We start from the raw sequence: 72,089 nt of genomic DNA, 5'->3' as shown, positions 1-72,089 counted from the left end.
TGCATTTATCTTTATTGAGACTCTTCTGGCTCCATATCACTGGGCTAGTAAGAAGAACGCATGTAGTGGCAGGGACGGACTGGAAATAAAAAACGGCCTTGGACTTTTACTAAACCCGGCCCAAAGCAATCGGCGCCCGGAAACTAGACTGTCTGTGCCATCTTTGTGTACTGTTGATTTAAACACTCAACTTAAACACTCTCTGTACTGTCAGGTATTTTGTCTTCTTCTGAGGGTTGATTGACAAAAAAAACAAACAAAAAAAAAAAAATAGTATGTGACTATCTGACTTGGGGCACTTAAAAGTAATTTAAAGTTAACTTGAGTGAGTGTCTTTCTCTGCTCTTGGTCTAAGCTCAACCTGGATAAACAAATTATGAAATGGATAAAAAAAAAAAAAACTGGATTTATTCCAAGATAACATGGAATAGATTATATAATATGCTGTTATAACAGCATATTATACAATCTATTCCATGTTTTCTTAAAATGAATTTATTAATTAAAAATCTTAATTAATTTATGCAGTAATTAATCTTACTGCACAAATAAATACCACATCTAAATGAAAATACACTATTACAAATGTAACTTATGTATTCAAAATCTTCAAAGTTTGTTTTTTAAGTAAAACCACAAAATATTTCTTAATATTAGCTACTGCATGTGGCATTTTAAAGCTAAAATGTTGAAGTTTAGCTGTTTTAACTACTGTAATCATTAAATTAGCACTTTTTTATTATTTGGCTGGTCCTTCGACTTAATAAAAATTTATTTGACATGACCCGAGAGAAATTAACCAAGAGAAAACATTACCGTCTAGCGGCGAGAGGGCTGTAAATGCCACTTACAATCCAGTGTGATTTGTATGTTTTTTTCCTCGTGATGGCGTATTTTTGGACTTATGCGACTTATACTAAGGTTCGACTTATAGTCTGAATGAGGTGACAGCATGAGACCCCACTTTAAATGGAGGAAAACAATTACAACAATGAATGTGGGCAATCACGGAAAATTAATTTTAAATATGAAAACCAAATAAAGTAAATATCAGCAGGTCTGAGGCTCCCATCGGCAGGAACAAAATGGAGTCTGGTTTTACAAGAGCACACACACAAACACACACCAAAGTGCACTCAGATCACACTACCACACACTTGAAGTGATACACACTGCATGAAGAACCACCACCATAGGGAAGATCCAGGAAGGACAGCATGAGATCACCACCACCACAAGAGGGAATATCAGTTCACCAGTGGGACCCAAAGGTCCTGCAGACAAACAAAAATCAATAATAATTGCATTGATTAAATTCAAATCAATGTGCAGATTAATGTAGATGATGATTACTCAATTATGATATGTAGAATCTAATTAATTTTTATTAGTACTATGTACACTTTAGGGAGTTTAGCTTTTTCAAAAACAACTCAATATTTTTGTTTTAGATTATACTTAATTATGTGCTGTTTTCTATTAAAATCTACTCATATTAAATGAATAACCATTAAGGGTCTCATTTTACTCAATACCAAACCTTGTGAAATTTAATTAATAATATTGCTTGTAATCTGTTGACTCATTTTTATCGAGTAGATATGTTTTTTTTTCTTACAGTGTGTCCTTTCATGAGCATTTCACTTATTTTCAATGTTTTTTATACATAAAAGTCAAAGTAGCGAACAACAAACTCATATTCAAGCCATCATTAAAGAAAATAAAAATAAGAAAATAAGAATAAAATATAGTTGCCTGTCAACGACTTCTGAATCCAAGGCAGCTCTCAGAACCCAGGCGATGAGAGGAACACCGGCCAGATTCTTGATGTTCTTCAGAGGGATTCCTTTACTGCCACCGCGGGCCAGAATCAGAGCCGCCCGGTGAGGCTTTCGGGCGGACGGGTCAGAGACACCTGAGATCACCTCGTCGATCATGTTACTCTCCATCGCCGCGGAAATAACACAAACACTGCTCTTTATACGGACTGGACACTCGTATATGAGAATAAATTCTTTAATTGATAAGATTATTAATTCGAGAGATGAAATGCTGAAGTTTAATCAAACAAAGGCTTTATACGGGTCTCTCTGAATCGTAAATAAACGTCACGAGCAAACGCTGCGCTACTTTTATGTGTCTCGTATCACTCTGCGATCTCTGAGACATTCATCTAAACTCGAGAAACGCAATGACAACGTGTGCTGAATTACAACAGTCACTCAGAGTGAGCAAACAGCTCTTGATAGATGTCCAAAAGCTACTATCCAGATAACGCGAGAGGAGGAGGAGGAACACCTGTAAGTGACACAACGAGCGAAAAGAAGACAAGCTACTTGTGATCTATCTTTCTAGGCGGAATCTTTATAATAATGTAATAAAGCCTGGCGTATGAAATTACAGAAATGTAACTTTTTTGTTTTTTTAATGCAAAAATGTAAAACACTTTTAAAATGTTTGAACGTGTTTTTAGATCGTATTGCGTCAGGATTTTCTCGCTTATTTAGTAAGAAGATTCCATCATATAGCATAACAAACCACTTACATAAAATGCATGCAAATATCAGTTTTCACTCTATAGATTATTTCCCAATAACATGCCTAGATGATGCGACGTCATTGCGCCAGAACGCCCACCACACACCAGCTTACTGATGGATGGAGAGGAGACGGATATGAGGGATATTAGGAGGCCATGATGGTCAGAGGCCAATGAGTGAATTTAGCCAGAATGTCAAGGTCACACTTCTACTCTTTTCCGAGAGAAAACATCGAAGGAAAACACGTAATGCAATGCAATACAACGATGATATAAATGAACAAATCAATGTTCCTCAAAAGCTGACTTATTATATTTAATACTTACATTTTAACATATTTTTTTCTAAAAATGAAGTACGGATAATCAAGTAAACTAAGTTGCTTCAGTCCAGTTAGTGTTTATCTTGAAATATGTATTACTGAAGTTATTAGACAATATTCTATCTATCTATCTATCTATCTATCTATATATCTATCTATCTATCTATCTATCTATCTATCTATCTATCTATCTATCTATCTATCTATCTATCTATATCTTTTCAGGAATTTGTTTTTACAAAAGCTTTCACTCCTGCAGTATTCTTCCAATATATACTATTTATGTATGAATAAGAACACTTTTAGTACAAATATGCAACTTTAATGCTACTAGGTAATGCAGCCTTGGTAAATAAGATACAGCTGTGTTCCTTTATTAAAGCTTTTGTGACTGTATCTCTATTTTAAACAAAAGAAGGAAAGAGATTTTGTTAGACACCACCATTTATGTGCCATTTACACCACAGGAGAGCAGCAGTGTAACATGATCATTTTCTTTTACATGAAGCCGCCTGCAGTTTTTTACAGGGTAACAGTAAGAAGACTTCATGTTATACATTGAATTTTTGTCTGGCATGCTGAAAACATCTACACATTTCCCTAACATATGCGTGCACAGATAGGCTAATAATACAAATGTTTAAAAATGAATCATCATAGATTTTTGCGCAGTTTCTTTCATCATATAAATCTATTAACAAGTTTTAGGAAAATATAATTTTCCCCCCTCAAATCATAATCTCATAACCTGGAAGGTTTTAAATCTACAAGTTTTAGCTTTTCACTAAATAAAGGAGGTGGTTCAAAGACAAAATAGGAAAAGACAATCTGTTGGATTGGTAGAGTATCAGAGGCCTCGGGCTGTTAAGAAACGAATCAGCTCTTCAGATAGCAACGAGCAATTTATTTAGAGAAAACTGACGACATTCATTACTGGACCCACAACTAAGAACAGGGAACACTTTAAATACACATGACAAGACAAGAGGATGACAAGAAACACAAAACATAGAATCACAGGGTTTCAGCATTCGTGGACCCATGTGGAGCAGGCAGACTGGGAGGCCATGGCGGAGCAGGGAGCTCGAGGAGCCATGGAGGAGCAGGCAGACTAGGAGACTTTGACGGAGAAGATGGTTCAGGGAGCCATGGCGGAGCAGGGAGCTCGGGGGGCTATGGTGGAGCAGACAGATCAGGAGGCCATGGCAGAGCAGGTAACTCGGGGCCTGGCCTTGGCACTCGGCCTGGCCTCCACAGACAGACCCCTAAACTTGGGGACAGGCATCCTCTCTGGGCTAAACTCTGGAGTAGGCACCCTTTCTGGGCTTACTTAGGAACAGGAACCCCCTTCATGGGCTAAACTCAGGAACTGGAGCCCTCTTTGAGCTGGATTTGGGGGCTCGAACCCAGACTGGAGCAAACTCTGCGGCTGGAGCTGACATGAGAGCAAGCTCTGGGGGGTGCTCTGAGGGTCAAAAGCAGTCCTTTTCATCTCATCCTCCTCTTCTGTTACGGGTAAATGGTGTGGTTGGCGGGTTTGACACTGGGGCTGCTGGAGGGCTTGACTCTGGAACATTTGGCGGGCTTGAAAATGCCGGGGCCAGCAAGTCGGTTCTGGCCGGATGCTTTCTAATCCTAATCTGGTAATTGGCCCCTTACCAGAACAGAGAGTTGATGGTGGCATTATCCAATGCCGTCACCGCAGTGAGCCATGGAGAGGGGTTGCCGCTTATTGTTTTGGTCCAGTATTCTGCACACTGCACTACTGTGTTGGAGCGCAGAGCAAGTAATGAGGAGATGAGGAGAATACTTACAACGGACAGACATTTTAATAAACATCCAAGGAAACCAGGAACACACACATAGTTAGAAAGATGACATTCAATATCAGAACTAAGAACAGGGAGCTCTTAATACATATGACAAGACAAGAGGATGACGAGAAACACCTAGGAGCAATAAGCAGTTGCACATAAGGGAAACCAAGGTCATGGAATGCAGAATGGGGAACGAATTCGAACCAAATTTAGCTAAACAAATATCACTGTGGTGAATTTTCGCTCTCTGTGGTGGCAAGCGTTTTGGTGGTGGGCGAGAAGCTGTGAGAAATTTGTACTGTGGAACACCAGTTGCAAAGGCACTCGGGTAGAGTCAACATCCATCTGTAGATGTGTATTATATCACACATGATTAATTTGCTGAAATAGAAGGAAACCGAGATTCTGAAGCATGGACTGTCACATTAGCATATGTGTGTCAAAATACTGTATAAAGAATTAAATAAACTCATCCTGTCAGTGCTTTTATAAAGAACACCAGATCCATTTAATAATAGGTAAGAATAAAATAAATCCATAAACAAAAATACAGTCCTAACACTATACAAAATTATATATATATATATATCAGCTTTTCAGTCTCTAGATAACAATCATAGTCCTCCATTAATGCTTAATATGTTGGTAGTTTGCATCTATGTCACACCATGACCTTTGACCCTTGTCGTGTAATTTCATCAGGATAATCGCTCACATATTCATTGCGTCTGAATGTAGTGTCAACCCCCCAAAAAATACATGTTTTCCCCCTATAGACAAATTAAAAACTGTCAAATATGTTTTGTTTAAAAACATTTTTGTTGTCAAATATGGGCCACTATCACCAAAATCATCCTCACCAGCATCCCAATTCATTTACTAAATTATGTTTGTTTGTGTGTGTGTGTGTGTGTGTATGTGTGTATATATATATATATATATATATATATATATATATATATATATATATATATATATATATATATATTAATATTTAAAAAGGTTTAATAAAATGTCGGGTTTGATGTAAATTGACCAATTACATTTTCTCTCCTCCTCTCCACTTTCTGGAGAGGTGAAACTAAAAATATACATGCATAGGAAAGCCAGTGAGATTGATCTGGAGTCCTGAGCCCTGTGTTTAATTGGACTGGGTTTCCAGCTTGCTTTGGGGCTGCACAGGCAAATGAATCCTGCTGATGAGTCCCAGTAAACAATAACACAAACTGACATTTGCCAGCGAGGATCCCATTGCCAAGATTTTCAGTGGCAGAAATAGACAAAGGTAGCCTGTTCTTATAAATTAATGTCAAAGTAATCATGTTGAAGATGCTCTAGTCCTCTCGTCAGAAGAGATGCAGAGCAAATGAAGTAAACTTTAAGAGCTCTCAGGAGAAGCTGCTTGTGAATGAACATAGCTAGCTAATAACACAAATTAAAGGAATAGTTCACTCCAAGATGACAATTTGCAGAAAATGTATACTCTCAGGCCATTTAAGATGTAGATGAGTTTGTTTCTTTTATCAGAAAGCTTGGCTTCATTTTCTTTGGTTTTATATTTTTTAATAGCAAAAGTTAAAAAGTTATTTACTGTAAACTCGTAAGCCTTTTTTCAATGTAATATATAAATGCTTTGTTTCTCATGAGATAATTAAGTTATTAATTTTCTTCAAAGAGAAGCTTAACTGCAAAAAAAATAAAAATAAAAAAAATAAGTTGCTAACGCATGTACACTTATGTTCAAAAGTCTGGAGTCACTGTTTTATATATGAAAATTATGAAACAATATGAAAAAATGTGCTTTTCTGAATGGCTATATTGCTCATTTTACCCATACTTTTAAAAAATTGGTGACAGTGGCCTTAAAAGTACTTGATCCTTCAGAAATCACTCTAATATGCATTTCTTATTATAATCAATGTTGAAAGCAGTGCATGGTGCTGCTTCATATTTTTGTTTAATAGAACAGCATTTATTTAAAATAAAAATGTTGTAACATTATAAATGTCTTGACTGTCACTTTTGTTCATTTCAATGTATTCATTTCAATGGATTATAACAATAAAAAAAAACTGACCCCAAAACAAAATTGAATGTTATTCAATATGAATAGTTTATGAGAATGTGAAATGTTTATTGAGAAAATAAATGCCTGAATCATACCTGAATGTTAAGAGTAGAAAATTTGTTATCACATAACATCTTATTGCTTGATTTACCAAAGCACACACTGTACTCCATCAACAAGAGGCGCTGCTAGTTTTTGCAAATTGCAAATTTCATTTAGTTATCAGCTAAGATAAAGTTGTTGTTATTAGTGAAGCTGCGTGACGGTCTGAGACTGGAGTAATCTGGCAGCATGAGCGCCGACCTGCTGGAGCACCTCTTAAGATAACGAGCTGTGGGAATTCACATGCTTCTGATCCTCCAGAGCAGCTGCTTGATCAAAGACATCACACAGCTCACTCCAGCCAATCACAGAGAGGCACACCTGCCCCCAGCCAATCACAGCCCTCCACAGAACAGGTACTACCATAGAGAGATGCTCCTGAGACACTCTGGTCCGAATTAGAGCTAGAACCAATTTTACTGATTTTTTTTCTTTTTCTTTTATCATTACCATATAAATATAACGTTTGGCACAGCCTGAACTGTGATTTCAAATTCGTCCTGCCTCATGACCCAGCCCAGGGGTTCAGATAACAAAATACTCACTAAAGTCAAGTCGTATCTTCAGACTCATTTATAAATAGAGAGAGGAATCTGAGATTAGACACTAGCCACCAACCATTAAAACTCCTGATAACTGCTGCGCCTGACCTCGTCATCACAAAGACTTAACTACCGTGTGTGTGTGTGTGTGTGTGTGTGTGTGTATTGTGTATGTATGGACGCATTGCTGCAGCTTCATACAATAAAGCAGATTTTACTCACTCTCATTAACACTCTGACAGTAGTCCTGTTTGATGAGCCTTAATTACTCACATTAATTATCTCATCAGCTCTCATTAAAGTGGAGAATTAACAAACTATAAGAAGTGAAATTAAAAATTAGAGAACATGGTCAAACACCTCAGCAAACATTAGTCCCCAATTAAATTTGTGAGGTTCCCAAAACTTCCAAATAAACACCATCCAGCATCTGCTAACAAGAAATTATATTTTGTAATAGTCAAACTAAAACAGTTGCGTTAAATCATGAGCATAAGCATGAGTAACTTACTAACTTAGTTCCCAGTGAACAAACAAAATGCAAATAATGATGTCTAAATAAATAATCATAAAAAACACTTTCATTACTAAAAAAAAAAAAAAAAAAAAAACTGAAATGGATTCTGAATGCAAGTTTCTAGTGCATCTTATCAGAGGAGAATCTCTAGTGACTGCTGAATCCTGAACTAACAAGATAAGATTAAAAGCAACAAACTGTGTTGTGGAGCAATGAAGGCTTACCAGAGCGTCCTGCTTTTCTGCTGCCAGTTCTTTCACACTCTGGCTTTAAACTGTAACGTGGTGGATGGTAACCTGAAGCAGATAGACGCTGGGTCTGGCTCCGTGGTTGGCGTGAACAATAATAATGAGATATTCGTCCTGATTGATAACGTCTTCACAAAGATCAGCTGGTCTCTAAAGCACTTCAGTGTTGGTCCTGCTGGTCAGCTGGGGGTTAATACAGCAAACAACATCTTTAGGTTTCAGAGTGGCGGTTTTGTTAAGCTTGAAGGGCTTCTCAAACAGGTGGATGCTGGAGGTGATCAGATCATTGCAGGTGTCAATATGTATGATGACATTTTCTGTTCAAATATGGATGCTAACAACAAATGGCTATCCAGTAACATTCCTTGGGTTAATATTGGTGGAAAGCTCAAGTACTACAGCTGTGGTCCATACAGCTGCTGGGGAGTGAACCGCAAAGACCAAATCTTCATAATGAAGGATGTGTCGTCTACTGTCTGTTCAGGGTCCGGCAGCTTTGTGAATATTCCTGGACTTCCGTCCATGATTGAAGTAGCAACTGATGGCAGTGTCTATGGTTTAAACTCTCAAGGGAGCTTATTCCAATGAACTGGTGTCACTCGCTGCACACCTGATGGCACAGACTGGATCCCAGTGGTTGCCTGTCCCAATGGTCACAAGCATGTGAGCTTTGACCTGGGGGTGCTGTGGGTCGTGTGTGTTGATGGCTCCATCCGTAAATGCAGTTAAGGCACTATAGTGGGCCAAGGTGGGCGGTCTCAAGATTCTGGCAGAGCGCATGCCTAAACCTACTTTATAATGTCACTGCAGCAACAGGAGGTCAATCATTAACTGAAGCCTCAGTGATTTGTAATAAAGTAATTGGCAATTAAATTTTTGCTGTTTGTTGTTGACGGCTGTACTGCGTTTGAGCTCCGTCACTATATTCTTTTCATTGACTATTTTTAACTTGAAAATAAATTTTATACATCATCGTTTCCGTTTATATAACGCGTGAATATATCCTCTATTGTATTCTACAACAAAAACAATCAGAGCGCCTCGCTTTCACTAGTTTTATTTTGATCTCCCGGGTCCGCTATTAGTTTTTAGCCAGTTAGCATCAGCAAGCGTGGTTGCTGCTAACTGCGCTTACATTGCTAATACTCTATTCACACACATTACCACTGCTACTTGCTTTAATGGCGGATGAATGTCTCCACTCTGTGCAGCTTGAGCTCGAGGCCGTGGGGAAGCAGATTCGCGACCTGGAACAGAGGCAGGCCCAGCTGAGAGAGCGGAGAGCCGCGCTGGAATCATCCCGGGCTGACGCTCACAAGTCCGGGGTAAGTATACAGCGTGCTGTTAACAGTCCCACCACGTCTACTCCGTGTGTTTCTCTGCACAGGCCCGGTGCACCCAGGACGCGATCTTCCCAGATGTCCTTCACTGCGACGCCGGGACCCCACGGACCCTGGGTGCATCCACAGCGGAGGACGCGAGCTGGGTACCGGGGCGACGACTTCTCCCCCTCCTGCCTTCGAGATCTCCATCCAGAACCGCTTCGCTCCCCTCCGTGAGACAGGACGCGACGCTGTGATCATCGGAGACTCCATCGTCCGACACGCAAGTGCTACGTTAGCCGAAGGTAAAGTGCATACTCATTGTTTGCCTGGTGCTCGTGTTCTCGATGTTTCTGCGCAGATACCCGCGATCCTGAAGGACAACGAGAGCCCCAGAGCGGTCGTGCTTCACGCCGGGGTTAACGACACCACGCTGCGGCAGACGGAGACGCTGAAGAGGGACTTCAGGAGCCTGATCAAGACGGTTAGCAGCACAACGCCCGCGGCGACGATCGTCGTGTCAGGACCACTGCCCACGTATCGACGAGGACACGAAAGGTTCAGTAGACTTTTTGCTTTAAACAAATGGTTGTTGTCATGGTGTAAAGAACAGAAACTGCTATTTGTTAATAACTGGAATCTTTTCTGGGAGCGTCCTAGACTGTTTCGCGCTGATGGATTACACCCCAGCAGAATTGGAGCGGAGCTTCTCTCTGACAACATCTCCAGGACACTTCGCTTCATGTGACTAGTAAGACAATTCTCAGATAACTATTATGATGAGTTTCCACCCGCTTAAATGCTAAAAGTACTTGCGCTGTAAAATCTATTAAGACAGTGTCTGTTCCCCGAATAGTGAGGTCAAAATATAAATATAAATATAATGTAGGATCTATAAAAAATCTTATCGTAATTAAACCAGAAAAATTTAAAGTAAATGAACAAAAAATTTTTTTAAAGTTTGGGCTCATAAATATTAGATCGCTCACACCAAAAGCAGTTATTGTAAATGAAATGATCACAGATAATAGTTTTGATTTACTCTGCTTGACTGAAACCTGGCTAAAACCAAATGATTATTTTGGTCTAAATGAGTCTACTCCACCAAACTACTGTTATAAGCATGAGCCCCGTCAGACTGGTCGTGGCGGGGGTGTTGCAACAATATATAGTGATATATTCAATGTTACCCAGAAAACCGGATACAGGTTTAACTCTTTTGAAATACTTCTACTAAATGTTACTCTGTCAGACATGCAAAATAAATCTAATCTATCTCTTGCTCTGCCTACTGTGTATAGACCACCAGGGCCGTATACAGAATTCCTAAAAGAATTTGCAGATTTCCTCTCAGACCTTCCAGTTACAGTTGATAAGGCGCTAATCATGGGAGATTTTAATATTCACGTTGATAATGCAAATGATACATTAGGACTTGCATTTACTGACCTAATAAACTCCTTTGGAGTCAAGCAAAATGTCACCGGGCCCACTCATCGTTTTAATCATACACTAGATTTAATTATATCGCATGGAATCGATCTTACTGCTATAGATATTGTACCTCAAAGTGATATTACAGACCATTTCCTTGTATCGTGCATGCTGCGTATAACTGATATTAACTATATGTCGCAGCGATACCGTCTGGGCAGAACTATTGTTCCAGTCACCAAAGAAAGATTCGCAAATAACCTGCCTGATCTATCTCAACTGCTATTTGTACCTAAAAATACACATGAATTAGACGAAATTACTGACAACATGGGCACTATTTTCTCTAATACATTAGAAGCTGTTGCCCCAATCAAATTGAAAAAAGTTAGAGAAAAACGTACTGTACCATGGTATAACAGTAATACTCACTCTCTCAAGAAAGTAACTCGTAGTCTTGAACGCAAATGGAGAAAAACTAACTTAGAAGTTTTTAGGATTGCATGGAAAAACAGTATGTCCAGCTATAGACAGGCTCTAAAAACTGCTAGGGCAGAGCATATCCACAAACTCATTGAAAATAACCAAAACAATCCAAGGTTTTTATTTAGCACAGTGGCTAAGTTAACAAATTACCAGACGTCACCTGATTCAAATATTCCACTAACGTTAAATAGTAATGACTTTATGAATTTCTTCACTGATAAAATAGATAACATTAGAAATACAATAGTGAATGTAGATTCTACAGCGTCTAACACTTCAGTTTCATCCATCGCACCCAAAGATAAACTGCAGTGCTTTACAACCATAGGACAGGAAGAGCTAAATAAACTTATCACTGTATCTAAACCAACAACATGTTTATTAAATCCTGTACCCACTAAACTACTGAAAGAGCTGTTACCTGTAGCCGAAGAACCGCTTCTCAATATCATTAACTCGTCTTTATCTTTAGGACATGTCCAAAACCATTCAAGCTGGCGGTTATCAAGCCTCTTATTAAGAAACCAAAACTAGATCCTAGTGTACTGGCAAATTATAGGCCTATTTCAAATCTTCCATTTATGTCTAAAATTTTAGAAAAAGTTGTGTCTGCTCAATTGAGCACCCACCTGCATAAAAATGATCTGTATGAAGAATTTCAGTCAGGTTTTAGGCCCCACCATAGCACAGAAACTGCACTTGTTAAAATTACAAATGACCTGCTTCTTGCGTCAGATCAAGGCTGCATCTCATTTCTAGTCTTACTTGATCTTAGTGCTGTGTTCGACACCATAGATCATGACATACTCATAGATCGATTACAAAACTATACAGGTATTCAAGGGCAGGCTCTAAGATGGTTTAGATCCTACCTGTCCGATCGCTACCATTTTGTTTACTTAAATGGGGAGTCATCTCATTTATCATCAGTAAAATATGGAGTGCCACAAGGATCCGTCCTAGGTCCCCTTCTATTTTCAATATACATGTTGCCCCTTGGTAATATTATTAGAAAATACGGAATTAGCTTCCACTGTTATGCTGATGATACTCAGCTCTATATCTCAACGAGACCAGATGAAACTTCCCAATTATCTAAGCTAACAGAGTGTGTTAAAAATGTAAAAGATTGGATGACAAATAATTTTCTCCAATTAAACTCGGATAAGACAGAGATACTAATTATTGGACCAAAAAACACTACACAGAATCTTGTAGATTACAATCTGCAACTAGACGGATGTACTGTTACTTCCTCTACAGTCAGAAATCTGGGTGTTATATTAGACTGCAATTTGTCTTTTGAAAATCATATTTCCAATGTTACAAAAACTGCATTCTTCCATCTTAGAAACATTGCCAAGCTACGAAACATGTTATCTGTTTCTGATGCAGAAAAGCTAGTTCATGCATTCATGACCTCTAGACTGGACTATTGTAATGCACTTCTAGGTGGTTGTCCTGCTTCGTCAATAAACAAGCTACAGGTAGTCCAAAATGCAGCAGCTAGAGTCCTTACGAGGTCAAGAAAATATGATCATATTACCTCAATTTTACAGTCTCTGCACTGGCTACCTATTAAGTTCCGTATCAGTTACAAATTATCATTATTTACCTATAAGGCCCTAAATGGTTTAGCTCCCGTGTACCTAACTAGCCTTCTACCACGTTACAACCCATCACGCTCCCTAAGGTCACAAAACGCTGGACTTTTGGTAGTTCCTAGGATAGCAAAGTCCACTAAAGGATGTAGAGCTTTCTCACATTTGGCTCTCAAACTCTGGAATAGCCTTCCTGATAATGTTCGGGGTTCAGACACACTCTCTCTGTTTAAATCTAGATTAAAAACACATCTCTTTCGCCAAGAATTCGAATAATGTATATTTTTAATTGTGAGTGTAGTTGCATCTGATCAAAGGTGCTTTTTTATTCATTAGCTTGGGTTAAACTAATTTTACTTTGTTGGATCAGCAGCTATGCTAATGATGTCTGTATTTTGTTTCTATGTTTCGCCACGGGATTTACATCCCGTGGTAACTAGGATTTACACAAACTCCATTCTGGATCCAGAACACCTGAGAAGAGATGATGCTGACCCTCAGAGGACCTCAGATGATGCTAACCCTGAATCAACAAACAGAACTAACAAATATTGCTACAAGTGTGACTGAATCATATAATGACTTAATTGATAATATTGATAGTTCATCGTCTAGCTGACTACGTCTTGTATTATTATTATTATTTTTTTTTTTTTCTAAAATCCTGTCAAATGTGCACAAACTACTAGCTACTACTAAATATTGTAGAAACATAATTTTCTGTAAAGTTGCTTTGTAACGATTTGTTTTGTAAAAAGCGCTATACAAATAAACTTGAATTGAATTGAAATAACGTTTTAAATTTTTTTTTTCATCTAGCTACCAAGGCAACATTTCACATTTTCTAATTTGTAGTGGTAAAATAACCAAAACTGCAAACTAAAACAAAAATGATATAGACATAAAAAACATAATAATAATAATAATAACAATAATAACAAAGAGATAAAATAAAATAAATAGGTAAAATTTAATGAAGACTACACAGACATAAACAACAAAATTACTACATTTTAAAATTAAAACAGAAAATATAAAGACATTATTCATAATATTAACATAAACTAATAGTGTATCGAAACTAAAATTGTTCACAGAAATAGTTCAAACTAATTAAATATATATTTTTTTTTTTCCTGTATTTTATTTTATTTTTTTCCTAAATAAATGGCTTCGGTAGGCTGTAGAGTTAGAGTACCTAACTGCTTTTGCAAAAGGGTACTCAAACCTTAGTCAAACAAATTAAAAACTGCTCCATGAGTAACTCACAGCTTAACAGGCCAGTTTCAAAGTAGTTTCTCCAACTACGTTCGAGAACTATTGTTCGAGAACCAGAATTTGAGCAGGAGAATCAGACATGATTTCAAATGAACAATATCAAAGAGCACTTCTTATTTTCTTTCAGGAGAGATCTGAAGTTAACCGGATAAAGGCCATTGTGCTGTGGAGCTCAACAGGCATGCTTATGCAGCTCGTCTCTGGAAAGATCAAGTCTAATGCTTTCAGAAGGGCACGGATGTGGATCCACTGCTGAGAAACATTGACTCCAAACATTACAATTCACCCGATTTTATGCTAAAAACAACAACATTCGCAAGACATTTCACCTGTAATACATCAGTATTTAGCATCAGAATGCTAAAATACACAAAGCGTTAATCACAGACACATAATTTACTCTTGTTTTGGTTGCTTTGCTCTAAACAGCTTCCTGACTTTGTTAGGAAATGAACAATTTTGTACAACACAACATTACATTACAATCAAAATAACTTGAAAGCACATCATAATTATAGCTTCCAAACTATAGTGCATTGATTGTGTCTGCAGAAAGGGGAAATCATTTCAAAGGAAGTTATTACATTTTAATCAAAGATAATGAAACATTTTTATCTCTCTTTTAGAAAAATACACACTGATGAATCATGCACAAATAAGACCAGGACATTTCCAGTTTCAGCTCGTTTTTAGATACCTCCTGTATTTCAATAAATATTCAAATTATTAGTACCACCACATTTTTGGACCAGAAGAAGTCAAAAAGCCATGTCTACACTGCAATCGAAATCCGTATCTTATACTCAATCTTGTTTCACAGAACAAAAATAGTTCAGAAAAATATATAAAAATGAATGACACACACAGACACACACACACACACATATACCTGTATATCAGAAGATAAGAAAACAATTACATCACAAAGTGTTAATAAATACCCCCAAATGAGTTTAAATAATGGCCACTTTCATTCACTTAAAAAAGAAAAGAAAAAGATTTTGGTTTATTAATGGGATCTCTGATGGCATGTTGCCCTGGGGAACCTTTTAGAAAGGCCACCAGGAGAATCAATATCCCTCCTGCAGATTCTGTAGAGCTCAATGTATGTTTGACAGACCTAAGGAATACTACCTGTGACCTAAAGGTGGAGAGGAGGACTGCTCTCACGACACAGACTAAAGCATAAGGTTTTCAAGTCTTTGGTGATGAACGGAGGTCAGCGGGTCTGGAGCATGACTCTGGAGAAAGCTTGGTCACAGGAAATGGTAAATGTAGTGAGGTGGAAAGCACACACACACACACACACACACATCGCTCTCCCACACAAAGCTGTCTGACTAACCTAACCTGATGTGTTCTTCTCTTCAGGGTGTCCTGTCAGTCTGCTCCACATGTTCACTCGTTCACTGGATGAGTTTCAGGAGAAAGTGCATCATCATCAAACTCCTGTGAGCACACATGAATTGAACCAATCTCAGTTAGAAAAACATCTGCTCCAAATGTAGTGAGCTACCTATTTAGACAGCACTTTAAAGTGTCAAACGAGCACACAAATGCTTCTCCGAAAATCAGCAATGTTATCTTGCCTTATAAGACATCTGATGTGTCCTTTACAGCAAAGACAATCCCAGAATTCATTCCAACAAGATTACTGAAAAGAATTAATCCAATATGTACCTAATATGCAATATGATAAAAATAAACACACATACTCAATATTAAAATATTTCCTATAATTAACTGTAATCCTATAATCACACACAAATAAATAAATGAATGAATTCTATATATGTATTTTATTAGTTTTTAAATTTAATTTTAAACGTAAGTAGTTTTTAAAAACTTGCAATAAAACTTTTTGCAAACAACATATATAAGCAACTTTAAAAAAAACACATTTACACTGGTATTTTGAAAGGTATTCAGACTGTTTGAAATGAAAAAAATTAATAATAATAAGAAATACTTAGAATAAAATAAATAACATTGTAGTAATAATAATAGAAATTACATATAATGTTTAACATATAAAATCCCTCTTACAAATATTATTACTAATATATATATATATATATATATATATATATATATATAACACCAACATGTCAGAATAAAATAAAATAATTTATATGAAACCAGAATCACTATTATATATATATATATATATATATATATATATATATATATATATATATATATATATATATATATATATATATAATAGTGATTCTGGTTTCATATAAATTATTTTATTTTATTCTGACATGTTGGTGTTATATCTTTCACTTAGATGTTATAATTTGCATTTTATAGTACAGTTAAAATTTATTTTATTATTTGTAGTTTAATTTCATCGGTTACCATCAATCTTTAAAATTCTTGCAAAATTTTGAACTTTAAAATAAAAAAATCTAGTGAACTGTTACACGTTACAAATTTCGCCACGTTGCAAATAAAGTCTAACTGGCAACAATTACTGAACACACACAAAAAATAAAAGCACAAATATTCAATGTATAGCAGATACCATATTTTACCCAAATTTATTTTTGTGAGGGAATTTAATAGTGGAACAGACATTCAAAAATTACATAAATAAATAATTTAATAAATAGAGACAGATGGAGTGAAGTTTAATAAATATGCACTTGAAGTCTACGAGAAACATCTTGGTTCTAATCTAGAATCTGCCCTTGGATCGCTTGAAATCCTAAAATCCGTCTCATTAATGAACATGTGGGTGGAAATCCTCAGATCTGCTTCTTACTCTGCTGCAATTACTGCAGAGTGGAAGAATCCAGAGATAAAACCCCTTAAAACACGAAACCACACGCTGCATTCTCTTTGACAGCTTTCATTGTGATATAGGCCCAGTAGACCCTGCTTTAACCAAATGATCAATAGCATCAGCTCAACCTCCTAAACGCATAACAAGCCAATCAGATTCTGAAATCCATCACCACGCTGATAGAACCCCTGCTGTGAAACAAGCCGCTCTCTTTAGTGATGACTGATGACCATCAGAACAGGAAGTAACCCATAAGACAATCAAATGTAATTAAGTCTGGCCATCCGATCGATGCGGTCGATTTAGTTCTCCTAGAGGGAAATGATCCTCTGTAGCCAAGCCTACCTCTAGAAGAATCTGACCCTTACAGAAAATAGAAAACACCTCCTCTGAAGAAGATGCGAAATAAGGAGAGCAAAGGAATAGAAAAATATAAAATGATGTTCCATTTTGCTTTTGCATATTAGAAAGCACAGTGTAAATTATCAGGATTTTTGTTAAACAGGATTCTGAAGCATGTTTTAAGCTTGTGACATGTCGTTGTGAAGAAAGCATTCAAATTATCCCAGTGAGCTAATTAAGAGAAAAGGGAAACGTTTCCTAACCCTTGGGTGCTCATAGGGATCCTGACACTCAAATCAGGACTGTGTGTGTGTTTGTGTGTGTGAGAGAGAGAGAGAGAGAGAGAGAGAGAGAGAGAGAGAGAAAAATGTAGCATTAAATTAGACTTAGAGATGGTAATATATTCATATATCCAGTCCTTTGCTACTTTTCCCACCCACACTGAAGTAAAACATTATTTTATTAGTGCTGGAGCCAAGTAAACAAACACACACACACACACACACACACACACACACACACACACACACATTATTCAAATGTCTGGTACTTAGTGGAAAGAAGTATATTCTGCTTACCAAGACTGCATTTATTTGATTGAAAATAAAGTGAATGCCGTAACATTATGAAATACTTTTTTTTATTTGAATATGTTTTTAAATGTTATTTATTCCTGTGGTTAAAGCTGAATGTTCAGCATCATTACTCCACTGTCACGTGATCCTTCAGAAATCATAACATGCTGATTAGCTGTGCAAGAAACATTTATTACACTTATTATTATATTATTATAATGTACAAAATAGTTCTGGAGCTTCATATTTATGTTGAAACTGCGATACATGAATATTGATGAATGTTTTGTACATTATTCTACATGATAAATGTTTTCACTCTCACATTTGATCAATTTAATACATCCTTCCTACATGAAAGTAGTCATCAAAATAATAATAATAAATAAAACAAATATTTACCCCAAAAAGTGTGTGTGTGTGTGTGTGAAATAAACAAATAGATAAATATATGTTGAAGAAATAAAAATAGATGATTAAAGATTAGTTCATATTAAATTTGAAAAACTATATTACATATTTAAACAACAACAAAGACACACACACTTGCAGTCTTGTGGTATAATTCTTGCATGTACTGTACCAGCACTGATCTCCTTGGCCATGCTGGATTACTGAAATTAACTAACTGAATTAGTCCCAGACACAACTCTACAGAGCCCTGACTCTCTACAAACTCATTTCTCAGGTGGGTCTGCTCAGGATTGTTAAAACCTCGTTCATATGGATCCAAACTTCCCGTGAAATGGCAAGCACAATCATGCAAAAACAGTGTATGTGTCCCGTCAAGTGCAGATCCAGCGCTCATGTGTGCCAAGGTTAGCTTACTCCTTTAACCGGCAGAAGTGGAGGCTGACCCTGGCAGCTATGAGTCTTTTCATAACACACAAGTCACTGCATGAATAGATGTGTGAGAGATAAGTCAGATCTCGCGCAAAGGTCACTTTCTGCCTGCAAAATAGCTTTCAATTTCCAAGCAAATGTCAGCGTCTAAAAAGTTGGGCTTTTCTTTCAAACTGTGACATAATAGCTCATGTCCTTTTCATTCACTTTTCAAAAGGATACTCAAATTACTCCATTTATTGCCTGAATGAGGGGTTACCAGGATCATCTTACAACTACAGCTATTTTGGATCATGATTCGACTGTATTGTAACCTTACAAACTTCTGCCGGTGACTTTCCTGTTGTCTAAATGTTCATTGCAATTGCATAATATTAGTGCTGAAGACAGAGGTTCCCTTGATAGGCCTTGCAGTAATTCTGCTTGTATAAAAGCCAAAGCGTGAAATGTGCTTTCTTTGCTATCATTTCTAATTCCTCTGCCACATGATTAGGTGTTAAAATGGGCATAATTCCTCCCATAATGAGCGCCATTCTATTGAAAACATTGAGTGAATGTCAAAGATGGCACATAATCTCCTATTAGCTGTCAGAGTTCTGGATGCCGTCTGTGACGAGACGATGAGTGGCTGCTCACTCATTTAAAATACATTACCCATGCAATATTTAAGGAATGTGCTTGTTTTCACATTAACAATGGTGCAATTTTAACCTCAGGCAATCAGATTTGTTTTAATCTGATGAAGAAAAGCGAAGAGGATTATGCAAAAGATAATCTTTGTTTGACTGGTAGCACATACTTGTTACAGTGTATATTAATATTTGTTAACATCACTAAATCGAAATGCAACTGTTCATTTTTAGTTCATGTTAGCTCATCTTCATTAAATAATATGGACGGATATAGCTTTTGATTTTATTTGAAAATGTTGAAATTAAGAAAGACTAATAAATTGCTTTAGAAGTCATTTTTAATTGTTAGTTTATGTTAACTAACGTAGTTAACTTATGTTAACAGATGGAACCTTAAAATGTAACCACAAGAACTGATCAACCACAGTTTCCACCAAAATAACATGCTGTACATGAAGTAATAAAAAATAAATCATTTAGTTAAATAAATAAATAACAGCATATAAAATAAGCAACTGCACATAAAAACAAACAGGTGCATATAAATGGAATGCGTGAACTAATAAATAAATAAAATTAAATGCATAAATAACTTAACAAATTAATAAATATCATATAGAAAAAAAATGCATAGACGCATAAAAATTAACAGATATATAGATATACACAGTAAAAAAATGCATCAATAAATGTACAATTCATAAATAAATTAATTATGCATTAATAAATATTTAGATATTTATATAATATAATATAAAGAAAGAAAACAACAGTATAGGTAAAAAAAATAACAACGATTACATTAGCGATTAGCAGTTTATGCAACTACAATGCTTTCACATATATCTTATGAATATTCAACACATAACAAAGCTCTAATTGATACTATAATAAAGCAATTACTGAATACAAGAACAAAATGTTGAAAATGTTCTCACCCCTTATTAAAATTAAAACATCTGGATGGATTTATTTCTTACAAACACGCAGCATTTTACTTCTCAACATGTTAACAGATGCACTGGAGTGGTGTGGATTACTTGTGGATTCTTTTTATCAGCTGTTTGGACTCTCATTCTGACGGCACCCATTCGCTGCAGAGGATCCACTGATGAACAAGTGATGCAATGCTACATTTCTCCAAATCTATATTGAGCAAGAAAAACTCATCTAAATCTTGAATGGCTTGAGGGGTGAGTATTTTCAGCAAATGTTGAACTATTATTTTTAACAGCTTTCAGATGACTGTGGTGTTCATTTCTTTTTTGATGACAACAAAAAAAAAGTAACTTACTATTTTAGCACTATAATAACTGCAGTAACTGTGGTATTTTGGCAAACTATATAAACCATGACAGCTTTTATAAAGGATCGTGACCAGCTAAGATCTGCACAAGAATCTGTTCTGTCTGTGGGATATATTTCTGATGTCGATTGAGGTAACAGACAGAATGGCTAACAACATGAGCTGGTGGGCTGTAAAACCCCATTTACTGACTCTGCAGAGCTCTATCTACTTCACGAAGTGTTATGAATGACCTAAGGAGGTCGATTCCTGGGCTGTGACCACACAGCTCTATTGTGAAATGAAAATGTGCACCTGGGAAAGCCATTATTGATGATTATCTTAACCTTTAAAATACACTTTGACTCTTCAGTTACATTTTTAAATCACATTTATTCTGCAGAAAGCATCCTTATCTACTATTTTTACTTTCCACAAGCAGGCCTGAAACATCATTATGCATTTTTTATGAGGAGTAACATTCCTTACTGGTTGCCCTTTAAATCTATTCCTCTGAGACCAGGTTCTGGATGAGCCCACAGTTGAGAAGAATGTTAAACAGGTCGCTCTTTGTCCATCTACACAACAGCCTGAAGGAGGATGCAGAACACCAATAAGCCCATTAACAGACTGAGTTTGAGAAAGTGACCGACCAGGCAGACTGGTTGATAGTTATGTTATGTCACAACTTTGTGGCATCTTGAATATTATTTAGGCTAATTAATTTTAGACTTACTGTCAAGTCAAGTCACCTTTATTTATATAGCGCTTTAAACAAAATACATTGCGTCAAAGCAACTGAACAACATCATTTGGAAAAACAGTGTGTCAATAATGCAAAATGATAGTTAAAGGCAGTTCATCATTGAATTCAGTTATGTCGTTTCTGTTCAGTTAAATGGTGTCCGTACATTTATTTGCAATCAAGTCAACGATATCGCTGTAGATGAAGTGACCCCAGCTAAGCAAGCCAGAGGCGACAGCGGCAAGGAACCGAAGTAAGAACTCTTGCTGCTGCATTTTGGACTAGCTGTAGTTTGTTCACTAAGCGTGCAGAACAACCTTCCAATAAAGCATTACAATAATCTAACCTTGAGGTCATAAATGCATGGATTAACATTTCTGCATTTGACATTGAGAGCATAGGCCGTAATTAAGATAAATTTTTGAGATGGAAAAAAGTCAGTTTTACAAATGCTAGAAACGTGGCTTTCTAAGGAAAGATTGCGATCAAATAGCACACCTAGGTTCCTAACTGATGACGAAGAATTGACCGAGCAACCATCAAGTCTTAGACAGTGTTCTAGTTTATTACAAGCAGAGTTTTTAGGTCCTATAATTAACACCTCTGTTTTTTCAGAATTTAGCAGTAAGAAATTACTCGTCATCCAGTTTTTTATATCAGCTATGCATTCCATTAGTTTTTCAAATTGTTGTATTTCACCAGGCCACAAAGAAATATAGAGCTGAGTATCATCAGCATTACAATGAAAGCTAACACCATGTTTCCTGATGATATCTCCCAAGGGTAACATATAAAGTGTGAAGAGTAGTGGCCCTAGTACTGAGCCTTGAGGTACTTCATACTGCACTTGTGATCGATATGATACATCTTCATTCATTGCTACGAACTGATGGCGATCATATAAGTACGATTAAAACCATGCTAATGTACTTCCATTAATGCCAACAAAGTGTTCAAGTCTATGCAAAAGAATGTTGTGGTCAATTATGTCAAACGCAGCACTAAGATTCAATAAAACTAATAGAGAGATACACCCACGATCAGATGATTAGAGCAGATCATTTGTAACTCTAAGGAGAGTAGTCTCAGTACTATGTAAGTAACTTTTTTTTTTTTTTTTTGATAAAGTTTTATTAAAGCATTTGCTTTCTACGGAAATCTCAACAACTTATTAAAATGATGAATAAAAAGAAAAAGTCTTATATAAACAGCAATTTGAATAGTACATTTAATGCATATTTTCATTAAATGATTCTAAATTCTCTTTTTTATTAATACTGCAAAACCAAAACAAACAAGATATGATATATTACTTATGTCTAGACACTAAGTTTTGTCGTTTTTTTAACAGTCGATAGTATTAAAAATAATAATATTAATTAAAACAATGTAACAAAAATTTGTCAACAAAAATGTCAACAACTTATTGACATTACAATTAGTGCAAAGTCATGTTAAAAGCAATTTAATTGCAATTTAAAGCATATTTAATGGTTATTTTTTTATACATAGAAATAAGTTCTCAGTTACACAATAAGTAATTATTTTCAATAATCTATAATAACTATTTATAATTAGAATCTTCAGTAATCTTCGATAATGATTTGAGGTAGACACAATACATCTATCTATCTATCTATCTATCTATCTATCTATCTACAGTATTTATCTATCTATCTAGCTATCTACAGTATCTATCATGAATAGTAAAATTTTATAATAAATACATAAATAAATAAATATCATGGAACATGCCCACTTGTACCACGATGAACACAAACGCCTGATGTTTTGATTGGTTTTGGCAAATCTGTGAGGAAAATCATAAATGAAAATTACCCCATGATTTACTTACCCTCAAGCCATCCTACTGTAGGTGTATATGACTTTCTTCTTTCAGACGAATGCAATCGGAGTTACATTACAAAAAGCACAGGCTCTTTCAAGCTTTATAATGGCAGTGAATGGCTGTTGTGATTTGAAGCCCAAAGGAGTGCATTCAACCATTATATAAAGTACTTTACATGTATCCGAAGCGTTAATACATGTTTTTTGAAGCGAATCGATGCCATTGTGTAAGTGTAAGCTCCGGGGAGAAGTGATGAATGTGAAAGCACACAGGAGAGAGCAAAACAAAACACCAGTCACAAATAAGAATTACACAATGAGTAAGTTTAGATAGACATCAGTAATCTAATTATTTATCTTATTCTGAATAAGACAATATTATGATTAATGTGTTGACATGGGGTCAGTTTCACAGATCACAGTTCGTCTTCTGTAATGTAAAATTTTGGGTGTTTAATTTTTAAGAAATCTTCAATTATATGTTGTGTTATATGTGAAAACAGATGACAATAAAAAATGTGCCTTCTTGCATGAAGCCATGCTTTTTCATTTGCCATCAAACAATTGACCACTTCTGTGTGTGTGTATCCTGTCACGAAATGAGGTGAATAGTCCTACATGACGGTAATAGTCTGATTAAGGCAGGTGTGAAGTACTTTTTATGATGGATGGATGCACTTTTTGGGACTTCAAAATTTAGACACCCATTCACTGCCATTATAAACTTGAAAAGCCAGGACATTTTTAATATAACTCTGATTGCATTCATCTGAAAGCCTCGAGTCATATACACCAGTGGCTTGAGGGTAAATCATGGTGCAATTTTCATTTTTCATTAATTTTATGTCTCTACTAAACTAAGGTGCAGCCAAAAAGAAGCTACTGCACTACACTTAAATGAGTTACTGAAGATCTATTTAAGAATATTTATGTGAAGAATTTGCTGTACGTTATATAACAAACACATTATGTGCAATAGCAGCAAAACTGCTGTCATTATCAAAGCAGCAACATCTGTTGTGATCTGAGTTTGAGCGTCAGAGAGCTGACAGCACACATGTAGGGAAGCCGTCAATAGCCTCAGCAAACTACTACGGACTCTTTTGATATTGTGCAGCGGAGGGGGGCATGAGAGTGGTCTTCCAACAATGCCATCAGTTTCCACTACACACCTGTTGCCATGGAAACCCCTCCAATAGCAGGTGAAGATCAGGACGGGGAAATCTCAGGAAAGGTGAAAGGGAAAGCTGTTCTTATGCATTTGATGGGCTGTTCTGGGGCGATGCTTATTGGTCTAAGTCAAGAGAAAAATTATAATGTTATTTAAATAAAGCATTTATTCATAATGGTGTGTAGCACTACCTACTATATATACAAAAATAAATAAAAAATTAAAATTACACAATGTTTTTGTATTTTTTTAATGTTACTTTATATTATATTATATTATATTATACAATAAAAACCAACCCCTTTTTAATATTGCTGTAGCATCATGATTAATTTGCAAATATATTATTTAAATTACGAAATACGTATATATGATGACACATGTGCACTGCCTATGTATAGAGCCTATGCAAATAAAAAAATTAAATAAAGAATATTATTAAAGTTATTAAAAGACTATATAACTTTAAAAATCATAACAGCCTGATGTCTCAATAATAAATATACAAGAAATTAAAATAAGTTTATATTATTTATACATCATGGTCTAGTGCCTATATATTATAGAATTTTTTATTTTTTTTATTTTATACACAAAAATATTGTATTACAGTAATATATATATATATATATATATATATATATATATGTGTGTGTGTGTGTGTGTGTGTGTGTGTTTATGTTACTGTTAAGTTATGTTTTTATTTCTGAAAATAAAAAAATGGTTATGTATTAAACGTCAATAATAGAGACGGTTAGCTTCATGACAGTTGTTATTTTTGTAATGGATCATAATGAATCATAAGCCCTGTGTTGTCTCATTATTAAATAAATAAGGGTTTTTCATCAGGCTTGTATGTTCATGCAGTATATAGGGCAGAGATTTGTCATGGAAATCTGACCTATATCTGAGTATCTGGCACCGCTGGCACAACAGCACACGCTGGAGAACAGACAGTGTTGAGAAACTCACTTCAGAGAGAGCCATTGTGACTGTAAAATGACTAATGCCACTGCTTGCCAGATCCACAACGCCTCTGTGCGCTCGGAGTGGGAGTTTGGCTGATGTTAACGGTTTAACAGTCATTATATCAGCTAAAACTCTCTCTCTCTCTCCTTATGTCTGATTCGGGCACTGACCGCAAGCTGCCAAAAGCATTTTTTCAGTTCATCTTCATAGCATCAGAGCCACGGTTTCAGCTCTTTGTTCGCAAGAACTGGAAGCAGGTAGTTTGCGAGTGAAGTCTTTACCCAAACTTACGGCTGCGCTTTATTCTGGGTATCTGCCAGCTGATAGCAGAGAGGTTGCTATGGAAACAGCCAGGACTTATCGTGGAGGAGGGGATTCGTTTTATCACCAAGAGTCAGGCTGGAAAGTGCAAATATCTTTAGTACAACCATCATATCTTTGTTTTGATTCTGCAGAAAAGAAGCTTGATTTATTTTAAAAAGTGTCCACCAGATACTTCTCACAAAACTCGCTAAAGTAATGTTCAGATCACATTTCAACACAATATCAAAATAATATTGCACATGAAGCATAAAGTCTGTATTTAGAGACCATTAGGATGACATAAAAATTTAGTATAGTGAGAGCTGATGAAAAAAAAATACAATTAGCAAATCTAAATTGAAAAAAAATATATATATGTTTTATAATTAATGAGTGTGTGTGTATAAAATGTAAAAAAATATTTCCACTAACAAAATTGGACCATTTAAACCAACAAAAAAGGCATTTTATCACCATAAAATTGCTAAATATTATTATTATTATTATTATTATTATTATTATTATTATTATTATGGTTAAATGAGACCTGTAAGCATTTTCGTTCACCCATTGACATGTTTTCCCAAATTCATTCCTGTCCAATTTTTATTTACTCCTACAGTAAATTAGTTGTTATTTTTACGGCTGTTCAAGATCAGTCGATACTAAACTATATCTAACCCCCCAAAAAAAGATGTACAGTAATTGTTAAAGTGATCTGTGTACTGTTTCTCTCTTCCTAAACTCTTGAATGTTTGTTTGCTGATAATATCAATGTGTACCCTTGCAAAAAATTAAAAGGCACAGAGCCAAGTTTTTAAGAATGAAAATACAAAAAAAATGCATTAAATCGAGAGAGAGAGAGAGAGAGAGAGAAAGAGAGAGAGAGAGAGAGAGAGAGAGAGAGAAGCTATCTGTCTGGTTAACTGCTTAATCCAAAGCTGATCTGTGGCTGGTTTTGCTCATGCTTTTCGATTATTCACCTGGTATGAAAAGTAAACAAGAGCTTGTTTTCAAAGGATTTCCTTCCATCTAATAAAATCAAAAAGATTTAACAATAGATGATACTAAAAGAATGAGAAAAGCTGAGAGAAACGGAAACAAACAAAAAAAAGATGCAAGCGGCATGATAAAAGGATGAATCAGAGCCAAATTAAACAGAATCATTCTAACATTTGTAAGATTAAAATCAGTTGAATGAGAACAACGGCAAAATGTACTTCTTCCTCAGATATTATTAATCATGTGTTGTTTGATTTTGACTGTGACCTCGGTTAAATCTGAAATCAAAGCTGGATTTATCTTTAAAGGAAAGGATTAAAAATGAAACGTTTGTCATCATTTACTCACCCTCATGTTGTTCCAAAGCCCATATGACTTTTCTTCTGTAAAACACAAAAAGGAGATTTTACGCCGTCAGTAACTTGGTGTGGCCCAGTGAAAGACCCTATTTTTCAACCTATCATAAAAATGAATGAGATCTGAGAAGATTATCAGTTGAATAACATCTTAAATGTGTGTCTGTTCCTCACACAAAGCTATCACATGACTTCAGAAGACTTGAAATATAGTGCACAAGCTGTATGGACTACTTTTATGTATAAATCTTCATCTGCACAATTGAGTTTTTTTTTTGCAGTGATGCCATAGAACCATTTCTGGTTCCTCAAAGAACCATTGCTCTTAGTGTGAAGAACATTTTCACAATCTGAGGAACATTTTTCACTACAAGAAACCTTCTGTGTAATGGAAAGGTTCTACTAATGTTAACGGTTCTTCATTGATGCTAATAAAGAGCCTTTATTTTAAAGAATGTACTTTTATTGTATGGCAAAGGACCTGCAACCTAAGTTTCACAGAAGAAATTCAGTTATATGGTTTTAAACATGAGAGCCGAGCAAGAATGACAGAATGTTCAGTTTGGAAGATCTGTTCCTTTTAATGTTCTTCTCTGTCTCAGATCTTCTGTAAGGTTTCTCTTTGCTGATGCTATGGTGTGTCACCTGCGAAATGAGATGACAAAAATATGGTGTTGTCTGTTAAAGTGTCAGCCGCACTGCTTGAGCCTCGGCTTTTGAGTTATTTCAGGATTAATTGATGCCTGAGTCTTCATTGCGTGAGGCACAAAGATAGATCTTGCATCCTCAAACTTTGACAGTTTTACAAGAAGTCCCTTTGGTCAGTGCTATATGGGTACCAGCACATGTCAGCATTGTGTCTGTGCACCTGTTACGCTGCCTACATCACGACAGGAATAACAGATCAAGCAAAATGACTCATGAAACATGCGGGCCGGGACTAGGTTTTCTTGATTTTCATTCCTAAAAACTATCCCAGGATGATGATAATGAAAATTTTGGTAAAGCGGAAGAGCTTAAAAGTGGTTTTAACACACATTAAATAGACATTTAGCACTTCTGTCTCAAACGACCCAGGTTGCTTGCTTAAGGATACAATGGCAATCGCTGATAGATTGTTCCTCAGTGGAATATTTATTTCTCTTCTGCTTTACAGAGTAAACTAGCAGTGTTTCCTAAAATAAAAAAACGACCAAGGCAACAAAATCCTGTGAAACCCTTTAGAGACTGTGATTTAGAGGCTCAGAGTCTCAGTTTGATCCCCAAACAACGAGAGCCATGAACCATCTCCATCATGCCCTTTGAGGGGCATGTGCTGAAACTGAAAAAGGGCACCCCCCCCCCCCCTTTTATATCAAGATTATTTAGTAAGCCAGCATAAAAGGAAGAAATGGTCACATCTTCATGACAAATTCAATAACACAAAATAATAGTCTCAAAAGCTTTAGATTTATTCACGATTAATAACAACCATAATAATAATATTAGATAATTAGATAATATAGATAAACAGGGTTTTAAGGGCTTCTTTAAACCTAATACAACAGCAACCTTCTGTGAGCCATGTATCTGGCAAAAAATTGACACTGTGGTGGACCAGGGATGTTGGTCTCTTGAAGGTCTCTTGTTCACTACACTTTCCCTAAAATAAGCCAGCAATGAAAAAATAAATAAAAATAGTGTGAAAAGTACAGTTGCAGTGAAAAGCATTTCTGAAGGATCACGTGACACTGAAGAGAACTGAACTGGAGTAATGATGCTGAAAATTCACCTTTGATCACAAAAATAAATTACATTTTAAAATATTCAAATAGAAAACAGTTATTTAAAATTGTAAAAATATTACACAATATTACTGATTTTGCTGTATTTTGGATCAAATAAATGAACCCTTGGAATGAATCATGAATTACATTCTGCATGATAAAATATAAAGATTTCAGTGATCTTCTGTAATTTTTCTTTTAGTTACTACTACATTACTGTAGTAAAACCATGTTTTACAACATTTTATACAGAGAGTATACAGAGAGTACCATAACATGATTAGCCTAAATGTTAATAAATTAAGTGTATCAGCAATCATAAATCAAAGAAGAAATTTCTTAGAAATATGTTACAGTGGTGGACGAAGTACACAAATCAAGTACTTGAGTAAAAGTACAGATACGTATGATAAAATATTACTCCAGTAAAAGTAAAAGTACTCCTTTTTCAATTTTACTCAAGTGAAAGTACAAAAGTACTAAATTTTTTATGTACTTAAGTAAAAAAGTACTGAAAGATAGATGTTTGCAATTTTATATATAGGCTAATTTAATTTTATATTAGCACTTTTTTTTATAGTCCTACTGCTCAAAATACCTGGGATTTTTTCCAAAATAACCACTATATGGAGTCAAGATATATTTTTGTTGTTGATATGGACTACGTTGATATGGACTACGACACCTACATATAGGTGGTTGAATAAAAATATAAAAAATAAGTTAGCACCAGCAAGCTTGTTAGCTAGACAGTTAGCATCAGCTAACAATATTTGCTTATTTTCAGTGCGGTTATGAATAACGTCCTTAATAACAATGGATGAAAAAGTTAGAGCGTTACTGATGATTAACGTTAAGTCTAGAGTGTGTCCACCTTTGTGTGTGGGTCCATGTACATGCTGAATCGACAGGTAAAAAAAGCCTCAAGTCCAAATATTCATTTATCACCAATTAACCGTTTGACAAACTTGCTTCGATGTCCAGATCTGAATAAAAAAAAATCTCAAACATGCTCCAATATCCCGATCAGAATCAACCGAGTCGCGAACAGGCTCCGAAGTGGCGACCTGAATCAACCGAGTCGCGAACAGTCTCCGTAGTCCCGATCTGAATCAACCGAGTCGCGAACAGGCTCCGAAGTGCCGATCTGAATCAACCGAGTCGCGAACAGGCTCCGAAGTCCCGATCTGAATCAACCGAGTCGCGAACAGGCTCCGAAGTCCCGATCTGAATCAACCGAGTCGCGAAAAGGCTCCGAAGTCCCGATCTGAATCAACCGAGTCGCGAACAGGCTCCGAAGTGCCGATCTGAATCAACCGAGTCGCGAACAGGCTCCGAAGTCCCGATCTGAATCAACCGAGTCGCAAACAGGCTCCGAAGTCCCGATCTGAATCAACCGAGTCGCGAACAGGCTCCGAAGTGCCGATCTGAATCAACCGAGTCGCGAACAGGCTCCGAAGTGCCGATCTGAATCAACCGAGTCGCGAACAGGCTCCGAAGTGCCGATCTGAATCAACCGAACAGGCTCCGAAGTGCCGATCTGAATCAACCGAGTCGCGAACAGGCTCCGAAGTGCCGATTTGAATCAACGGAGTCGCGAACAGGCTCCGAATTGCCGATCTGAAAACTTCGACCAAAGAATGTAAGAAATAACTCCATTTCCAAACTGTTAATATTACGGTTGCGGGGAATTTGGACAAGCATGAGTTATTTTATTTAATCTGTGTTAGTTTAAGGTTATTTTATTTTATTTTTTAACCTAATACACGGAGACGCTGATAGATGTGTCTGCTTTGCACTGGAGCATTTCAGTGGGCTTAAACAGTTCTCTCTTTACAGCGGATTTAGTTCCCAAACAACTGACAATTTTTACCTAAATATGATTTTCAGTTACAATAATTAATCCTAAATTTCGACATTAATAACTTACTTTTAGCAACATCAGACGCACGCACGATCACAAGATCTGCCTGTTCTTACTTCAGGAGACTCGCACTAAACGGTTCATTTGAATCAGTGAGTGGTCGACTCCAGAACAGCTGCAATCGGATCATTCTAATTCGTAAACGAATCGTTTAGTGCGATTCGCGATCTGAGTAAAGTTTATTTTGAAAAGACTCAGTTCATTCATGATGAATCAGACACCGCTTCTGCGTGTCGGAGCACGTGATATATTATAGGGAGTAACGATATGTTTTATGAAATGTAGTGAAGTTAAAAGTACGATCTTATGCTTTGGAATGTTGTGAAGTAAAAGTAAAAGTTACTCAAAATAAAACTACTCCAGTAAAGTTCAGATACTTGAAAAATGTAAGTACAGTAACGAAGTAAAGCTACTCCGTTACTGTCCACCACTGGTTATCTAGGTGACGAGGATCACTCGCTTTGTGTAAGTTCGAGTACGAAACAGCGCGGGGGCGCACCTGTTATGATTTTCCGATGGTAAAAACAAATTATATGTTGTTGTATTACTTATCAATATATCGTTTTTGACCAGTGAATGTGTGCAAATGTGATTTTTTTTTTCTGTCCGTCATTAAAACGGCGACGGCGCCTGCCGCTGCCGGCATCACATTACATTTTCATCTACAGGTTACAAACTAGTTTTTTTTTAGCTATATAGACGGAGCGCTCAGTTTTTCCTGTGGTAAAATGCATTTGGCCAAATTAGCATTTTATAAAAGATGAAATGCAACTGTATGCACAGGCTGTGTTGGCTATGACTAGATGGCAAATGCTAGCCCTCTCTCTCAGGCGACGTCCCACAAGTCTCAGTCAGTGAGTCAGTCAGACATCAAATAAATAAAAAATGAGCCTTTATAGACAGTGTTTAGTAGTACTTATTCAAACAACAAGATATTTATTTACCCTTCGCAAAACTTTGTTCAGCTCAGCTGGTGTCTACTGTGCGGCTGCTGTGGAACTTCAGTTGATTCAATGAATATAGAGGGGGCGGAGTTATCAGCTTATTGACCGCTTGATGATCGAATAAGATTTACACAAGCTCGTTTTAAGAACTTTAATTTGGTAAAACAGACAGACAGGCGTAAAGGGTGACCAATAGCATTGATAAAAAAAAAAAAAAAAAAAAAAAAAAGGCACTTCGGAGTGTAAGGGCAAAAAAGGGCATGTGCTCTGCACAGGTTGAGCCCTACCTGTGCACGTGCCTGATGCCCTTGAGCAAAGAACTTAACAGTCCCTGTAATGGAGATATTCATTCATGACGTCAATTTAGAGTTCAACATGGAAGGCTAATTCTAAATGGTTAGTCTCAGGAACTTAAAATAGGAGTTAAGATTAGTGTTTTTTGATTTATGGGTAAAATAAAGCCTGTGGATAATATGACTGGAAGAGATTTAACAAAGTAGTAAAAGTTGCTAAATAAAGTTCCTGACATTTACCTCTGTTCTGCACAATTTTGCAGCTGAAATCCAATCATTCCGAAATAAATCTGTGTAATTGGGAGCATAACATCAGGGTGAAAAAGATCCCCAAGCTGATTTAGCTCATGTTCAAGTTGGTTACGGAAGTTTGCCACACTGACCAACAGAAAGGAGCTTGGTTTGAAAGTGACTTCTGCTTTATACTTCTTTATGCTTGCATGTGACCCAGGATCTACATTGATAGTCTGATATTTCAAGCATAAAAATGTGCGCCCTTAAGTTCAAGATCCCTTACTGAGAAACCTGTTAGCAATACATAATGATTTAAAAATTTACATTTGACAAATTAAATGTCTAGATGTTTTTTTGTTTTTGTTTGTTTGTTTGTTTGTTTTTCTTTGGAGAACAAGATGTGAAAGTTTAAGTAATGTTAAACAATATAAATAAATCAATAACTTCTGTCAACCCATGGTTAAAATATGCTAATTATCAAAAGCTAATCTTTTGATTGCACCAATCCTTTACTGTGGAAATTTAGATTCTGTGTGTTTGCTACTTTTTTAAATCATCTTTTGAAAACCTAACACTGATTGGGGAAGTTGTGGCCTAATGGTTAGAGAGTTTGACTCTTAACCCTAAGGTTGTGGGTTTGAGTCTCAGGCCAGCAATACCACAACTGAGGTGCCCTTGAGCAAAGCACCGAAACCCCAACTTCTCCCTGGGTGCCGCAGCATAAATGGCTGCCCACTGCTCTGTGTGTGTGTTCACTGCTCTGTGTGTGTGCACTTTGGATGGGTTAAATGCAGAGCACAAATTCTGAGTATGGGTCACCATACTTGGCCGTATGTCACTTCAATTTCACTTGATTGTTTCTCACTTGTCAGCCCTAACAGGAAAACTTCAACAGTGTTGCTTTGATCAAGTCCTCATTAGTTACATTGGACCAGGGTCATGACAAGCTTTCAGGATTGGTGACTCAGCCTGAAGCTTGTGAGGTCCTGCAAGGCCATGTCATGGGCTCGCTGTCGATTTAGTTTAGCACTACCAAAGCTGTATCTCATCACTCCCACAACCCTAGTATTTCCTCACCCTTAGCCCACAGTCCAATCAAGGCCTCTCCCTCAACCCCATGCCCCCTCACCCCAGTTCAACCAGTCTTTCCACTTGAGCCTTGTGGTCCAGTCCAACTGTGATCAGTGTCTAAGCCATCCAATTATCCAGTGAGGAGAACAATGAGCTCAAAATAACAGTGAGCTAGAGATCGTATTCTCTGGCCTCTCTTACGTCAGGCTAGCCATGGCAACTAGCCGGCTCTACAGACATCAAACATTCCTTTTTATTAAGATCAAAGCTTCAGTCCTCCCAGAATATAATAATTTCTGTGTGACCTGTCAGGGAGCACTAGGAAACAAAGATTGGTGTGTAGCACACACATGGGTCATTTCATCATATGGATGGACACTGAAACACATGTTTGCAAAGGTAAACAAGCTCAGTCCAGTCCAGTCCAGTCCAGCTAAGCCTTTTGGTCTATTTTTGTTTATATATATATATATATATATATATATATATATATATATATATATATAGACTTGATTTTAATCTGTGTGTTGTTGTTGTCTCTGTACTACTGTATTCTGTCACCAAAACAAATTCTGTTCATGTGCAAACATACTTTGCAATAAAGCTCTTTCTGATTCTTAAAAATGGAGGATTATTTATCCCGGCAACTTAATTCAGCAATAAACATGCAAAAAAAAAAACAAAAAAAAAACTCATGAATAAATAAATAAATGTATTATGACACTTGCTTACAAAACTCTCCCTAGCAAATAAAAATGAAAGTAAAAAACATTAAATCTCTTTAATATCTCAACTGTTTCTTGTAGACATTAATTCTAATAAATAGAGACAGCTGAATAAGTTTCCTGAGAAAAAGACGCTGATGATCTCACGTCTCGTGTTGAGTGCCAAGTTACAGTCTGGAATAAAAAGTCTCAATATGAACTCTAACATTTCTCAGTAAATGTTCTGAGCTCCTCTACATTCATGTTATTGCTTTATACTCTTACTGTATGTCGTTATTGTCTCATTTGTGTCTATTTTTTCTTTCACCTAAGGAGTTTTTAGAGATGTTCCTGAGACAAAGTTGAAAGTTCAATCCGAAATTCCTCTCAAGCTATAAAAAAAAAAACAGTTATGCACAATAATACATTTTCCTCTGTGTCTCTCTAAGATACAGAACAGCATTTCAGCTCAAAGATCCGTCACACCAACACTTCTGCCAGGAATGTTTATGTCTGTTGGAAAGCAGTGTATGTAATTTTGTTTGTGAAGTGATGGATGGCATAAAGTGTGTGTGTGTGTGTGCGTGTGTGTGTGTGTGTGTGTGTGTGTGTGTGTGTGAGAGAGAGAGAGAGAGAGAGAGAGAGACCCCTCAGGGCACAGATGACAAATCAAATCTAATTCATCGTGTTTCTTGCCAGTGATTCTCTTTTCCCTACCACTGTGCACCTGTGTACTACACACACACTGTTCAGAAATGAGTTTCAAGTCGTCCACATGACAGAAAGATGTGAAATGCATGCGAGTGACCAATGACAGTTTGTAAAACCCAGAGGAGAATTCTTTTTTAGCTATTATTATTAATATTATTACTGTTATCATCTTTCTCAAATATGGAAGCTTGTTTCCACCGCAGGGTAAAAAAATAAAAATTAAGAAAACATTTAAAAGGTAATTATGACTTTTTATTCTGACCTTTTTCCTTTGAATTCTGAAATTACATCTTGCAATTCCTTTTTTTTTTTTTGGCATGGAATACAAATTATAAAAGGTAATTGTAACTTTTTAGTCGTACGTTTCAGACTTTATTATTGCAATATATCTGAGGTTGCTAAATCTATCACTGTGACTCATGCAATGAAGACTCAGGTATCAATTCATCCTGAAATAACCCAAACAGCAAGGCTCAAGCTGTGCTAAATGAACAATTATGATTTTTTTTTCTACTTCTTCTTTGAATTTATCTCACGGTTATTTTTCTTCCTCACATTTGCAAATTTATATCTCACAATCCTGACCTTTTTTTTTCAACAAAATTATAAGTGGAAAAAGTCTGAAATGTGAGATAAATTTTTTTTTTTTTCTAGGTCGTAACCTAGAAACAAACACAAGCTGCTTGATTATTCAGAAACGGGAGTCAATATTCCTGACTCGGCTCTGAATGTGATGAATTCCTTTCCTCTTTTGGATTTGACTGACATCTAGAACAAAAATGTCTCACAAGCGCTGTGTATAGAGATTCCGCTGGAGTCTTCCCCATAGAGAAGTAAATAAAATCTAAATAAAACCTCTATATGTTATAATAATATGCAGCGTCTTCAAAGATTCCCCTCAGCAATTCATCCTGATCTCAGCAGTGCATCTGCCAGATACATAATAATTCCCATTTGAGCCAACAGCCTTCAAATATGTTGAGCTTCTTGATTTAATGAAATGTTAGTTGATTCATGGTCCAGATGGAATCTGTGGTCTGTTTTCACATTTTCTGGGCTGATTTTAGGAGAACTTCAAAATGGAATTAAACCAGGGCTGAAAATATATATAATAACGATTTTCATATATACATATAATAGAAAGAGACAACTGAAATATAAAAAAATATATATTTTAATTTATAATTATAATTACTTTATATAATAAGAGTACAATTTATTCATATTAGAACAATTTAATAAATGATATATTAAAACAGAAATACACAATGAAATACTAGAAATAATATTATCATTTATATACTTTTACAAAAGTGGTAAACAATATATTTTAACACTTTATACTGTGCTATACATTTTAATATATTGGATATTAAAATTGACATATATAATGAGATATTAAAAATAGAAATGTTGTTTTATAATTCTATTTTATAATTGCATTTATTATTATTATTATTATTATTATTATGATTATTATTACCATTATTAACAATAATATCATTTTACATAAGTTCACAATATAACTGAAATAATTTTTTTTTTAATTATATTTCATAATTACATTCAATGTAATACTATTAATACTACTACTAATAAATAATAAGTAGAATTTTGTATAATATTATACATTTTAAAATACTAAATATATTTTTAATAGATATAATAATATTTAATAGATTTTAAAATGGATATAGACAATTAAATTTTGAAAAATAAACATTTTAAGTTATTTAATCATTTATTTATTCTACTTTTAATATTAAAAATGACTTGTAATATTTGCACTTGTAATATAAATCCACAGTATTACAAATGATCCATTCCAGGAAGCTGTCATACGATCCCAATGACATCTCTGAACAGTTTTGCTATTAGCAGTCTACAGGTCGCACCGAGGTTGGGATTCTTTGAAACTCCATTTGCTCTCCAGAGGCTTGCGGGACTCAATCCAGGCCACAAAAAGTGATCATAAGAGCAGTGGTGAAATCAGCCCAGGAAATGGGTAATTTAAAGCCTCATACTCTAGATTTAGAAATATATTTCATTGCCTCTGACAAGAAATGACTCAAAAAGTCATATTATGAATCATTAAGAAAAGCCTGGCCAAAACTGAAGCCAGAATACCAGGCGTATTGAATTTATCGGCACCAGACATAAGAGCGATTTTTACTGCCTATATGATTTGCAATACAACCTAATTTCTTATTCCAAACTTGGATGGGACTTATAACATTCAGATTAATTCCCAGAGGTCCACAAGATGACCTTTAACCTGTGTGTAAGTAATGAGCTGGTCACCTTATTCAACCATGACACCCTTCCCTCACCGTCTTGAGCCCACGGGTATTGATGTGTTTTGCTCTGTGTGTTTTCTGTGTTAAAGAAAAATCTATAATTGTTCGGGCACAGAGCAGAATTGATCCCGGCAGTGGCTTTTACACCCTGATTATATTACAGTCAATGAGCTCAAAAATTTCACTCGGTGGACTCAAAATGTGTTTTCTGATTTATTCATTGTCATTTAGTCAGAGGTTCAAATGTACTCTAATTTGTTTCATGGCGGCACTTTGATTTTTGTTTCTGCAAGTTAAATTACAGAAGTAGTTTTCTTTGTGGAGAGCTATCGTCTGTGTAATGAATTGTCAGATAAATAAATAGAGTGCAGTGCTAGAAAAGCTGCATAATTTTTACAGTCAAGCTACTCTTTTATACAAGCAGTTAGCTACAATATGAGCCACTAAGAGAAAGTTAAAGATTTGTCCAAAAACGACTAATAAACCAGAAAACTAGTCTAACATAAGTCTGAAAAATGATAATTATATGTGTGAACAATGATACTTCTAATAATAATAATGAATAAATATTTTATATGGTTTTATATAACAAGTATAAAATATTTTAAAACACTAAATATGTTTTATAACATTTTAATATATACAAATCGAACTGGACGATTAAATATAAAAAAAATATAACAAATAAGCATTAATATATTACTAAATACTTCACTGCAAAATGAAAAAGACTAAGACTTTAAAATAAGACAATTATAAGAAAGAAATAAAGAAAGAAAGAATCATTTACCTGCACTGCAATCTTGTAGCGTTTGGTTACATGTGTCTCAAAATTCCCTTGAAAGTATATATCACAGTTAAATAGTTAGATAGTTCACCCAAAAATGAAAATGTGATGTTTATCTGCTTACCCCCAGGGAATCCAAGATGTAGGTGACTTTGTTTCTTCAGTAGAACACAAACGGAGATTTTAACTCAAACTGGTGCAGTCTGTCAATCATATAATGGAAGTGGATGGGAATCACGGCTTTGAGAGTCAAAAACATACACAAACAAAACCAAATTAAACTCTACGGCTCGTGACAATACATTGATGTGTAAAGACATGAAACTATCGGTCTGTGCAAGAAACTGAACATATATATCGTATTTATATCGTATTTTACCTCTGATTCACGAAACAATTTTCAGCACTGGCGGCAAACTGCCAAAAGATTTCAGTGCACTATTATCAGCGAGATAATCACTGCAAAGGCAGGTTAGTCAAGTCAAGTCAAGTCAAGTCTGCTTTATTGTCAATTCTTCAACGTGTACAGTACATACATACAGAGAATTGAAATTGCGTTACTCACAGACACATTGTGCGTACAGATAACACTAACAGTAGAACATTAAATAAAATATAAAGTACAACTATACAAATAGGTCATGTAAGAAGATAGATAAGTAAAGCAGCACAAGGCACATGGCAGAGTGTAATCCAGTGAAGTAAACAGTGCAGATACAATGATTGTAGGGCAAAAGAGCTTATTCAGTCTAATAAAGTGTCAAAAATATCAGAGAGTAGTTATTTATTTAAACTGACAGAAGAGGTAGTTGAATGTGGTCAGATAACTGCTGGATGAGGTAGTGAGCAGACCAATGCTGCACAAAGTGTCTGGCGCAGGTCCCATTGTGTTAGTGGGGTGTGTTAGAGGGGTGCAGGTTGAGTTCGGCATTCTGACAGCCTGAAGAATGGAATTGTCCTTCAGTCTGCAGGTGACCTGTGAGGTGAAGACCACAGCAGGCAGAGGTCAAAGGTCATGAGCCATGACTCTCATGTGTGCACAGTGCAAAGAAAAAAGCAAAACACTTTGATAACACAATCACTGCAGCCTCGGCTCACTGTACACTACTAAAAATAAAGGTTGAAGGTCCAAAAAGAGCTTAAGAGTGGCTGGTTCTTTATAAAACCATCTGTTTTGATGGTTTAAAGAACCAAGAACTCTATACATCGACCTATAAAAGTAATATCTTTAAAAAAAAAATGAATCTCCAGATGAACCATACAGCTCAACTTAATAATGTTAAACTAGCAAATCACCCTCAAATCCATTGAAGAAAAGCAGAGGTCTTTGGTGAGCAACAGGGTTTCTGTCCAGAATGGTCCGTCTGATTTAATAGCTCAGACAATGTAAGTTGATCCTGCTTGTACAGTCTATCCTGAAAAAAAACAACATGAGAACTGATCAACAGAGCCATAAACCACAGAGAACCACAGAACAGACTAAAAATACGGCACAGATCCCCTCAAAACATCTGCTTTTTCTTATACGTTTGAACTAAAAAGTTTTATGATAGATAGAGGTTAACTTGTTTTATGATTTTGATTTTCTCACATATAACATGTTTCGGAAAATATATTTTTCATATAAAATATTTTTTTACATTTTTCACAATGAACTTATTTCACTTCAGTAATAATCTTCCAAAGAGGCCAAACTTGAATCTGTGATTCAAAGCATTTAAAATTTACAACAGTTTAAGTTGGAAATGTCATTTCATCAGGTCTATGCTAAAATAAAAAGTGGATAGCAAGAAATAAATGGATTATTACTGCATAAACATAGTTCAGTATGGAAGCCTGTTTCCACTTCTGAATAACACAAATAAATAAAGAATTGTGACTTTTCATCTCACAATTTCTGTCCTTGAATGACTGTTTTCGGCTCTGAGATCTCATTCCGTGGATTTGTTTTTGCCCAGGAATACATTTTTAAGCAAGTGCAGAAAACTTGGGTTTGTAAACATCATCGCTCCTCGTGGCTCCGACACTACACCTGTGATTTACAACCCAGTCCGGCTCTTCCGGCGGGTCACAGCTGAATTAATCTGCTTTGTTTGGAGCAGGATATCGTTTACTAAAACTCACAGCTCTTCCTCGAATGCTGGCCCTTGTGTCCTTTCATCGTGTGCTTATTGACTACCATATGCTCCTGTGTTCACCAATTTAATATCGTTTTGAAGGCAGGTGTGTGTGTGTGTGTGTGAGAGAGAGAGAACCTTACATCAATTCAGAGGCACTGAAAGTGTTTAAAATGACGTTGCAGAGGGATTTTATAGAATCTTAACTAGATTAACTGCAAAAAAGGCCCCCGTCACACACACTTTCAATGACACTCAGGGCATAAGAGTTATTCAGTCATTAATACTGGTCTGATCCTTTTACAGTGAAACCTGCTAGATGTGTTTGTGTGTGTGTGTGTGTGTGTGTGTGTGTGCATGTGTGTTTGAATAAAAGACGTAACCTTGTGTGATCCAAATACACAGAGGAGTGTCAAAGCAAATTAGATCATGGCCTAATGAGAAAAGGGAAACCCACACACACACACACACACACACACACACACACACACACACACACACACACAGGTTTGTTTGTCTGAGCATCTCTTTGAATCTCATTGCATTTAAATTAAGCTAAAATATAATATAAACACCTCAAATATTTTATATCAATTTCCTCTTATTAAATAGCAGTATATATGTAATATTAATATAATATTAATATTATTTAAAAAAATAATTACAATTAAAAAAAACTCATTTTCATTCATGCAGCAAACAAAATATTGTTTTTTAAGCACAAATCACTTTAATCTGTAAATTAATTACAATAAAAATACTTTTTAGGAGTAATATGATTTTATATATATATTTTATAATAGATTTTAATATATATATATATTTTTTTTTTTTTTTTTTTACAATACCCCCTCATTCTCACTGCTGTAGCAAACAAAAACTCAAATTTAACAGATAAGTAAAACATTTTAAAGCATCAATCACTGTATTCCTGTAAAATACATGTAATAAAAATGTAACTACTTTTTAAAATCAATATTTTATTTCTTTGTAATATTATAATATTATATTTTATGAAAATCAATCCCTCTTCATTCTCATTACTGTAAAGCAAACTGTTTTTAAGGCATTAATCACTGTATTTCAGTAATTTAACAGTAATAAACACTGTATTACAGTAATGATAATCTGATGAGAATAACAGAATTAAAAGAACATCTGAATGCTTTAGAAATGTTTATTTTATTTATGCAACATATATTATTTGTTTTCCCATTTTGATGCACAATATGACAATGAGATTCACTCCAAAATACCTTTAATTTCTGAACAACAGATCTATTTTTTTTCAATTTTTTTTTGTAATAATCATACAAACAATACCTGTATCTAATGCAGTGATATTCAGACATTTTAAGCATTACTTACACCCACACAAACACAAATGCACAAAACCTCAAAAACACATATTCCCGCACAACCTCTATCTCTCTCTCTCTCTCATTCAGTGGGTCTCTCACTGAGAGCTTTACTTTCCCCTCCCTCCTTTCTCACATTGTAGTCTTTCTCTCTCTCCTTCTCTCTTCAGTTGGAGCTCCTGGATTCACTGGTGAGGTCTTCAGCTCCGGCTCTTCTGTGATATTTGATAGACACATTCGGGACCTCGGCTGTATCAGGATGAGCTCCACATTAACGTCCACCCAGAGCACTGAAAAAGAGTTTGAGGAGCAATACAAGACAAACTGACACAGACACAGAGAGAGAGAAAGAGCGCAGGATAGAAGAGAAGGGATTTCTTTACCGAGAGGGATTCCCCACCCAGGGAAACGGAGGTGAGTGCCAGCTGCGGTTTATGATAAAGAAGGAAAGAAACTAGTATGTCCCTCACGAGTGGCTCTGTTCAGTGCTACTGGGAATGACGAGAGACTTTATTTGGGCTTGATGTGAGGCGGATCATTTCCATAAACTTAGAGGAGAGAGGTCGTGTGTTCAGTCTCACCTCTCTGTCGATCGCCAGGTGTCTTTCACTTCACTTTTGATTACGACGTTCAGATCTGATGAGAAAACAGAAGCATATAAGTGCGTATATCCAGAAAGAGAGATTCTGGTCAGTGTTTTCCATTTTACTAAAAAGTATAATGGCATCACCATGGTCCATGGCATTTTACTATGGTAATAGCATGTTTTTGGATACAATATCATGGAAATATCCTTCTTAGAAAAATAACTGTAGCAGTACCACGGTAAAGTAATGGTATTAGATGTTCAGAGGTGGGTAGTAACGAGTTACATTTACTTCGTTACATTTACTTGAGTAATTTTTCGGGGTAACTAATACTTTTCGGAGTATATTTAAAGATGGGTACTTTATACTCTTACTTGAGTAATTTTTTTGGGAAAAATCGGTACTTTTACTTCGTTACTGTGGGGGACGCCCCTCTCGTTACTTTATCTTAATGCAATAAATGCTTCAGTTAATTCCAAACGCGCCGTCTACTTTTCTCTGGGCAATGAGCGATGCCCATTCGCGAATGATTCATTCTTTTGAGTCAACTCTGTTCAAAGGCTTGATCAATCCAATTGGCAAACGAGTGAATTGGTTCATGAATCAGTTTGAATGACTCGTTCAGTTCCCTGCCGCACGCGCTGAGCTCTGAAGCGGTTCACTCAGAGTAACGTTTAAGATCATCAGCAGCGTTGAAAACGTGGCTATGGAACTGCACTGAATTGAAAGCAAATCTGCAAAGGCTATTATTTGCTTGTGATGGAGATCCTTGTTAGATGAACGCGTGTGCTGTCTACTGTTTAACAGGTAATAACTTGGGCTACATTCGATTACAGTACACGATACCACTGTGACATTAGTTTGTTGTACGTGTGTGGCTTATAACAGAGGGGAGTCAAGTTGAATGCAGCTTCCAAAAGACAAAAAATAGCCAATTAAGATTTTATTAATTTTAATACAATCACACCGGTGCGTGTACGTTCAGCGAGTCATATCATCAGCTGCTAAATTCAGATCTGTGATCGCTTGCTGGCGCTGAGCCAGAGACAGACGCGTTTTTACAGCGCTGTGCATTAACCAATCACACACGGCTCTGTTGAGCTCTTGAATGCAGTGGCCATTCAGAAGTGTTCCGATGAGTCATCGCTGAAATGTCGGTGCTTCCTTCACTCGCTCGCTGACTGAATACCTCTTTTGTCAGAAACAACAAAGTGCAGATGTGTGTACGAATCTATAATTAAGATATTGATTTCACAGTGTTAACAGTTTCAGTGATTTTAATGGGAGTTTCTGAGAGTGATTGAAATCTACACTGTCAGTGAAAATGATCTTTAATAATGTAAATGTTATTTGCTCTCTTTCAGAACAATGAAAGATTAGTAGCAATATTTATATCACATTAACTTTCAATGTTAAATTCACATTTAATATAAAGTCAGTCATATTAAAAATATGTTATGGCATGACACCTATATTTGTTACTTAAGTAAAAAGACAGGGTTTTATAACAAATTACATAAATTGGAGTAAAGGCTGATGAAATATATACATTTACACACACACACACACACACACATTACATACATTTTTTTCTATATAGCCTATCTAAATAAAAAAGGCTCCGTATATATGACCCAAAGTAACTAGTAACTAACTACTTGAGTAGATTTTTTATCCGATACTCTTTTACTCTTACTCAAGTAACTATTCAAGACTAGTACTTTTACTTTTACTTGAGTAAATATTTCTAGAATTACTTTTACTTTTACTTGAGTAAAGTTTTTGGGTACTCTACCCACCTCTGTAGATGTTACAGTACTTTATGTACTCCAGTATTATATATATATATATATATGTATTTAATATGACGGCATTACCATGGATGTTTGATGTTAATATGATGGTTTGAAGATTTTACTTTGGTATTACCATGTTTTTGCACATAACAGAAAGGAAATACCCCCTAACAAAGTGCTGGTGTGATGTTGTAGGACTGTATGCACTATTGGATCTACACTGTAATTAATAGTACCATGGACAAATTGTGTTTTCAGTTGTAGTACCATGGTAATACCACGGTTTCCAGGACATGTTTTTGGGATGCAGTACCATTTATAAAAGCAGTATAGTGATACCATGGTACATTAAAGATATCAGATGGTACTTTGACACACCATGGAATGAAAATTCATGCACCATGGTATTTACATGGTATTTCAAGAATATCATGGTAATACCACAGTAATTTTAGTTGCATTCTTCTTTATAAAGGTAGTGGTTTTTGGACATGATGAAAAGAATTTAAAAGAATTGTTTATATATATATATCTCTATCCAAAAACACTGTTTTCTGGAATCTATTCTGCCAGTAAAACCACAGTAGTTTTTGTATCTTACAGAACCATATACATACAAATTGTACAGAATATGATAATCTTTTTAAAGGTTCTTGGTGTTTTCATTAAATGTAGCATTGGTACCACCACAGTTAAGGGCTGTCCTTCCCTCATTTCCCTCACTGAGTTGTTTTGAAGCTTAAAGGGGTTTCAGAAGTGTGCTCAACTGGCAGCAGAGTGAATCTGGTAACTTAGAAACAGGCATGTCTGAGCGCTCACACACACACACACACACACACGCACGGAGGATGGGGGCGGTGGGTGTCTTCAATGGAAATGAAAGGAGAATATCTGTGTTCCGCCACGTGGTGTGTGAGAAGCGGTAATGATGGTCTGTTTGCTGAGAAGTGTGTGTGTGTGTGTGTGTGTGTGTCCGTGTGTGTGTTCAATTGCATGTGCAAATGTGCATGAAAAAAACAACAGAACACTGTGTATTAACAGAATAAATCGTGTTGCTGAGCGGAACGGTGCAGTCAGTCCAGGAGAGCTTGTGTTCATTACTGCTCAAAGCCGGAGGTGTGTGTGTTCCTGAAGAACCTCAATCAGACAGAAACAGTTTGATGAATTATTAATCCTATATTAGAGCATTTACATCAATAAAAGATGAAAACAGGCCGAAAACTAACATCATAGTACTCTGATTACAACACCCGCCCAATAAATGATCCAAAAAATGGCCAAAATTGAGTGTGTGAGTGAATGCTAATCTGAAATAGAAGTTTTCATTGACAATTGTTGTGATGCAATTAGTGCTGAAGTTTTCATCAACTTGATTGCTGATTTGTTACCTTTCAATTAAGGACAAAACAACACAGTGGGCATCCCGAAACACACACACACACACACACAGATCACAGATTCATAGCTTCAGATCACACGTACCTCATAAATACACAGGTAACAGGTGTAACGTCATTACTGTCAGTGTCACAGAGTTCAGATTCTCAGCCTGCACAAAATCGTTTAAGCTATTAAGCATAACACAATACAAAAGATAACAATATACTCAAATTTTGCATTCAGAAGAACAATATTCAAATTGAATTAGATTGACATTAAAAAATAAATAAACCCAAAGGGATATAATTGATAGGCAAATAGGATATTTACTTTACATAACGAAAGATTTGAAAAATATTTTGTCGGTGCATTAGTGAAATGCATACTTCTTCGGCTCAGTTGCTGTCCATTTAGCAGATGATTTTTTCATCTAAAGTGACGCACAGGACACTAAGTGCAGGGACGGTCCCACTGGAGATGACCCGGGGTTAAGAGCTCAGAGAGGAGAGAAACTGTCCATGCACTCACTGAGGCCAAATACTACTCAAGTTTCTCTAATAGTGCCTTGCAAGCACTTTAATTCCAACTCTTCGATAAATGAACAAAGACAGACATATTTAAATAAATGATAGATATAATAAATTATCTAAAAACAACTAATGATTATAAATATGTCCTTTTGTAATTAAAATAATAAATAAATATTTGTACTTATTTATTTCATATTATTGTAGTTTGTAATACAAAATGTTATAAATTGTTTTAGTAAAAATAGTTTATAATAGAAACATGCTACATAAATGTATGTTTTATAACACTAAAGTAAAATACAAAATATAAAAATAATTATACCATGCTACAAAAAATGTATTTATTTTTTTTATAATTGTTTATTTGTTTATTCGTTTTTTATTTATAAGTGAAAAAATACAAAATGTCAATTAAAACATAATTTTTACTACAGAAACATAATTCAGAAACTGTAAAAAGAAATAAACACATACATACATAAAAATAAATAAATAATGATGGATGACGGTCAGATAAACTTTAAATGTAATGAACCAAGCTCACAGAATTCATACATCTCTGCCAACCTTAAAAATGCAGAACTGAATCGAAATCAAGGACCAAAACAGAATGTTCCGTTCCATTTAGAACCCAAGACTTTGGCTCTAATTAAATAGGCAAAAACAATTTTAAACACACACACACACACACACAGAGAGAGAGTCAGTCTCTCATGCCCATTACCATCTACAGATCAAGTCTGGGGGTGGACACCAGTCAAAGTCTCAGCCAATCAAAACAGTCACACAACAAGATCATTCAAACCCATTGAACGATCACATTTCCACAGTCTACACAGACCCTCTGGAGTCAAATGTTTTTCTCTGAGAAAAAAAAAAAAATGTTGGCATTTCAGGATGATCTTCCAGACTGACAGCACCTGTCAATACACATAATGATGCTCAAAAAGCCCTGCAGTACTTCATATCATCATGATTTCACCTGTCATGTATTTCATTTCCTCTTAAACTATCAGCATCCATTATATAGAGGTCCACAGCTAATGCGGAGATGGCTTTCAGATCAGATATCCGGGCTCCCACTGTACAGTACGTCACATTATCATGATTACTGGCCACTAGCTGCTCAATCCAGCCAGGAAATTGATTTGCATCAACATTTCAGCACCATCATCTCGCAAATACGATTTATTTTAACTTTTCTGAAAACTAGAAGCTTAGTTTTAATAGCTGCTTGTCTCTGAAAGGTCCGAATTACATCCCAGAAGCACAAACACTAGACCACTTTTCAGTAGGTTTCCTACTAAAAGCATTGATGCATTATAGGAAATGTTTCATTAATAGTCATCCTTCTATTTGCAAGAGCCTTAATTACGGCGTTGCAGTAATTGTTTCCTCTCTGATGGGCGGTGACGGACCACACAAAGACCTCAGAGCGGTTTATCATCAGAAAGACGACCAGAAACATATCATTATCCCCCAGCAGACCTGAGTTCAGCAGGGAGATCACAGATTTAGTGTATATGTGTCAAGACCCATGTCATTACAGAAATATTCTGGGTCTGGCAATTTTGAAAGGGAATTTTTTTTTTTTTGCATATTGAAGTATCACTTTAATACGATTCAGAAGAGATTACAGTACTGACAAAACAATTAGAGTGCAACTGTAGTCTTGTTGGAATAATTAAAGCCATAAAGGGATGAAACAACAGTTAACATACTGACAAACACACAACATGTATGGTGCAGTTGTTGCCCTAGACTCAATTTAAGATGCACAAATTAAATTTAAGAGACCCACGCCATCTAATCTGTGTTCATTACACATGCATGCTTAATTATTTGACTCCCACACAGAGACCTGTCCTCCAGAGCATCTCTGCTCAGTGATGGGTATCTGAGTCATTACTGAATTAGAGAGGGGAGATGAGGGTTATCCACACCATCACAAGCCTGGTTAACACAGGGTGATTAATTGGGTTTTAATGCATAGCCATTAATAGCTGTGAATCGTGTGTACACACATAAACACTGAGGGGGGAATAAACTGAGCCCACAAAATATGCCATTTACTTGCACAACTTTCGTTGCAGTGCTATACCATTATTTGATCACTCTCTGATGAATTACTGCTGCCATGATCACTATAGAAGAAAACATCTCTTTAAAATAAAATTGAGTTTACCTCCTGCTTTCTGTAGGTATTAACATTAACCATGCAAGCAAAAGAGTCATAATAAGGGTGTGTTTGTTTGAAAAAGAATAACAAATTATATCATTTTACACAAAGTGAAGCAATATTCCAGTGGATTTTGCACCATTAAACTGGACTATGGGAGATAAGTACCTAAAGTAAATAAATGCAAATAAGCAAACAGATAAGCAAAATAAATGAATAAATTGCAAAAACTAAAAGTAAACAAAAAAAGTAAATAAATGAAACAAACACAATGAAACAAGCAAGCAAAACAAGTACTTAGCAATAAGAAAATATCCAAGCAAACAAATTAATAAAATGCAAATAATCAAATTTACTAGGAAATGAATAAACAGGTAAATAAATAAATACATATCAAAAAACTAATAAGCAAACGAATAAATCAATCAGAAAAATAAATGAACACATTTTTTTTTTTATTAAAGTTGGAAGCAAACAATCAAACTAAAAAAAGGCAAAAAGCAAATAAGAAAGCAAACAAGCAATGACACAAATAAATACAATCAAACAAACAAGAATAATAAATAAATAGCAAAATGCAAACAAATAGGCAAAAAAAAAATAAAGGGCAAAAAGCAAATAAGCAAGAAAGCAAATAAATATGCAAACAAATTAAACATTTATTTATCTATCACTGAATAACCCATAAAAAGTAGTGGATCTGTTCTACTCACCCAAAATTATTTTCTAATCATGCATGAAATAATTAATTAATTAAATGCAGATTTTAAAATGTACTTAATGAAACAATGTAGACATTTGTTTTCTGTTTATTCAAGATAATTCTTTATAAAGTTTTTCCCCCGATGAAAAAGTTTCTCAGCACACTTCAGTTTTTTTTTATTACATTAAAGTGAAACTGTCCAGTCAAATATCAATCCTGCGGTGCCTGTCCAGCTGTGTGTCACTAGGTCACAGCTATTTCGAGCCGGAGTCAGGAAATGCAGCATCTAAACAAACCTAACAATCAGAAGCGGGGGCAACACTACACACACAGGGCCCTATTTTAACGATCTGAAACGCAAGTGTCAAAGCGCGAAGCGCAAGTAAGTTTGTGGGCGGGTCTCGTCGCTGTTGCTATTTTCCCGGCGGGATAAATGGCTCTTGCGCCCGGCGCAAATCTAAAATGGGTTGGTCTGAAGTAGCTTCATTATTCATAGGTGTGGTTTGGGCGTAACGTGAAATAAACCAATCAGAGCGTCATCCAACATTCCCTTTAAAAGCAGGTGCGCAAGTTCCATTATGGATTGCTATTATTATGGCGTATTTACCAGGCGCACGCCAGGAGCGGTTCACAGCCGAGGAGACTGATGTTCTTGTAAGAGCAGTGAAAGACAGAGAAGTTGTGTTGTATGGGGATGGGAGAATAATTAGCCTGAATAATTTGTGAGCTAGTTTTATGCCTATTTTTTTCACATCTTCGTGGCACACCACAATGATTTCCGTCATCTCATGTGTTAATATTTTTTTAGTGTAACAATTTATGATTTGCAAAAATAACTGTTGCATCTGTGTATATTACATGAGCAAAGTGTATGCGCGTTGTGCACGCTATACATTATGGTCAAGCATGCGCCCTTAAAATAGCATAATGAACAACGCGCAACGCGCCACTGACTTTAGACTAGGTTTTTTCTGGTCAGTGGCGCAATTGTTTAATGGAACAACAAAATAGCACCAGGGATCGTTTGCGCCGGAACACGCCTCCTTTTCTGCGCTGAACCGCCCAGGGAGCGCAAGTTCATTCACTAGTTTAGCGACGTGCTTCTGTGGAGGGAAAAGCGCGCTTTGCGCGGGTGCAAAATAGGAATGACACATGCGTCAGTGTACAAAGTCAATTGCGCTGGGTGCAAGATAGGGCCCACAGAGTCAAATAAGCAGAGTGAGTCCATCATATTTGTGATCCCTTGAGCCCCGGCTGTCTCATTCAGTTTGTGTGTGATGACTGTTAGACTCTGAGCTCGTTGAGACCAAAGTAGACGCACTGTCACGGGCCACTGTTAAACATAAACTGCTTTTTTAGTTTTAGAATGAAAACACATTTATTTAAAAAAAAAAAGTGTTTTTTTTTTGCAGGAAAGCATCTAGTTTCTAGAATATTCCTTACGATTGAAGCCTAGCAGGCAACAACACAGCACTGTGAATAAATGGTTAAAATATGCAGGCATCATTGTTTTACAATCATAATCCTGAAACATTTTATATGTTTGCATTTAATTATACAAGCCCTCTCTGTGCAAGTGAATTAATTTATTTATTTATTTATTTATTTGGAAACTAAATTAATGCTTTTATTTAGCAAAGACACATTAAATTGATCCAAATTGACAGTAAAGACATTTATAATTGTCCTAAACATTTGTATTTTAAATAAACTTTCTATTCATCAAAGGAGCTTGAAATATATCAACGTTTGACCATTACTGTACTGTATATGCATGAGTTTCCACAAAATAATGAGCAGCACAACTGTTTTCAACATTGACAACAAGACATGTTTCTCAAGCGTCAAATAATAATATCAGAATGATTTCTGAAGATCATGTGACACTGCTGGAATACTGATGCTGATAATACAGCAGCGCATCACAGGAATAAAGTACATTTAAAAATATATAAGAATAGAAAAATATGAAAACAAGTTTCTGCCACAAAATAAAAAAGGTAATTGTGACTTTTCATCTCATAATACTGATTCAGTTCAGAGTTTATATCTGACAAATCAGACATTTTTCTTAGAATTCGAGTAAATGCATTGCATGAGAGACATTCTTTCCACAATCCTGCATTTATAGCTCACACGTCTCAGAAAATTGTGAGATATAAACTCAGAATTGCAAGAATATATTTTAAATAGCAACATTTCACAATGTTTTACTGTATTTTGATCAAATAAATTCAGCCTTTATGAGCGTAAGAGACTTCTTTCAAAAACATAAATGTACAAATGTACATTGAATGTAGTATAGATCTTCACAACTACATATTCTGTAACTAGTATCATAACTAATTAACTGGAAAGTCACTTTAGCATCCGCAAAATGAATAACAAACAGATCCTGTCTTGGATCCCCTTCATGTAATAAATTCTACTTGTTAAATGCAGCTGGCTCTCGTTAGAAATCTCCCTACTGTACGACCATCACATGATGACGCAGAAGATATTGTGGGTTTAATTCTAGAGCATGGATGAGGGAGGCGTTCGAAATACAGAGAGTGACAGGAAGAACATGAAACATCAGCAAGGTTTTATTAATGTTGGATACCAGACTTCGTGGATGATATTGGATTAGAAACCTTTCTCTTGCTCACATGGGGAATACATGTTGCAAACAAGTCGTGCAGCTTTAAATATTAGTATGTTCTGTGGATGATCCAGATATAAACACAAATATTCTGTATTATAATATATATATATATATATATATTAGGGGTGTAATGGTTCACAAAATTCATGGTTCGGTTCGATACGATACACTGGTGTCACGGTTCGGTTCGGTACGGTTCGGTATGTTTTAGTTGTAAAAAATTGGCAGAAAAATTTCCTTGATTTTTTAAAAAAATGTTTTATTTATTAAAACTAACAAAGTATGTTTTTTTTTTTTTACATTGAACAATGATGGAGCTATTCTAAATTAAAATAAAATAATAAAAGAAATTATAGCAAAATAAAAAGCAAGCAAAAAGTAAATACGCAAATAAATAATGACAATTAAGCAGAAAAAACTTTATATTTATATAATATACATGCTGATTTTAACATTTTAAAATTTAAACCAGATATACAACATTTTAAATATAATATTATATAATATATTAAATACAATATATACACTATATATAATATTCTGCCAACCTAATAAGCCTCCTACAGTCAGATTTCCGGCTATTTACAGAGCCTCGGGCAGTGACAGAGACAGCAGGGACACCTAAGGATGTCTATTTCAGTCATTTTATGAATGTTATTCCATTTAAAAAAATAAATTAAAATATGCCAAGCACCATCTGCGAGTGAAAAATAACTTGTGACAACTTACTGACCAGCTGGCTAATCATGCACAACCAGACTTTTGACTAAAGGCAAGACTTAAATCTCACCAGAAACAGCCCACGGACAGGAAATCATCACCTGAAATATTATTTCAATTTAAAATAACACAGAATTTTCACAGAAAAAGCAAGATGTAAAGTTCTGCTCATGAAATGGTCTCAAAACTGTCTTGGAAAGGCAAAAGCCCCCTGTGCACCTGTTGAAGATTGCCATCCAGGAATCTGATTGGAGAGTTCACAAGCACTTTCTAGTTTTCTGTGCAACAGATCAGACGAGACTGTGGGCGGTTTGTGGGCATGCAATCCGAAGCTGAGAGTAACTGGCTGCTAACGGTTTTAGCTATTGCAATATAATACACAGTTCAAATTGCAACAGAAGAACAATAGTCCAAGCCTTGCAGTTTTTCAGTCAAACGGATACACAAGGTCTGCTAAAGCTTAATGTCTATCAGCTGCGTCTAATGCATCTTTACGAGCATTTTACCTTGATAGGACAGAATAGTACAGAAAGAACAGGAAAATATATGAAGAAAAAAAATTAATAATTGTAACAAATTGATATTGCAGTGAAGCACTGGTTAGTTTGTGATTAATTAACCTGCATTATATGTCAGACGAATGCAGTAAAACAACACATATTTAATAAATTAAAGATGTGCACAACAACTGCATATTGTCAGAAGCATCTAGTTATGGAAACCTCGTACAGTTAGGTTTTGGGTTCACCCGATCACACAGATTCTCACACACACACACACAAAATGCAGTATAATAGTTTCTGGGCCTTGAATGTTGTAGTTCCCTCGCTGTCTATGGAGGGTCAGAAAGCTCTCGGATTTCATCAAAAATATCTTAGTTTGTGTTCTGACGGTTTTATGGGTTTGGGACATCCTGAGGGTGAGTAATTAATAACAGAATTTACATTTTTGGGTGAACGATCCCTTTAAAGAAAAGAAAAAAAAAATCATATCTCACCCATATCTCACCCTGAGGTCATCTCTGATTGACACTCGCACACGACAGGCTGGGATGTGAGAAAGCCAGCAAGTCAAACGAATGTAACCTAATAGAGACACTTTATGATAATTCAGACCCTGGATGCTAATCATGATGCTCCGCGCAGACGTGACATTTGGTCCCACTCACAAATAGAGGGCAAATATTCCAAACAGGACAGTGACACGAATGTCAGCGACTCTGATACAGTCACACCACTCCAGGAAATGTCAGCAGTGCATCGTTCAGGTTTATTTACCGCCAAATAAGAAGAACAAAACATGCTGTCCCTGCAAAAAAGACCACAAAAGAGTACAACAAGAGTAAAACAACAGGTTGGTAGTTCTAACTGGTTTGAATGGATTTCCAAGTGAGTTTGAGTTCCTCTGCATGGTATTTTTGCCAGAAACCCAATGAAAAACACCAAAGAGAAACCAGCTAAGACCAGCTCGGAGATTTCTATTGATCAAAATGTGATGGTTTTAGACTTCCAGCATAAACTAGCTGAATATTCATGCTGGTCTTTTTATCAAGATGCCTGCATGGAGTGGGTGGGTGTTTAACTCACTTCTGCAGGTTTATTTTGGTGTTTCGTTCAGCGTGATGTCGTGTTTAGACAACAGCTTATGATAGCATGAGCTGAAAATGTGATGAGCATCGTCTGGTCAGTAGCCTAAAGACAATCAACAGACGCTTTAATGATTAGAAGATTAAAAAAGCAAACTGTCACAGCGCGGTAATTATTATATATTTAGAAGCCATCCTGAATCACATGAAATTATCTTCAGAGAGCACAAGGGAGCTGTAATACTGGAGGAAGGGGGCGGGACCAACCGGTTAAAGAACCGGAAAACAGGAACAATCGAATTAAATCAGAGGGAATATATATATATAATTTTGCATTATGTATGGATAATATGACCTTCTGTGCACAGGATTTCAGACTTCAATCTGCTGGACAAAAGAAAAGAACTGTTTTTTGAGACACAATCACTATTAATCACTTATAATGAATTCTGTAGAAAAGGAGGAATGTCTCATTCTGACACTCAACGTCAAATTAAAATGCTAAAAATATCACATGACGTTCTTGTTCTCGCTCGGTTCGTAATCTCTCTGCTCAAACGTTCTCATAAAGAGCTCGGACACATTCAGAAGCACAGTCTAATATTTCAACTCTGCCGCTGAGATAAAGGCTGCTAAATCAAGCATATTATTAGCCGCTGACTTTATTACTTCCTTTATTCATGATTTAAGAGCTGATTAGCATGTTCCTTTTAAACGTTATAATTACTTCTGAGGCACATATCCATTCACTAAAATTAAAAGTGTGAAAGTTTCTCTGGTACAATTCATGACATTTCTTTATAATATCCTTTTCTGGCTTGAGGTTAAATAATTTTACTCAAATTTAAATGTTGTGCTTCACAACCTTTATGATGTTTTTTTTTTTTTTTTTAGCAAGCACCACCTTAGAACCAAAAGAAGAAAAAAATAACACTTATTGATTAAATTTAGTTTATTAAAATTATTTTTTTCTTGCTTCCATGCTAATGTCAAAAGTTTTTATTCCGATTAAAGATTAAATTAAATATGTTCTGTTGAATTTGTCTTCCCCGTGCAAATTTCTAAGGTGCGCCCTCTTTCACAGAGCAAATGAGAACAATGAAGAGCATGAATCTGGGAAAGGCAAAACACTGACGGGGAGAACAGATGAGTATAGGATTTGTCTCGAGTTTCCTTCTTGTACAGAGAGGCACAATCAGCCCAAATCACCAAACAGTGGCAAAAAGAAACATATCCATCGCCAGCCTGAAATAAACAATCACAGCATGCAGACGAACAGCAGTTATTCCATCTTAAACGCTTTCAGAATCAGCCACAAAGGAACTGAGAGTAATTTAGCATAAATCCTTCACTAAAGCCTGCCGCATACTGTGCGATTTTCTACAATGAAACTCTTTTTATACACTGTGATGACGCATTACTGAAGTCATTAGCATGGTTAGGTTTGATGTTGTTGTAACTGTTGTTTAAAAAGTGAAATGTGCATTCATAAAACTATATATTAAATGACAGAAAACTGGTGCATGAATGTTCCTGATGAACAGCTGAGGCAGTGACGGCAAATTTGACATCGTTCTCTCTTCTGACAAATCTTTTAATCATTTTCAAGATGTTCTCTTTTGGAAAGTCATATTGTGGATTTCTCTTCTGCGAAGCAGCAAAAGGAAACATACAAATGACATTTGTTGTAGTTTCTGTTCACCGCTATCCAAGTTTACCCAACTATGACAACTTCCACTTGTGAGAACCTCAGAAAACTCAAGGACAGTGTGATTACATGACCGTAATGTGAAGGAATGAATAATAAGATGTTGCTAGAATACATATGAAATCATACAGACACACTAATAATCAAGGTTTAAACTGGTTATGACCATTAAAAACGCTTTTTTGTTGCAGATGACGACTTGTCAGACCTTCTTCAACTGCTATGATTCAATACGATTCCAGATATCTGGCCATTTCTAAACACGTCACACTTAGCCATCAAAAACTGATGATTTTGCCCTAAAACATAAGGAAGATTTGAAATTAACCATCTCTTTCCTGGTGAACCAAACTCTACATGAAACAAACAAAACAAGCCCCACAATTTAATAAAATAACACATACATATATCATACTGAGATTTCACATTTAATGGTATTGGATTTGAGGATTGTGCTTTCAATAAAACAGTTGCAATTGGTTTGAAATAGTGAATCATTTTGCAAAGCAATTGGTTTTGATTAGATTTTTTTATTGTATTTTTTACATTTTTTACTTTTTTTGGTATTTACATATATTTTTTCCTCTTTCTTTATATCTCTCAAAAAAGACAGAAACTTTTCTTAAAAGTAAAATGTAAATGTTGTGTAATTCATGCTTTGTGTATTGTATATTTAAATATGTTTCACCGGTGCAAAATAAGTTTTTAATTTTCGGGCAGGCTTCATTGCTGTTTTTCAACATTAATATACAAATTGCATTGAACATAATTCAATTAGGTGGCTTTGATGTGAGTTTATCTTTTAAATAGACTGTAAAAACAACAACAATAACAAAAAGACCTGTTGAAGTTTGAGTAATTTTCCAAGAAAACACCAATTCAGTCTTGTTAATGTCTAACTTCAACATGTTACTATGTGGTTAACAACAATTTCTGAGTGAAAACTGTTTCTAGACCAGATTTTTGTGGTATTCTGGATTTGAATTCTGGCAGATTTTTGGTTTGTCGTAACAAAGCAGGCTGGAATAAACTCTGAACTTCCAAGAGCAGATTTACGCAATCTTGGACTGAAAAAAGACACGAGCAGTGTCAGATCTTATGGTACAGATGTCTTGACGTGATCATAACACCTGCGCTCTTCTGTTACAGGTGTGCTGGCAAACTCTCGCAGTCATGAACAGAAGCTGGAGATGAAGATGACATCTGGAAGCAGCTGAAGCTGTCAGGCTTCATGTCTCCATCCTCCCCTGAGGGAGGACAAGAAGATGAGTGTCACCAATCATCACTGCTTCAACATCCTGACCATCATCTTCCTCGTTCTGACTACTACAGGTACTACAGGACGTGGGCAGATGGTTTGGTTGGATGTATATCTGCAACAGCAGTTCATTTTGTACCTGCTGTCTGAATTCTGCTGGCAGAAGCGATCAGAGGCATCACAAACCCTGAGAAATATCTAAAACTGACATAATATTCAAAAGCACTTGGATGTTTCTTCAACTATAGGTACTTTTGGGCCTGTGAAGAATTAGAAAGTACACAATATTATTGATCACAAATGCTGTATAATATTTCCACACATTTTAATTATTTTAAATTATTTGATAATATATTTATTCAGTTAATTTAATTAAAATGATTAAAATATATTTAATATAAGATTATCTTTATCAGGCGCAAATTATAATTTTTGCAAAAAAAATTAATTTGTTTTATTTAATTACACTTTCATTTGTGTTATTTTTTTATTCTTTGTACAGCTTTAAAAAAAGTGGCAATTAAAATTTTTATAGGAATACTTTTTTTGATAATATTTTAATTTATTAAATTGAAAATCATGTAACTCTGTTAGGTGCAAACTGATAGATCATTATTTTTTATTTTATTTTTGCAAAAATTGATTTAACTATTTTATATTTGATTTAAATATTTTATAATAAAATGTGAATGGCATTTTTAAAACTATAATAAGAATTAACATATAATTTATAATAATTATAATGATATTATTATATTTTTAAAAATGTAATTCATATTTTTTAGTGACCACAACAGAGTTGAAACCCATTTGTTTCAATAAAAATCAACCCGTTGGACATAAAAGTGCCTGTAGATGAAGAAACATCGTCTTATCAGATTTACTGCTCTCTTGTGGGCTTTCTTTTCCCAGAATCTCTGAGCCGTCCCATTTGTTTTATCCATTGTCCATCTGTGTCTCACTGAGCTTTAGATGATGTCTCACTGTGAGTTCTGCCTCCTCCGGGACACTGAAGCTTCTCTAACATTGATCGGGTGTGAGACTGTGTGAGATTACAGCTCATAAAGCTGGATCGAATCGAAAAACCTCTTTAATTATTAAAGACAGGTGTGAGTCATTCTCTCTGCAGCGGAGTTTAAAGCCTTGAACAGCAAGGAGAAAATCATCCGGAAACAAACAACGATGGTGTCACGACACTTTAGATATGCGGCATGGTTAATACAAAAAAACATTAAATCATATATCATATATTTCATTATATTTTAAAGCCACACACACACACACACATTTATATGGTTCTAAGGACACTGGGATTCTTAAACTTTTAATGTCAGCTAACGATTCTGGTTCTGAATATGCCTGATTTGTAATTTGCATATTTATAATTGTTTTGCTATATGAACTATTGTTAGACCGAATGACATCTTTTCTGTAAATCATGTTAAAAATGCATGATAGTCAATATTTTTTGCTCAGATTTTTTTTATTGATATTATTAAATACATTAAAATGAAAGAAAATGAAAAATCTAAATCTAAAGAAATGTTAAGCTGCATTAAACTTTAGATGCTTTAAAATCCCTTTTTGTCTTTGATTTGATATATCAAAGCTAAATTCACTAGACATTTAATACATTTACTAGAAGTGTTAACTTACTTAAAGAACTTAAAAAAACTACCTTTTATGACATATGTTTGTGAGCAATGAGTTCTTACTAACATGCATTAAACTTTGATTACTAAAACATTGTTTGGAAATGTTCGTTAGTTATATATTTGTGCTGACTTTCTTTAGGAGGGCTTCATGACTTAATTAATCTACCTCAAAACCCTCATGATTTGCACCCGTCTAAATGAGTTCTGATGCTTTAGCTCTCATCACTTTTCTTCCCACATTTGTCTAATTAAACCAGTCAGGTTCAGTCTGTTTTCACAAAGAAGTGCAGAATTATCATAAAGACCTATATGCCTGCATCACCTAAAAACATATCCGAGCTATTTAGGCTGAAACTCTTAGTGGCTGAGATAGACAACAAGTGCAACAAGTGCGAGGAGAGAAGTAGGCTTTCTTATGTGACGTCTGAGAGCTGGTGTGTCTGCTGGTTCTGTTCGAGTTGTTCAGGGTGAATCGTGTCAACATGGATTAGTCGCTCAGACCTCGCTGTCACTCTCGGTTTGGAATTCAGAGACGGATAATGAAGCAGAACCATGACTGTCATATAATAAAAACAAGCCTTGTAGCATGGCTTTTGTGCATGTGCTTGAATCAGTGAGAAAATTATTTCAAGCACGTTTTTAATGCTTTAAAAATTCCATCCAGTTTCCAAGAGATCCACTAAATGAGGTGAGCGTCATTAAATCAGGGTGAATTCGAAATGAAACAGTAAAATGCATCTCTTATTAATTTAAAGACTTGGCTGAAGATCAGCCGTTTGAAATTGAACTGCTAGCTGAACTGCATGCAACAAAACATGTCGAGATGCAGTCCTCATGCAAGCAATGAATGTTTGAGTCCAGCCTGCAACATCCCCATGCCATTCATTTTTACTATTGTATCGAAGCAAAAAAGCCCAAAAATAACAAAGTAACCATGAATCTGACATTTGGAATTCATTGTATTGTATTGTATTGTATCGTATCCTATCGTATCGTATCGGACCGTTTACAATCTCACATCACACGCTCACTGTCCTGTCTATCATTGTCTTTCTGCACAGCTCTCTCTGCTCATTTTCGGGTGTGTGAGTCTTACACCGACCACAAAGGGCGCTACCACTTTGGATTCCACTGTCCTCGACTCTCAGACAACAAGACGTACATGTTCTGCTGCCACCATAACAACACGGCCTTCAAGTACTGCTGCAACGATACTGAGTTTCAAACAGTCATGCAGGTCAACCTGACCACGTCTCCAGACGGCTACGCTCACAAGTGAGTCTCCTGCCTTCAACTACAGACACAGTGTTGATGTGAGATTATCATACCAGGGAATAACTGCACAAAGTCATTTCTATCTTATGATTCGATACAGCGATCCTGGAGTTTATATTAACACCAGCCTGGTGCAACAGCACACATACAATATGATTTTTTGTTTGTTTGTTTTGTCTCTCTCTCTCTCTCTCTCTCTCTCTCTCTCTCTCTCCTTCTGTCTCTCTTTCTCCCTCTCTCTAGAGAGAGAAGGAGAGAGAGAGAGAGAGAGAGAGAGAGAGAGAGAGAGAGAGAGAGAGAGAGAGAGAGAGAGAGTTTTTGCATCATATATGAGAAAAATCAGACATTGTGACCCACTTTGTTTTTTGTTCCTCAAAAATTTGTTTTGGCAGTTGTATGTCAACAGTTTAAAAATGTTTTTAATATTTTATTATTATTGTAGTAATAATAATAATAATAATAATAATAATAATAATTCAATAAATATTTAAATATTTTAAGTCATTATATTTATTATTTATATACATATGGTTTAAATAATATTACCTCTTTCCTGTGTTTTTACATAAAATATTATCTAACTTTTTTTTTGGGGGGGGGAGACAAATTATAATTAACAAAATATAATTCTTAACATTAAATGTACAAACCATAATATACTTTTATGAATATTTTGTATTTGTAATTTATATACCTTTCATTGATTGATTGATTGATGGATTATTTGTAGCATATAATGCAGTTCATTTATCCTTTTTTGATGTTGTTGTTGTTGCTGCTCCAAAGCACCAGATATTTCAGAAATACTGCATAAATTAATAAATGGACAAGAAATATAATTTGTTTCAATTATGAAGTGATACAGAAGAGATTAAAAATAGAGCCACTGTGTAGAAAACCATTGCATGGACATCATTATACATAAATTGATATCATGCTAATGACCAAACATAATTAAGTTTTCCAGAGCTCTGCGATATTTTTGGTTAATTGGCTCTCAGCAGAAAAATTGTTTAACAGGTGAAAGATTTTGTGAAAGACAAATGTGGTTTTTGCCCAAAGGTCATACATGTTCTGTTTACTTTTTGACGCTATGAAATGCTTCCCTTCATCAAATATGAACTGAAAATATGAACTGTTCTCAGATCAGGGTAACTGCCTCACACTGTCCCTCTGAGCAGGGGCGGTGGACTGGGTGTAAAACCAATACTGATTACCAGGGCCACAAAGGAAGAGAGGGCCCTTGAAAAGTCTGGAATATATATTTTCAAGGGGAGGGGGGCCCATTAGGATTGCCTATGCATAGGGCCCGGGATCTTGTGCAGCGAGCCTGCCTCTGAGACGGTCTCATGACAGCTAATGATGTGATATCTGAGGCAGCGGTGTGCTGCTGAGTGAAGTTACTGAATGTGCGGTCATCCTAGTGGGAAGTCATTTCATTCTCATCTGTGGTCAGCAGGATGTAGCCAGTGATATTTACTGATGGCCTGTGGTTAAACCACCTCCAGAAGCAGCTCCTTTTGGACGCTTCGCCATATAAAGGCACATCTGCTGCAGATTTGAGTTATTGTGCATCATGCTATTGTGAGTCTAGGTTAGAAGGATACCTCGACATCAACAACACATGATAAGTGTCTGTGATTATGGCCCAGAATCACAGAATTCATTAATAATGTTATGGTCTCGAGATTTTAGAATGTCATATCTAACAAGAGATTTTAGAATGTTATATTTAACAAGAGATTTTAGAATGTTATATCTAACAAGAGATTTTAGAATGTTATATCTAACAAGAGATTTTAGAATGTTATATCTAACAAGAGATTTTAGAATGTTATATTTAAGAAACATAAATATATGCGAGCGCTCCTGATGGACTCAGTATCAGAGAGATCTGATATCACACACCTGTCATCTGTTCCCTTTGCTCTTGGCTCTAATAACACGATACATTATTGAGACCTCAGTATCATCCCTGTCAGTTGTGGCCATGTCTGACAGCACAAGGCCTGTGCGGCATCAAAAAGGGAAAGTTTTGCTTTTACTGCAGTTTTCTGTCAGTCAGGGGATACTCAGAAGGAACTGTTAAAAGGTTTATTAACACTAAATGCCTCGTATAACACTAATGAACTTTGAATTTATTGAAGTACTTCACTTTTATAAGACCACTAGCGCCGCTAAAGAGTTTCCATCCACTTTGCAATGCTTTTTGACACGGTGTATCAAAAACCGTTTGTTTATGGCCACATTAAATGTTAAGTGCATCTAATTCTTCCACGTTTTTCTCTGTCGCAGCAATTACTCTGCATTAATCGGCGTGTGGATCTACGGATTCTTCGTCATGGTGCTGCTAGCACTTGATTTTCTGTATTACTCGGCCATGAACTATGAGGTGTGCCGAGTTTATCTGGAGAAGTGCGGCTTGGGCGGCCGCTGGCTGAAACAGGCCCGGGGTCAGTGGCACGGCGAGGGACAGGAGGAAAGGGACGGACGGCCCGCTCAACCCACAGCTCCGTCACAACCTCAAGAGCAGCATCATGAACACAGCTGCGGTCAGATCAGACACAGCCTGACGAGCCCAGGACAGACCGCACACAATACTACAACAGACTGGTGAGTGAAGCATACTGTACACAACACACTGAGTGCATCTGAACAGAATATTTCTGGGGTTAGTACAAGTTAAGATTACTTTAGAAACACTTGTGGCTGATTACCAAGAAAATAATTTCCACAGGCAAAACTCTGGGCTACAGTGAGACTTTCAACAGAAGTGAATGGGGCCATGATGTAAATGTTAAAATACTTGTTTCAACAGTAAAACAATCAGCATGAATTTAATGTGAAAATGAATTGCTTACCAACCAAAACTTCAACGCAATACCATAAAAAGCCTAACAATCTACAATGACTGTAAAAAAGTTTGCATAATAGAAAAACAATAGAAAATAATAGAAAAAATATATGCTTTTAAAAATATAAAGGTTCATGTTTCTGCTTTTAAGGCACCATCGGTCGATCAGTAAATCACAGATATCAACTTCACTTTCACAGTTGATTAATAACCGTAAATGAAGATGTTTTTCGTTTGTTTTGAAATATTATGTTTAACTATGCAGATGAGGTATTATCTAATTAAATATGCACTAATTTGCATAAACTTCCAAAATTATTGTTTCAATTTGTAAAACATATCAGTTTTTATAGAGGGGATTTTGATTATCTCTTTTATAAGTCCATAAAATGGAAAATGCTGTCAACAGCCTTGATATAAAATGTTGTAGGAATATATGAATAAACCCCTTTGTAAAAACCTTCATAATACATCATTTTATTTAAAAATATGAATTGTAATTGAAATCTACAAACTCAAATAGAGATAAAGTTAAATAAAAAAATTATATATATGTGTGTGTGTGTGTGTGTGTGGATATTTTCTTTCCACTAGTATGAAAGAATATAAGTTATCAAAGCAAGATAAGCAAATGTCTCAACATTGACTAGTGCGTGAAAAACAGTGGACCTACATTTTCTGGGCAATTTAAGGCAAGACATTATAGGGGAAAATTATTCACCTCAACATAACCTCCAATTTTGTTTTTCTTTACAGAAAAGGAGGGGAAAGTCCCAAATATTACAGTGGATTTTGATTAAATTGTTCTGAATCTCTAAAATATTTTAAGAACATTCTATTTTATAATCCTTAAAAACTTCACAATCCATATAAACTAAACTCCATGTCTTTAACACACACACTAGAGGAGTTTACTCAAACTGACAGGTGTGTATCCTCTCAGGAGAGGAAGAACAGTTACACATAACTGACCATGAACCAGATGCATCATCATCATCATCATCCTGAGCTGCAGAGCCAACACTTTAAAAATACCTTTTCCTACACAAACACCAGATCCGTTTGCTAGCAGAACCAGGTCACAGTCAAGAATTGTTTTTCTGTCCTTGATTCTGACATATACAGGTCAAAATCGTTAAGAAGTAAAAAAAAAAACCTCACTACAATATAAAGAGCTTCACTGTAAATGAAATAAATATGTCTTATTTGCATATTTATCATCTTTTACTGCAACACTTCAATAATAACATTTGCTGTTCATCATTAAAGAGATAGTTCAACCGATATTTACATCCATTATTATTATGGATGCACTTTATTGGACTTCTTTTGGACTGTTGAACAGAAACACAAACCCACTGCCATTATAAAGCATGGAAGAACTAGGACAATTTTAAAAATAACGTTTTTCATTTTTGAGTAAACTGTCTCTTTAACAGTTTACCTCACATGCGGGAAATAAAGAGTGAGTCAAAGTTTCATGAATAGATGAACCAGCATTCTACTGTTGTCTATTATTTTAAAATGACAGTAACATGATATTCAGGTTTAAGCTTTCAGTTTAAATTATGGTTGAAAAAAAAACATTTTACACTGGATTTTTTTTTTTCTTGCTTCGTATTTAGGTCTTGTTTTCAGTATAAATATCAAAATATTAAATCATTGGTTGTTTGGTTTCTATTTATGTGGTTGTGCCAGGTGGTCAAAGTGGTCATTCAGTCCATATAGCCGTGTTGTCATCAGATATGTTCTGATTGGTCGAGATTCGGTCTGTTTGTGCAGCATTCTTGCTTTCAGTGGGAACTTTTTTTTTTTTTTACTTGCATTTTTGTCGTTTTCCAGTTCTTTTCCCCAAACGTTTTTAAATCAATATGACCTACATAAGTAAAATTCCTAAATCAAATGTTATTTTCCGGGAAAATAATAAATCTGTTATTGTATTTATACTTCAAACTAGAGGGGGGGAAATGCCAATAGGGTCAATTCAAGGAATTCAATTCAATTACATTTTTTAACCTCATTGGTGGATTATTTTTCTTGTTTAAGGCATAAATAAATCACTTCATTTAAAAAAATTTTTTAGAAAACAAGACTTAATATCTCAAGTAATTTTGCTTGATTTAATAATGTTTAGATATTTGTTCTGTAAAATCTGGAAAGATAAAAATACTGAGGAGGAACATCCTTTCTTGCAGTGTAGGGATGCAGTGTAATGAGGGGTCCATTGACTTTAAAAATACAGACAAAATTAGTTCAAACATTGCTCAGAATACCATCTTTTCTGCTCCACATAAAGCCACACAGGTCTAGAATGAGTAAATGATGGCAGAATTTTCATTTTGGGGGAGGTGTCACTCTTAACATAGTTTGACAGGCCTTTTAGTGTGTCAAACACAGCTCTTGAACATCTTTCAAGTATCTGTGCTGTCTGAGGAGGAACACGTACACACACTGATCTCTTACAGTGAGCAACGCTGCAGTCGTGTTAGTCTGACTGAATACCCATCTAATTAAGCCTGTCGTTTGTGCTGAACCCACTCATTAACAATCACAGGAGTCTCCGAAAGCTTCAGCCTCTGATCACAGACTTTGAAGATCTGCTGCGAGACAAAAACAAGATGAGTATGACACAGCGATTTCATGTGTGAGCTTTAAAACAGGCACGACTCCAAAAAGCTTCAAGCAATAAATCTCGGTTTTATGTAAATAAGTTTAAAAAGTTGAACTTTTAGAATAAACATAATACTTTTTAACTACATATTGTTTATATATATATATATATATATATATATATATATATATACATTATTATTATTATTACTACTAAATCACATATAATAATAAATTGTGTGAATAAAAATGTTTCATATCTATCAATAGAGTTACTATTTTTGTGTGAATATATATTTTATTATTATGCGTGTGTATATATTCAGAAACATATAATAATTTCAATATAATAACAACATCTATAAAGTTTTATTATTATCATTAATATTTTGTGTGTATATATAAACATATGTATAAATAATAATATCAACAATAATAATAAATAGCCAGCTAGGGTTTTGTTTTCTCTGCAGTCTATACTAAATTAGGTTTTTAGTGTATAGTGGCAGTGAAAAAGCACAGCATGTTATTGTACTCGCTGGAGACTTGAAAAGCCTTTAAGAGGGCTCAGAGTTGGACGGTCGAGATCTTTAAAGCCCCTTCCCCAAGAGCATTGTGGGAATTTATTGAATTGAGTCCAGCTCAGAGGGGAACATCTGTTAGAGAGAAAAAAAGAAAGAAAGAAAAAGACGACCACAAATGGAGGTCCCTGACCAAAACAGAACTAAGTTCAATTACTGCTCACAGTCTATTCATAAAGCCGTTTATATGGGTCAGGTCACTGCTGGCCTGAGAAAACACTGCCAGGGGCTTTAAATGGCATCTGATTCTTATATTGTGTGATCTAGAGAAGGGCAGACGCCCGGGGGAATGACAGGGGAAGATCTCGTGCGTTCACTTTGCAACATCCGGCTTGACGGACGTGTCATGCATGGGAATCAGCTTTAAAACCCAATAAACAGGACACATTTTATTAAGAGCCATATTTCAGTGCCCCCTCAAGACACATTGAGCCTCTCTGATGGTTTATGCAATTAGATTCCGGCTGCTCAGCATGTCAGATTGATGGTTTTTGGACATTGTCAAACACAAGAGAAAACCTTTATTGCTAGATTGTTCGTTGTTGCTTTTACGACTCTCTACATGGCACACGTGGGATTACAAGGGTCTTTTGTCTTTATTTCTCAGATGCGCCTCCAGACAAAAATGTCTCTGTTTGCTTGGTTTAAATGGATCACTGTCAATGAGAAAAAGATGTAATAGCTATTCAAGTAGAATTTAGAGCAAATACAGTAAACAAATATATATATATATATATATATATATATATATATATATATATATATATATATATATATATATATATATATTTAATTACGTAACCAATTTCCATGCCTTTTGTTTCTATTAACATTCTCAAACATGCATTCTTAAAATACTGAGAATGTGTTCTTTGCATTATTCATTATTGTGAGCGCTAAAGATACAGAGTGATCAGTCAAGTCCAATTTCAGAGTTAATGATTATTGAGTCGGTTCATTTTAGCGAATCACAAACATGCAGCGTGATTCATATGAGCTGGTTCTTTTTAGCTAATTACAAACATACATCACGACTAGTGAAGATATGCATTATATCAGTAGTAATGTTCCAATGAATGCACTATCAATTGTTAAGTAACTTTTACAATTCCCAAACCCATTTTGAAGAGCCACTGGTGTGTCTGGCTCTATGTAGATGGTTCTTCTGGGTTAATGTTGTGCTAATGTTAGCACTGGATAACCTCTCAATCTCCTGCTGCTCTGGGAATGATCTCCCAGCATGCACTCTGCCCTGGTCTGTTCAGGGGTGGACATGTCTGCTTCACACCAGAGACATGGTCTGGATTCAGAGAAAGATCTCGGAGGCAGCACATGGTGTATTATTAGAGAAGGTCTCTCCCTCTCTTGTACTGTTACTGTGGGCAGATTCCTGTAAGAGCACACAGTGAAACCTGCACTTGTCATGTCCACTCTTGAGTGCATGTGCTCCAAGAGCCGAACCAAACACAGGCCACAGAGTGTGACATTTCTGCTGTCCACCTCTTCAGATACACACACACACACACACACACACACAGTTGCCAGTTACCTAAACAGACAACACTTCTGTGCATTTTACACTTGAACTATCTAATGCATACTGCACTCAAAAATGCTTTTTTAAATTGCATTCACTTTTTTCTTTCTCTCTAAGTAGACAGTTATTGGTCTGTTCAAGGCATGTGCATTTTTGTTTTTGCAATAAGAGGTTATATAGAATACAGTAATGAAATCAAGTCAGCCTCCAGTTAGGTGTGTTTTCTTGGTCTTGCCCAATTCATTCAGCAACAGAGTCCATCTAGTCTGCTAATTATCTGTCAGATTGGTGATCCAGTGTTAGTGAGCAGGCACACTTTCTCACTATTATCAGTCACAGATTAATTCTATAACAAAACTTAGAAGTTTCAAAAAATATTTATATAGTAAAAGTTTGGAATGACTAGGTTTTTTTTTTTTTTTTTAATTAGTCTCTTACACTCATTGCATTTATTTATTCAGAAAAACTTCACCAAGGATGCATTAAATAGATTTTTAAAAGCAAAGGCTTTCATAATCTTAGAAATGATTTGTTTCAAATAAATCCTGTTAGTTTCAAATTTATATTTTAAAAAATCCTAAAAAAAATCACACACAAAAAAAGAAAAAACGTAAAAAAAACTTTCTAGCTTTGCATCACAAATTACATTTGAAAACATATTCAAATATATATATTTTTTAATACTTAACCATTGTTTTTGTTCCAATAATCAATACTTCATGCTCTTTTTTTGCTCTTTTTCAGAGATTGACCAAATGTAAGGACCAACTGTTGGAGTCCCCAGGTGAGGGAGTGCATTATGGGAAACAAACTGTAGTACATGCCCCTGCCAGATGGACCTACACCACAGGGCCTGTTTGCCCCTGGCCTCTCGATGTGGTCCAAATCTCACAGGGTACGTCCCTCAACCCCTCGACAAACCCAGAAACTCAACTCAGAGCCAAATGGAAATGGTCCAATGGTGGAACCAGAGATTCTGAAGAGCGGCTGCACCGAGCCCTGTGGCACTCCGGAAGCACATTTCTGACCAAAATGGACTTTGATGGACACAGAACTCACCCTGGACATCTTTGGACGACCTATGTAGCTGTTTCTGCACCATTTTGCAAGTTCCTCTAGATTAAACTCTCTGTAACTGTGCAGCGTCGGTTTATTTATTTGTAGTCAGGGAAAACGCTGAGTGATGAATTGAATTGAATCATTTAAAACATCTTTTAAATCACTCTCATGACTCAATACTAGAAGTTAAATGACCTTTTTTGCAGTACATGTCAACTCACATGTCACGGCTGGTTTTGCGGTGAAGATCATAAGTGAATGTCTGTTTTTAACTACTGCTGTGATTTGACATTTTCTTATCTGTAAGAATCGGCGAGGTACTGTAGCAAACTGTTGAATTGATTTTGTTTAATGTACTGAAGATCTCATGGTGTATGTTTGTCACGTTGTTTTGTTCAGCAGTGTAGCGATTATTTATAGCGATCAGTTGAGTTCATATAGACTTTAGTTTAGGAGTGAAAGGCCAAAATAAACATGATTCCACACTTCTTTGCACCTGACAAAGGAGACACTTACAGAAAAGAAAGGTTTTGTTCTTTGTTTACCTTGGTATTGCAAGGCATTACCCAGCTAACAAAAAATGTTTAGCGAACATTATGAAAATGTTATTTCTGCATGATCTCTGAACACACATGGTTTTGTAATGTTCAGATTAAGAGGCTGATGATCACTCAGAACTAAAAACACAGAGCTCAGGAATGTTGTTTTTTTTAAACACAGAGGAATGCCTCCTCCGCCATGTTTCCATTAAATTTATATTACGCAAAAAAACACGAGAGAGTTGCCATTCCAACTTGCTATGGTAAACAAACGCTTGCCCTTGGGGTCTTCTGATAATTCTGTTTCTGAACTGACATCGATGTGTGGCACTGTGTGAAAAAAAAAAGATGTATTATTTTAGTGTTATTTTAAAGTGACACGTCATCTTAAAAACATGCCACTCAAGTGTGAGACGCTGCAAAAGACGTCTAACAGGTTTACCTAGAAAAACAATGGAAAATGTCATATTGGACTGGAAAAACACGTTCTGTGTTCCATTTGAGAATGTTCCAGACATTATGGAAATGTTACTTTTGAATGTTCTCTGAACGTTCTAAAACATTAAATAACATAAAAAACAACAACAGATGAACATCCAACTCAAACATTTTAGAAATGAAACATTCTATAAACAATTTATAAATAATGATTTTGTGTCAGCATTGAGAACATTATTCAAGACCAGATAACTCTAACAAATGTCCTGTTAGTATAACTGGATACATTTATTCATAACTTTAAGAGAACCTTGACAGAACATTAGCCAAAGTTCTGAAAGCATTCATTGTTAGCTGGGTATCAGCTTCTCATGTTGAAATGTAGCTAAACTCAGTTTAGCCAAATAGAACATGTTCCTTCATCAACATCCTTGCTGGTGATGGAAGAATATTACAGTCAGATTTCATGTTCTAGGTTTAGGGCATTTAATCACTCAGTCATATCCCTAGGATTTGGTCATTTAACGTTCAATAGAAATTATTATTTAAGAGCAACAAAAGACCAAGGGACATCTACTTGGCTAGTTTCTAGATGTCATCAAAAACAAACAAAATATCAGACGTCAAAGTGTTCAAGGCAACATAAATTTACTTCATGTGCACTGATCAGCAAGTGTTTAAAACAAGCGCTTCAGTCTTGGATGCTGCACCAATGAATACAGCATGTTTTCAGCAATACGTTTAGAATATGTCTGTTGGTAGGAATCCACAGTGCAGTTTTTGGCAGACAGCAGCCCAATTACGCTCATAAAGCAGAACAGAGCTGCTATGGCTCCACCACGTTTGACTGAAGTAATTGGTGGTTCAGAAACGAGCTCAAGGTGGAGGGGATCAGATCTCTGGTTTGAGCAGGTGCGAGTTTAATTATGGTGTCAGCTGGCAGGAGGATGACTGTGATTCATCATCTGTTCTAGAGAATATGGAAACTCTGCTGAAGGTGTTTGGGCATCACTGCCCACAGATTTCTGCAAAATTCACTCATTATTTACAAAGCTTGCACCCTGGTGTGCTTGTTTACTAAACATGTTTGTTAATTCAAAAAGGCTTTCAGATCAGTTTGACATATTTTCCTAAATTAAAACCATATATATATATTGGCTCATTCGAATTCTGCGGAAGGCATTCAGAATATGTGTGTTATCCAAATAAAATTGACAAACAGTAAGTCTTTGAGAAGGGGTTAATCAAGCTAGGTGGTGCATTAGAAAAGGGGCTCATCTCCTCTTTCCAAAATGCATCACAGAGTGCTTGAAAAAGCTTAAACTAATTCCACATTGCACAAGGTACAAACAACCTTACGCCTGTTTAACACCAATGTTTAAGTTTTTTTCAAGTTTGTAGGTGTCAAGGTACAGAAACCAAATAATTAAATGTAAAATAGCACTGGATAGTAATATATTGTCGGCACAAGAGCAAAAAGAAGCAAATTCGATGTTCAAGTGTTTTGAGACGCCTTTCTCTTCACAGAAGAGAGCTCGGTTCAGTGTCGCTGTCCGTGATACGTTTCTCTCTCTCTCTCTCTCTCTCTCCCCACCGAACACAGCACACGAATAACCAGCTACTCCGTTCAGCTTTTCCGCGTCTTGTGTTTGGATGCTTTAATGTTTAAATTGACAAGCGTTAAGATGTAAAAACCTGTGAAAAAGATAAGCTTTAGTGACGATGCGCAGCAGTGGCCTCAGCCAGTCGGTTATATTAAATATCAAGGTGAAAGTCATCATAGCTTGCTTAGTATAGACCCAGCTCCCAACCCAACTTTGACAGTAGATTAACGGCGATATTTTTTTTATCACCTGATAAGAGTCTCACGTTAACGCAGATAACGGCCAACCACTAATATATATATATATATATATATATATATATATATATATATATATAGATGGGTCATATTTCACCAATAATAAAAAAGGGAATAAATAAGACACCATATTTAACGTGAAGAAAATTAAGCATTTTGCTAAGACATCAGTTTTGCATTGCTTCTGCATGTCATTATCATGACATTTAAACACATTTTCAAATTACTCAAATTAATTCATACATTTTGCTTTGAGTTTGTCATTATAAGTATAATATATGATTATATCAAATGATTCTAATTACAATACAGTATTTTTACTTTATTGCAGTATAAATACTGATTCAAATTTAAAATAAGCATGGAATTAATTTGTTTTGTTTATTTTTAAGTTTAAAAGAAAGTATAATATGTAAAGTATTATTGTTCTTTTCTTTTATGTTTAAGAGGAAATTTTCTTATAGTGTATATTAATAATACAAAATATAAACTGTTTAAATAAGCTAACTTTTCTTTACATAAAAAATAATTTCCTTTTGATTCTATTTGACATGTTTTGTGAAATTCACTCGTGCTAAACAACTATGACTGAGATCCATGGGGAGTTTGTATATATACTATTTAAAAAATGTAAGTGCACTAATGGTGACATTTTCTGACAGCTAGTCATATTAAATCATTTGAATTAACTGGTATCAGGGATCGGCGTGCAACTGGTGGGTTATAAAGAACCTGTTGCCACCTTCAAGGAGTCATTCTTCAGCCTTTAATCAACATGACGTTTTAGGAAATAAAACTCATCATTCCCATAATTAGATTCTCAACACAATGGAAGCTTGAACTGAAAACCGAGATCTGCAACTCTCAAGTCACTGCTGGAAAACCGTTTCACATTCAATGAATTACAGTGTTTACCTAAAAATCCAATGTTGCGCTCCTGTCTCTACATCTGTCAATCTTCACCTGTTCGTACGGCTTCATGGCTTTTACCTCTCAACAGATGGTCTGGTAAATTCTCATCTTTTCACTATGTACAAAGTAGCATAATGTTATACTTTGTCAAATTTGTACAACATAGGAAAAATAAACTTTTAGAAGGTTACAGTTTTTGTTTGTTTAGTTCTTACCACAGTTTGGGTTTCTCAGTGGAGCATTATCTCGGCCAGTGACTCAGATGCCTTCCTTGCTCTAGGGATGAGATGATGAGACATCAGCAGGGAGTTTCAGTCTACGTTGATGGCATCT

General features: G+C 35.6%; 2 protein-coding genes, 1 long non-coding RNA gene and 1 pseudogene across 3 annotated transcripts in view; 2 read left to right on the top strand and 2 right to left on the bottom strand.

Moving 5' to 3' along the window:
* Positions 1-2,299, bottom strand: part of LOC113066549 (N-acylneuraminate cytidylyltransferase B-like) — a 14,261-nt gene extending 11,962 nt beyond the window's left edge. Inside the window, exon 1 of the mRNA XM_026238439.1 lies at positions 1,756-2,299. Coding sequence (XP_026094224.1) covers positions 1,756-1,949 — 194 coding nt within the window. The 5' untranslated portion in view covers positions 1,950-2,299. The remainder of the gene's footprint in view (positions 1-1,755) is intronic.
* A 5,714-nt stretch (positions 2,300-8,013) lies between these two features.
* LOC113066550 (fish-egg lectin-like) lies at positions 8,014-9,027 on the top strand (annotated as a pseudogene).
* A 29,503-nt stretch (positions 9,028-38,530) lies between these two features.
* On the bottom strand, positions 38,531-41,615 carry LOC113066548 (uncharacterized). The gene is made up of 3 exons (XR_003279184.1): positions 41,482-41,615; positions 39,167-39,285; positions 38,531-38,846 (listed from the first exon to the last, which is right to left on the bottom strand). It is a non-coding gene; the product is annotated as an uncharacterized LOC113066548 (long non-coding RNA).
* Positions 41,199-68,211, top strand: LOC113066547 (protein shisa-like-1a). The gene is made up of 5 exons (XM_026238438.1): positions 41,199-41,759; positions 56,327-56,509; positions 59,152-59,365; positions 61,661-61,978; positions 67,692-68,211. Coding segments are annotated over exons 2-5 (600 nt in total). The 5' UTR covers positions 41,199-41,759; positions 56,327-56,442; the 3' UTR covers positions 67,693-68,211.
* The last annotated feature ends 3,878 nt before the right edge of the window (positions 68,212-72,089 follow it).

Source organism: Carassius auratus, chromosome 50 (genome assembly GCF_003368295.1).
Source record: "Carassius auratus strain Wakin chromosome 50, ASM336829v1, whole genome shotgun sequence".
In the NCBI taxonomy this organism is placed as follows: Eukaryota; Metazoa; Chordata; class Actinopteri; order Cypriniformes; family Cyprinidae; genus Carassius; species Carassius auratus.
The sequence above is the reverse complement of the archived record's forward strand: the minus strand, read 5'-3'. Positions and strand labels throughout refer to the sequence as shown.

Excerpts from the sequence above, each read along its gene's own strand:
- LOC113066547 (XM_026238438.1), top strand. The coding sequence starts at position 56,443 with ATGAGTGTCACCAATCATCACTGCTTCAACATCCTGACCATCATCTTC. Across the intron at positions 56,510-59,151 it reads CCTCGTTCTGACTACTACAG|CTCTCTCTGCTCATTTTCGG; the intron begins GTACTACAGGAC and ends CTTTCTGCACAG. Across the intron at positions 59,366-61,660 it reads CCAGACGGCTACGCTCACAA|CAATTACTCTGCATTAATCG; the intron begins GTGAGTCTCCTG and ends TCTCTGTCGCAG.